Raw genomic sequence first — 71,694 nt, 5'->3', positions numbered from 1 at the left:
CACGTACGACGAGAAGTACAGGCAAGAGCAGAAGGGGGTCATCTCCTTGAGCCTCAGTTCCCACTGGGCAGAGCCCCAGTCGCTGGTCCCCAGGGACGTGGAGGCAGCTGACCGGATGCTGCAGTTCTCCTTGGGTTGGTTTGCCCACCCCATCTTCCGAAACGGAGACTACCCCGATGCCATGAAGTGGAAGGTGGGGAACAGGAGTGAACTGCAGCACTTGGCCACCTCCCGCCTGCCCAGCTTCACGGAGGAGGAGAAGCAGTACATCGCAGCTACCGCCGATGTGTTCTGCCTCAACACTTACTCCTCCAGGATTGTGCAACACACGACACCCAGTTTAAACCCACCCTCCTACACAAGTGACCAGGAGCTGCTGGAGTGGGAGGACACTTCCTGGCCTGCCACAGCCATGAACAGGGCTGCCGCCTGGGGGACGCGGAGGCTGCTCAACTGGATCAAGGAAGAGTATGGGGACATCCCCGTTTACATCACTGAGAACGGAGTGGGGCTGACAGACCCCGACCTGGAAGACACCGACCGGATATTTTACCACAAAACCTATATCAACGAAGCTTTGAAAGGTACGTGAGGGTTCCCGTTCCCCTTGCAGAGTCTCCCGACATCTGTATGTCAGGAGCCTTGGCAGAATGGAGTACAAACCATCAGCAGGTCTCTCGCTCATACCTTGATCCTCTAACTCGTTCCCTGTCTGAGGTTACATATCCCTCTGGAATCTGAAACAAAAAGCAATGATCATCACCCCAAATGTGCACACAGAGTCCCACAAGAGTATTTTCCTTATTGACCAACTACTGTGTGACAAGTACTATTCTAAGTGCTGGGGACACTGCAGGGAACAAAACTAACAACTTTATGCTGACAAGGAACTTATTATATTCTGGTAGATTCCATCTGTCAGGCTTCTCTGGTGGCTCAGATGGGAAGAATCTGCTGGCAGTGCAGGAGCCCCAGGTTCTATCCCTGGGTCACAAAGATCCCCTGGAGAAGGGAATGGCAGTCCAATCCAGTACTGCCTGGATAATTCCACAGACAGAGGAGCCTGGTGGGCTACAGTTCATGGGGTCACCAAGAGCCAGACACGACTGAGTGACTAGCACTAACTTTCAGGTTCCATGTACCCTAGAGGAATAACCTCTAAAGTGGGCTAAGACTTTTGAATTTCAGACATGCCCCTTTACTCCAACAAAAGAATCTGATTTGGCAAAGATCAGCCATTAATACTTGTTACGGGGTTATCAGTATTAACAAAAAGATGATCTATCGTGGCACACATTACTTGTGTGTACAAGTCGGTGGTTGAAGACCGCCTGAAGTGAGGAGCCAGTGCGTGGCTGTGCTTCCTGGGCCCTGACCTTCCTGGTGTGAAGCTGTCCTCTGCTCTTTGTGCAATGTCCCCAGCCTACAGACTTGATGGTGTCAACCTTCGAGGATATGCTGCCTGGTCCCTGATGGACAACTTTGAGTGGCTGAATGGCTACACGGTCAAGTTTGGACTGTACCATGTTGATTTCAATGACGTGAACCGGTCTCGCACAGCAAGAGCCTCAGCCAGGTACTACACAGAGGTCATCACCAACAATGGCATGCCGCTGTCCAAGGAGGATGAGTTCCTATACGGACAGTTCCCCAAGGACTTCATCTGGAGTGCAGCTACTGCCTCATATCAGGTGAGGAGTTAACCTTCTACAGTAAACCTACTACGTGCCAGGCTCTGTCAGGGCTGCAGAGGGCAGGCAGGAGCAGTGGATTTTCACAGACCTGTGGGTAGGAGGTACAGGTACCGCAGGGTGGGGATGGAGGGGCATCTGGAAGGCCCTCTTCCCAGACAGTCTGGCTTCTTCGCATCCCCAAATTCAGATGGACAAGTACAGTTAGAAGGGCCAAGCTGAGACAGGTGTTAGCGGGCCAGATGGAGCAGGTGAAACCAGGCAGAAACTCTTAGGCAAAGATGTGCAAATATGAAGATTCTGAGCTGGATGCCTTTATTTCTTACCTAGTATCTTCCAAGCAGACAGTTTGATCAAAATGACTATCATGCAGACCTGGGCTTTTTCTGACGTCCTAATAACATCATACCTTTACCTCATTCACGCTAAATGAAGCTCACTAATACAGAAAATACGAGGGTTCACTTTTCCCCAGAGAAATGAAAGCTACAAAGTGAAGTGTGACTTACCCAGGCAGTTAAGGGTGGGACTTTGCTTTACATCTCCTTCCTCCTTTCATTTTCTTTGATCCAGGAGTGGGGACTCTGTATTCTCAGTGTGGAACCTGGGTGGGTACTGAGCTGACCTGACTCTGGGTTGCTCAGCCCTTGAGTTTTTTCTAGGTGATCATAGCTGCTGAAACTGTTTCTAAGAAAGGTGAGGGTAACCCCACCAGATGACCAGACTATCGTGATATAGTGACATCTCAGACCAAGTTTTGCACTATCCAGACGTACATTAGCTAAGCACACAAACATAGAAACTATTCATATGTCTTGTTCCACGGCCTGGAAGAAACCATAGTTCTTGGTCTTCTTTGGAGCTCTGGTCAACATTGAACATGAAAGATTCATTGGAGGAAATGCCAAGATTTCAGAGACAGAATCCTGTTACTCTTACTTGAGGCAGACAGAATTCTCTGTGGAAAGGTTTCTCTAGCTGGGCCAACTGACATTTGGGGCTGGAGAAACTCTTTCCTGTGGGTCCATCCTGTGTGCTGTGGGCTGTCCTGTGCACTGTGGCCTGTTCTGTGCACTATGGGTCCGTCCCGTGCACCGTGGTCCATCCCGTGCACCGTGGTCCATCCCGTGCACCGTGGGCCCGTCCCGTGCACCGTGGGCCCGTCCCGTGCACTGTGTGCACTGTGGGTCTGTCCCGTGCACTTTGGGCCCGTCCCGTGTCCCATGCACCGTGGGTCTGTCTCGTGCACTGTGGTCCGTCCTGTGCACTGCGGGATGTTTAGCAGCAAACCTGGCCTCTGCCCACTAGATGCCAGTAGACCCCTCCCCCAGCTGTAACAACCAGCAATGTCTCCAGACATTGCTAAGTGTCTCCTCGGGGACAAATAGTCCCTGGGTGAGAATAGGCCCCATGGGTTTCCAGCTGGACTTATTCTAGGGCCAGGGAAAGGGTCTTATTCTAGGGCACGGGCTGCAGGCCTGAACCAGGTATTACTGTGACAGTTGGTGAATGGTGGTTTTTCTCAGTCCATCATTGCTTTTATATTTATTAGGTGGCATTTAACAGAAAGGTCGAGTTCTGTCTTTCCTTCTGCTTTTTTACACTTTATTTACATATGAATACATATTGATATGTATCAAAAGTATGGCCTCATGAAGTTGTATTTTGTTCAGTGGGTTATACTTTTTCATCATTAGTATGGGGATACTTCAGTCATCCCACATTTTGCCAGGTGGATGGTCCTTTATCTAGAGCCTGTGTCCTTTTGATGTGGCCCATTGTTCTTTGAGCACTTTCCTAATTCTTTCTGGTACAACAAGATGTTCCAAGCGTCTTCTGTCTTTTCTGCCCCAGCCCTGTAATCAGCCATTTCTCTAATGAGCCCTGGTTTCTTTTATTGCATAAGGGCATCTAGAAACCAAGATCTAGGTGCTTAGAGTACTCACGGGTCATTACTTTTAAGCCCTCTAGAAGTGGACAGAGAGAGGAAATACGTGTGTACACACACAGTGTGTGTGCAAATATATCTATTTCTACATCCACCCGCATCTTTATGTATGTTAAAAAAAACACCTCGATACCTCCAAGTCCAATCCTACTCCACAGGTTAATTCTGGCCTTCCCGCTTTTCATATTCATACTCTTTTCTCCAATGATGAGAAATCTAACTCCTAAAATCCTCAACATAGTCACTTATTGTCTTAGTCCCCCTGCATTAACTAGTCTCCCAACCACCAAGCCATCTCCTCCACTCAGATGGACAACACCTAGTGCCTTCCCGCTGCTCCAATGCCCTGCCACTCTCACAGGGGCTGTGCAGGCCAAGCCTGGATGTGCATTCTTGGTTAAAAACACCACACTGCCTTAGCTGCAGCCAGTCACAGAGTTTCACACCATACCTGTCAAAGTGTTTTATAGTAATTTATAGACATTACACGTCTTGGACTACCTAAGCCCAGGGGTAGGCCTTTGCCCAGTGGCTTGTGGTCAGTTTCCCTGTAGATTAGGTGAAAGGAGGAAAAGGAAGCACAGAAACAGTGATACCGTCCTGATTAGAAACTCTGCCTGCACGTCTGGCATCACTGGGATTTGTCTGACTGTGCTTGGGGTTAAGGCACACCAGATTGTTCATCGAAATGTTTAATGAGCACCCACCATACACCAGACGTTGCTGCACTGACAGCCGGGCCGCCAAGACGGAAGATGCCATGTCTAGTCTTGCCTAGTCTCGCTGGAGGGAAGCCAGTCAGCAGACGCATAACTGCTCAGTGCAGAGTGGTAGTCCCATGACGTTCAGAAAGTGTGCACAGGAAGCTGCAGGAGTTCAGAAACTGGGGGAGCAGAGGAGGTCATGCCGGCTTACGTCCTGACTCAGGACTCCCCCAGTGACAGGAAGGGCTTGACTGCGTGTCTGACTTGACCCTGTCTTGTCATCTCAAGATCGAAGGTGCATGGCGAGCAGATGGCAAAGGACTCAGCATCTGGGACACGTTTTCTCACACATCCCTGAAGGTTGAGAACAATGACACAGGGGACGTGGCCTGTGACAGCTACCACAAGATTGCCGAGGACCTGGTGGCCCTGCAGACCCTGGGCGTGACCCACTATCGCTTCTCCATCTCTTGGACCCGCGTCCTTCCTGACGGGACCAACAAGCGCGTCAGTGAAGCGGGCCTGAACTACTACGTGCGGCTCATCGACGCGCTGCTGGCCGCCAACATCCAGCCCCAGGTGAGGCGGGGCCCTGAGCAGGCCTGGGCCGAGTCCGCCAGAGGGGGCCGGCTGGGTGGCGAGCACATCTACTGTGAAAAAACAGTGCTGTTGCCAACTTTAGTTTTTGAGTTGTCTGTAAAGCTTTTCCTTCTGTCCCCGACCACTCCCTCCCAGCTATCTGTTCCCCTCCTTACAGGTGACCAGGGCTGCTGAGTTTTCATGTCCTTTTGGGTATCTGACCAGTAGGCAATATGTGTGTGTGTGTGTGTGTGTCTGCTTTTTACCCTCCTTTTTCCTAATGGTACAACTGATGCACATAGTTTGATACTTTTTATTTAACAATAGTTCTTACAGGTTTTTCCATATCCATATGTATTTTCCTCATTTGTTCTGTCTTTTTAGTTATGTGGAAGCTGTACCTCACTTCTCTAATCACTTCCCTGTAAATGGACACTCTTCCCTGTTTTCACTCTTCTTCCATTGTAACCAGCACTACAGTGAGTGTGTATGCATGCTAAGCTGCTTCAGTCGTGTCCAACTCTTTGCAACCCTATGGACTTCAGCCCACCAGGCTCCTCTGTCTGTGTAACGGTAGTTACATAATTACGCTAGGATAGATGTTTATAGGATATGGTCCTAGGAGAAGAACTGCTGAGGCAGAAGCTCGTGTGCTTTTGAGCCATGAGTTTTTATGAATAATACAGCTCATGTGGGGGCTTCCTTTGCTGTCACCAGATCTTTTACGTTCTACTTGGGAGCCTAGGAACTCTTTCCCTTTTCTTCTGGGCCATTTATAATAAAGGGCCAGAGGGTACTAGCTCCAGGTACTGGTGTGTCCTCTGCTGTAGTGATTGGAGATTACGTACTGCAGCCAGAGTATAATCTCCGAATTATAACCCCCTTCTTCCCACCCCACAAAGCAGAGATTTTTACAAATGAAAGTGCTACCTGGGTGACTTCCTTGGTGGTCCAGTGGCTAAGACCCGAGCTCCCAGTGCAGGGGGCCTGGCTTCGATCCCTGCTCACGGAACTAGATCCCACATGGCACACCTAAGAGTTCGCATGCTGCAACTAAGACCCAGTGCAGCCAAATAAATAAATAAAAATAAATATTTAATTATAAAAAGTGCTACCTGGACTCCTCACACTGCTAACACTGCAGGAATAAATTAGTCATGCAGCGTTTATTACAGTTCATGTGAGTGCCAGTTGTGATGGAGATGAGAGGGCTAGTGGCTGTCCTGTAGGACCCCAAGATCAGGGGGAATTAATATCCATTACACACAATTCAGAGAACACAACTCAGGGCTAAATTATTTTGTGGTTTTTATTTTTAAAATAGGGTTTAAGCTTTTATTTATTTATAGATTTTAAACTTTTATTTATTTTTGGTTGCATCACATGGCTTGTGGGATCTTAGTTCTCTAACCAGGGAATGAATCTGCGTCCTGGGCAGTGAAAGCTCAGAGTCATAACCACTGAACCATCAAGGAATTCCCTGTAGTTCTTAAGGACATTGAGACAAGGCAGAAAAGTGATATGGCCATTAAAACCTTCAAGGAGGTGAGGGTCTTAAAAAAAGAAGAGAATTTTGGTGGGTGCATAGGCAGGGAAAGGGCATATCAGGGAAAGGGAAAGACTGGGTCTGAGCTGAAGACGGCTGGCAGCTCAGTGGAGACCCTGGCATGGGTGTATGTCAGGAGCATCAGGGGGAGACCCGGGGGAGGAAAGGCCACCACATGGGTGTGGCCAGCAAAGTGCTCTCACTCCACAGGAAGAGTCTCCAGACACACTAGACGTCCTTGGGGATGCCCCTTGACAAGCAAAATGCCTCCCTCCTGAAACCCTCAGAGCATTCTATCCAGGAGGTTCTGAAGCTCTAGCATTTCTGATCCTTGATTACAGTCATAGCTAACATTTGCCAAAGAGCTGGCAGGATGTCAGTCACTTTTCCTGTCCTCTGCTGTGTGATTTAGGCCTCACAGTGATTCTGGGACATGGAGGCCTTAGTGCCTGGTAGGTGGCAGAGCTGAGACTCAAACCCAGGCTTCTCTGATCCAGATGTGTGAACTTTTCTTGCACTTCAGCTCTACTGTCCTATCCTTCCCGCCAAAGAACCTTTGAAGCTTTTTTGTCTCATCATTCATCCTCATCCTTAGCAACAGACATTTATGTTGGCGCATAGAGCATCGGTGGGCTCCCATGGAAAGCAGGCTGATGGAAGCACTGGTCTTGCATTTTCACAGGTGACTATTTACCACTGGGACCTGCCCCAGGCACTCCAGGATGTTGGGGGCTGGGAGAATGAGACGATTGTACAGCGGTTTAAGGATTATGCAGAGGTGCTGTTCCAGAGGCTGGGGGACAAGGTCAAGTTTTGGATCACACTGAACGAACCCTACGTTGTTGCTAACCAGGGCTACGGCTACGGGACGGCAGCTCCAGGTAAAAGTCTCAGACCCCACTGGTCAGCAATCAGAGGGTGGTTTTCTCAGCACCACTGACAAGGCAATGCCTCAGAATTCCTGCCTCCCCTGCTGCCCCATTCTGACACCACGTCTGCTGAACATGAACCTCACATCTCAAACCACCAAATGGCTTCTTTGCTCTGTGCATCTCATCTGCCTCTGATAGGAAGCTCCCTGAGATCAAGGGTGCGAACTATTTGATACAGGAAAGGACAGTACATCAGACTGTACAGATCCACAGTGGGTTGGGGTTTTTTTTTTTTTGGCAACTCCTCAAATGCCAAAGTTCCCAGTATTTGATTTGGCTGACCTGGGCATAACCTGATGTGAACAAGTATAAGGTTGGCATCCCACTCAGTGTGAAATTTCAAAAAATTCTGCTGCAGATATATCAGTGTCTTTAATTATGGAGAGCTGTCCTGAGCCCTGCTGGGTCATATGTAAATATGTTATATGCAACTTATTACTTTTCTAAGACACAGAAACCTTTTAATTTCTAAATACATAAAATTCTGAGTTGGTTTTTTTTTAACAGAAGTATAATTGGCTTACAATGTTGAATTCCTAAGACTTTTGAATAAGGAATTGTGAACCTGTCCTTGTCCCTTGAGAACCCTCTGATTTTCCTTTTCTCTAATTCTGAGCCTTAGAGAGTAAATTTGTGTTCATTTCTGTGACTTCTTGGGATTATGTGTCCCAGCTGGGAAGAGCCATGGGGAGATCTGCTTTGACTCATTATCAGATGCATCAGCCATTGGTCCTTGGCTGACGTTTTGGTTTTTTGTTCCTCCAACACATGAGAGGCTGCCTCTCTCATAACGTTTGCTCTCGAGGAATCTGTGTCAGCTGCTTCCATCAGCTATATGCTCCAGCTCTTTCACAGTGGGTCCCCGAAGAGAGTCAGGATGCCAGCCCTTGAGGCACACACTCTTCCAGGTACTCTGCCCGAGACACGTGAGCCACTCTGTGGGTGAGGGCTATAGAACCCAACATCAAGTGCCTTCTCTTTGCCAGACACAGGGCTTCTGGGTGCTTCACCACACACTATTCACAAGAAGTCTGTATTGCTCATTTTGTAGAGGAAGAAACAGAAAGGCTGAATTACTTACCCAAAGTTCCATGGTCAGCCAGGGAGAAGTGGAGCCAGGATCTGAATTCCAAGAAAAAATCTACAGTCTTTCTCCTAAACACCAAGAGGCCATCTGTAGGCAGAAAGTGATATTCTTAGCCACATTTGTTCTTATGCTGGGTCTTCATTGCTGTAGCTGCAGATTGAGGGCTACTCTCTAGCTGTGGTGCCTGGGATTCTTATTGCAGTGGCTTCCCTTTTAGCTCACAGCTCTAGGTGCTTGGGCTCAGTAGTCATGGCGCACAGGCTTAGTTGCTCTGAGGCACGTGGGATCTTCCTGGACTGGGGATCGAACCCATGTCCCCTGCATTGGCAAGTGGACTCCCAACCACTGGACCACCAGGGAAGTCCTGGCACATGTATTCTTCGCTGACATCTATGTCTGTACTTCCAGGAATCTCCTTTAGGCCTGGCACTGCCCCCTACATTGTTGGCCACAACCTAATAAAGGCTCATGCTGAGGTCTGGCATCTGTACAATGATGTGTACCGTGCCCGTCAAGGTGGCATCATTTCCATCACCATCAGCAGCGACTGGGCTGAGCCTAGAGACCCCTCCAACCAGGAGGATGTGGAGGCAGCCAGGAGATACGTTCAGGTCAGATTTTCCTCTGGGTGTTGTTTTTACTCCTTCTCTTTTCCCTTCCTGTCATGATCTAATGAAAACAGAATTAGTCTGTGAAACAAAGGTTAAGGATCTAGGCTTTGTTTTGCTATTACCTTATTTGTGCACTTGGGAAAATCATCTAACCTTTTAATATCTTAGTTTTCTTGTCTTTAAAATAGACGTGACCTAACTACCCCACAGCTTTTGCTGGAATGAAAGTTCTTTGGGGTTGAGTTTTCTTTCAAGTCTTAAAAAATCAGTCATATATGCAACTCTTACTGGATGCAACATTGGCTTGAGGCTAAAAAATAGAAATTCAGCCTCTCCAATCTGTGGTTTTATAGGACTGGGCTGCAATGTCACACTTCACCTCTAGGTGTCACTGTCTGATTTTACTTAGTCTGCCTAAGACTTCCTTAAATTGGAATTCTGTGAAACACATCAGCGCCCCTAATTTTCTAATTCCATGTGTTTAATATAAGGACTTGCATCTTTTAGTCATGGCATGTTGCTCTTAGGAAGTAGAGACACAAGTAAGCAGGTGCCAACATGGCCCGCCTTATTTCAGTCCGGGTCCCTGAAAGGAGAGAGAACAGCCCTCTTCAGGCATAGCTTGTCCCCGGCTCCTGTTACTGTCTCTGAGAGGTTGGAAGGAGCCCTCTTCGTGTTTCAGGATCAGGAAAGAAAGGCAAGCATCTCTCTTTCCAGACTGCTCCCCACATTTGGCCCTGAGGAGAGCATGCAGACTGGCATTTCTGAAAGGACACCAATGGCCTTGGTTTGCCAAATCCTTCACAAAGGAACTTGATAAAAGTGGTCAAATGAATTAAGTCCAAACAAGAATTTAATGTCCCCATTTGGTAGCCAGCTTGTGGGGGGTGGGGGAAGCCTGGACCAAAATTAAGGCATTCCCTCATTTCAGATTCACAGAGCTGATGAATTAGAGCAATAATTCATTTTTGGAAATCAAAAACAAACCTGAAGAAATGTCACGCTGTAGTCTCATGATCAGTTTGTCAGTGAGCTGTGATCCTGCAGCCCAGGACAGTGATCCGCACACCCCCTCATGAATTCAGCTTCCCCGGAAACACAATTCCTCAGCTCCCAGTGAACTGAAGCTTCTTTTACTGGAGCGAGTATGTTCTAAACCTCATCTCTGGCTGAGAATGGAAGGCTGCTCTCACTCCACATTCCAGGTAGCAGCCAGCAGTTGCAGGGAGGATGTGATGAGACAAGCCTCTCAGGACCCACAGCATCACAGCACTCAAGTGCCGTGTATACCCTCTAAGGGTTAAGGGTGGCCTGAACCTTACTCAAGAAAACAGACAGGAAAGTTCCCACTTTAGGGCTGCAAGTCCAAAGCTCATGAAGAATCACCCTTTGCCTGGGTAACCAGGAGAGCCTCTCATCTCTGCCCACCCTAGAAGGTTCTGATGGGTCCTTAGGCATTAGACCTCCTCTGTGGTCAGTGAGGGAATCAGGGCCTGGAAGCTTGGAGTCTCTCCCCGTCTTGGGCCCGGCCCTCCTAAGGGCAGCCAGGCAGCATCTAGCAGGCCCAGGGCTCAGTTCAGTTCACATCCCTCCAGCCGCAGTGGGTAGGAACACAGCCCTGCCCATAGTGAGCTCCCAGCACGGTGACAAGACCCATGGGCATTTAAACTGCAACATGGGAACAGACTTGGAAGAGGGCTGAGTTTAAGACTGGGTGGGGAGAAGGAGAACTGAGGTCAGTGACTCCTGGGCAGGGAGCCTGCTGTCTCCTGCGGGCCTGCCTGTTAATGCCAACGCTGACTGTCCCTCCAACCCCCACTGCAGTTCATGGGAGGCTGGTTCGCACATCCGATATTCAAGAATGGGGATTACCCTGAGGTGATGAAGACGCGGATCCGTGACAGGAGCTTAGCCGAAGGCCTCAACAAGTCTCGGTAGGTCCTGGTGCCACGCCCTCAGCCACTGAGGCTCCTGGGTGGCTGGCACAGGTGCTGTTGGGGTTGGAGAGGAGTGTCTTAGGCAAGTAACTGTCTGAACTTCCATGCGTGCTGCAAAGACAACACGAGTGTCTACGTGGAGCTCTCAGCACCGGACAGGCACAGCTCTGACAAAGGCAGTTGCTCTTGTTATTCTTCAGAATAGGCAGGACGTCTGGGGCACCCACTTCTTAGTGACCCACTAGCTCCCTCTTTGAGCCTCCTGTAGCCCAGCTGTGAGGATTAAGTAATCCATCCCAGCCCTTACATCACGCATGTGCTGGCCTGGTTAGGTCAAGTCCTGCTGAGCCAAAAGGTCTGATCTGTCAACCCTGGTCTCCAACAAGCAAGTGAGTGCTCCAGTCCATCAACACAACCATGCTAAAGCACCTACTGTGTACCAAGGCCGAAACCAGGCCCAGCAGGGTCCACATAGAGGGGATTCTAAGTATGGCTTCCTCAGGTGCTGACACACCAGCTGGGAAGACAGTGACCCACTCCAAGGAATTCTATTCCCCAATTTCTTCATGCATTGAAGACTCAGAGGAGATCAGGGCAGGCTGGGTCGACCCAGGAGACTCCCTGGACAAGACAGGGTATGGGCTGACTGGGCCTTGACAATGAACAGCACTGGGGAAAGCAGAGGGCTTTTGATCCCAGGGGAAGGGTGTGAGCACTGGCCCAGAGGTAGAAGTGAAGGGAACACCTACTGCAGCGATTGGGGACACTGGCCCAGCAGCAGGGAGAGCCGGGGCCACATGGCAGAGCAACTGCAGGCTGGGCACAGGTGCTCCCTCTTGAAGCCACAGGATCTGAGGAGCCCTTGCTGGCTCCTGAGCAGGGAAGTAAAAGGTATGGCAGGGGTGGTGTGGGGAACTCGGGCCTTAGTTTTGCCCCAGTATTTCAGAAACTCCAGGAAGTAAGGTTCTTTCCTAGGTTAATGGTAGCGGGAAGGTCAAGATGAAGTGTCAGACGCCTAAGCAGGGCATTCTCTCAGCAACCCTAAACCAGCAGCACGTGGTCAGGATCTGGGAGAGGGGAACCTCCAAGTGCTGCCCTGGGAGGGGAACCTCCAAGAGCATGTTAGTCACATGACACAGAAAAGTCTAAGAATACATGGAAAAAATGTAAATATGTATAGAAATGAGTCACACAGCAGAGACTGGCACAACATTGTAAATCACCTATACTTCAATTTTTTTTAATATATATGGAAAATGTTCCACTAGAAGTTTAAAAAGAAAGGGCAGTAAAATCATGTGAGCAGAAAAGTCCAGATCTCAAAAGGTCAATTCAATTTGTAAAAGCATTTCCCCTACTAGTAAGGACAGACTTTGGAGAAAAGAAGCGTGTCTAAACAAACCGCAGTAAAAACTTAAAACCAGAAGAGAGGGTCTGTGAGGCAGGTGAGGTCTGTGTTCTGGTGGAAGGAGGCTCAGGTGCTTTCAGCAGCGCCTGGGAGGGCCTCTCCTCGCTCCTGGTCAGCTGCCCGTGGGCACCTCAGGTATCTGAGTTTAGAGCCCTCCACCGGCCCTGCCCTACAACAGGCTCTTCTCAAAGCCCCGCGTCCTTAATGGCTCCTCCCGCCCAGGCTCCCTGAGTTCACGGAGAGTGAGAAGAGGAGGATCAACGGTACCTACGACTTTTTTGGATTCAATCACTACACCACTGTCCTGGCCTACAATCTCAACTATGCCTCTTGGATCTCTTCCTTCGATGCAGACAGGTAAGGAAGGGCAGCTGGAACAATCTTTGGGAAAGACAGCAAAGTGCCCTCTCTTACTTAGAGGCCTGTACAGCCTCTGAAACTGCCTCCTGATGCTATGTATCCTGGGGTTTGCAAGACAAGTCCCAACTCCTGATATACACCTCTATCAGTCAGACAGTTATACAGGCTATGATTTCCAAAATGCTTTTCATTAATGCAGACAGGCTTAGAGTTTTAAAAAATAATTAAGACTTTACATATATATATGTTTTTTCATCAGATTTTTCTCACTTATCAGATGTATTTCAGTTAAAATCATTTTCTTTTTTCCCTTTGAGGGTAAAAGTTAAACTATTTCTCTACTACAGTAATGTTTGTTCACAGCAGACACATTAGAAAGCAAGAAGAGAAAATTCATATCATTTCAGGAGTGTATATATGTGTATAGGTACACTACCTCTCTTTATATATATGATATATATATTACCCATAGTTTATATAGTACGTCAGAAGTTTCACGCAGGAATACATTACAGAAAAACAGGATTACACTTATGCACAGTATCTGTTCCTTTTTTAAAAATTGCTAAATAATATTTATTGAGACATTTACAAGACATTTTATTTAATACAATCTAATACTTACAAAGACATTTTATTCCCCATTTCAAGAGGAAAGGTTTAATATTCCAACATTCATTGTCTTCTGTAGGTTTCTTTTTCCTCTAGACATTCTTTATTAGATGAAGAAAGCTTTTTTTGTTCGGGTTTTGTTTTTGCTTTGTTGCCTGTGCCATGCGGCATGCAGGATCTTAGTTCCCTCTGCTGTGGAAGTGTGGAGTCCTAGCCACTGGACTGCCAGGGAAGTCCCTTTTGTTCCTTTTCTGACAAGCACCTTTCCACATCAGTAGCTGTGAATCTGTCCAGAATCTCTGGAAACAAGTGCCGACATCCCCATTCATCCTCCAACCAGCAGTCAGGCCTCCTGAGAGGGGCTGAGGTGGCGCCCCTGCTGGCTCCCGTTTCAGCACCCACTCGACTGCTACCTCACCGGTCCTGGGACTGTCTTCCCAGGCACCTGTGCTCAGCTTATGAAGTGTGCCATATTCAGTTCAGCTGAACAAGATAAATCCAGCTGCTGGTAAAAGGTTTTTTTTAATTGAAGGACTGTGAGTGTTAAATATCCAAATGGCTGGTCCTTATAATGAAATGCATGAGCCTGTGCCTCCCCTGGCGGCACGCCTTTGGCACAATGTGATACCCTCTCTTTGCCCATCACTGGAGAGAGAAATAGGGTCTAGGGCACTTAAAGCAGGTCCTAGCGTATCTACCCCATCATCACACTAATGCGGGCCCAAATATTCGTTCCTGTGGGTGTACCACCTGTTGACCAGACATATGTGACCCAAGGGAGCCTCTTCTCTGAAGACCCAGCACTCGCACTCCATGCGAGTGCCAGCACCCTTCCATGTCTAGTGTGAGGTGTGGCCTGTTACCGAGTGGCTTGGAGAGTTAGGTCCATGAACAAGTCCGTTTCTGTGTACTGGTGGAAAGCTAGACCAGAGAGTTTAGGTGGCCTATCCAAAGTTACACCAGCACTGATTGATGTCACTACAACCAGTGAAAAGAGAAAAGTAAAGTAATGCTCAAAATTCTCCAAGCCAGGCTTCAACAGAATGTGAACTGTGAACTTCCAGATATTCAAGCTGGATTTAGAAAAGGCAGAGGAACCAGAGATCAAATTGCCAACATCTGTTGGATTCTCAAAATAGCGAGAGAGTTCCAGAAAAACATCTACTTCTGCTTTATTGACTATGCCAAAGCCTTTGACTGTGTGGATCACAACAAACTGTTGAAAATTCTTCAAGAGATGGGAATACCAGACCACCTGCCTCCTGAGAAATCTGTATGCAGGTCAAGAAGTAACAGTTAAAACTGGACATGGAACAACAGACTGGTTCCAAATCAGGAAAGGAGTATGCAGAGTATATCATGAGAAACGCTGGGCTGGATGAAGCACAAGCTGGAATCAAGATTGCCAAGAGAAATATCAATAACCTCAGATATGCAGATGACACCACCCTTATGGCAGAAAGTGAAGAGGAACTAAAGAGCCTCTTGATGAAAGTGAAAGAGGAGAGTGAAAAAGTTGGCTTAAAACTCAACATTCAGAAAACGAAGATCATTGCATCCGGTCCCATCACTTCAAAGCTAATAGATGGGGAAACAATGGAAACAGTGAGAGACTATTTTGGGGGGCTCCAAGATCACTGATGGTGACTGCAGCCATGAAATTAAAAGACGCTTGCTCTATGACCAACCTAGACAGCATATTAAAAAGAGACATTACTTTGTCAACAAAGGTCCGTCTAGTCAGAGCTATGGTTTTTCCAGTAGTCAGGTATGGATGTGAGAGTTGGACCATAAAAGCTTAGCACGGAAGAATTGCTTTTGAACTGTGGTGTTGGAGAAGACTCTTGAGTCCCTTGGACTGCTAGGAGATCCAACCAGTCCATCCTAAAGGAAATCAGTCCTGAATATTCATTGGAGGACTGATGCTGAAGCTGAAACTCCAATACTTTGGCCACCTGATGTGAAGAACTAACTCGTTGGAAAAGACCCTGATGCTGGGAAAGATTGAAGGCAGGAGGAGAAGGGGACGACAGAGGATGAGATGGTTGAATGGCATCACCAATTCTATGGACATGAGTTTGAGTAAGCCCCGGAGTTGGTGATGGACACAGAAGCCTGGCGTGCTGCAATCCATGCAGTAGCAAAGAGTCAGACACAACTAAGCGACTGAAGTCAAAGGGTTTTGTTTTTTTTTAGCGTAAATCTTGTTCATGCTTTGTGCAGAGGGTCTCTTGGGATTATAAACTGACACCTAATCCCTAGTTTTGAACTTGCAGGGGAGTGGCCTCCATCACAGACCGCTCCTGGCCAGACTCCGGCTCCTTCTGGCTGAAGATGACCCCTTTTGGCTTTAGGAGGATCCTGAACTGGTTGAAGGAGGAGTACAACAACCCCCCGATCTATGTCACAGAGAACGGAGTCTCCCATCGGGGAGAAGCAAACCTCAATGACACTGCAAGGATCTACTACCTCCGCAGCTACATCAACGAGGCACTCAAAGGTATGACGGGCCTACCCCTTCCTCTACGTGCACCTATTGTTGGAAACGTCTAACGTCTGCAGCCGATACTGCACGGCCGGGTCTCAGATGAGGAAGATGAGGCTTCTACCTCCTTTTGGCTTTAAGCCTTTTTGGGGGGCTGCACACTAAGATTTTTCCTTCCTAAAGCTCAGCAAGCAAAACCCAGTTGTCTGATGCAGCTGGACCCGAGTTCCTGGCCTGCCCTTTTCTGTCTGAGCCTCTGGTGTCCATGTCCCTGGAAAGCGGCGCCCTCTTGTGGACAGTCTGGGTAGGGCCCAGGAGGAACAGGCTGGAGAGATTTTATGATCTTTTGTTCCCCAAGCAGAAGTCTGAGACCCTTACAGCTCAGCAGACCAACCAGGGATGGGACTATGACAGAGGAATGTAAGTAATGCTGAGTAAAAGGAAGTGAGCAATGCAGCAGCAAAGAAACAACTAGAAAACCTTATTTCAGATAAAACCTTTCCCAAGGGTCCCTTGAGACTCTACCCAAGACCAGTATCCCAAGATGTGAAGACAATGATAGCTGACCCAGCAGGGTTAATTTAGTCTACGCATGTTCCTGGCTCCCGATCAGGGCTGAGCCTGTCTAGAAAATGCAGATGGCTCTGTGGTAACACCCACAGGGGACTAATGTTTCCTCCGTGCAGGGCGGGCTGCTCTCTCCAAGAGCTGAAAAAAGCTCCCCTTGACCTGCAAGTGGGGACTGTGGGAGCACTGTGGGCAGGCCCGGCCCCAGCAGGCCCGGTGGAGAGGGGCTTAGACCATCAGAGCAGCTCATGCTGGGGCCTCTGTCTTTGAGCAGCTCTGCAGGATAAGGTGGACCTTCGAGGATACACGGTTTGGACTCTGATGGACAACTTCGAGTGGGCCACCGGCTTCTCAGATAAGTTTGGTTTGCATTTTGTGAACTATACCGACCCTGCTCTGCCAAGGATCCCCAGAGAGTCAGCCAAGGTCTACGCCTCCATAATCCGGTGCAGTGGCTTCCCCGACCCTGCTGCAGGGCCACATCCTTGTCTTCAGCAAGAAGGTGAGCTGTGGTTCTGGGATGGACAAAGCCAGAGGAGGAGGGGCAAACAGGCCTTCCTCAGTCCATTTTCTTCTAGTTTATTACCAGCCCTCTCTGCCTCTCCATCCCCTTCATTCATTCAACCACTATTTTCTTTTTCTTTGAATGCTCCAGATGTTCTCAGAATGGAACAAAGGAATTAAGGGCTAAAGTTACATCTAGAAACTAGGCCCTGGCCTGGAAACAGCAAGTTTAGATTCTTGCCCCAGCCCTACCACTAACTTGCTGTGTAACCTTAGGCAAGAAATGAGTCAAATGCTGTGCCGAGGCCAGGATCAAAGAGTGACTAAAAATATTGTGCCTGGCACACTGTAAGGTGCCCAAGATTTGCTGAATGACTGACAATGTATAAATTACTATACAAATTAAGAGACAACTATCCAGTACAGGTTTTACTCTAATTGCTGAGAGATGCTTAAAACTAAAACTACGTGACTTCTCTCCTAACTCACGAAAAGGATGTGCACAGTCACCTCCGTGATGTGCTGACCTTGGATACAGGGTAGCTTCTCTCCTGCAAGGATCCAGCTTGCGCTTAATAATCTAGGTCAACATGGTCCAATAACTCCATATCACCTGTTGTCCTCTCCTAGATGCTGAGCCCACCGCCAGCCCCGCCAGCCCTGTGAGTCAGAAAATTCAGTTCCTGGGCCTCAGGCTGAGTACGACGGAAGCCCAGACAGCGCTTAATGTGCTCTTTGCTTTCATGCTTCTTGGAGTCTGTGGGGTTGCATTTCTGTCCTACAAGTATTTTAAGCACTCCAAGCAAAAGCACACACAACCAGGTGAACAGGAATTGAGCCACAGGTCTTCCTTCTGACCCAGAAGTTACCACCTCCTCCAGTTCTCTTCCTCGTTTCTTTGCAAGTCTTTGCAACCCCCATAACCACTTAGGATCTAATATTCTGTCTATAACAGACTTTATAAAAATCTCTGCACTCTTAAGACACTAATCTTGAAGGATTTCAAGTCCCTGATTAAAATGAGTATCCCCACCTTGCCCCAGTATCAGGAATTCATCTGGGGATTAGAAGATCCTCCAAGTGGCTCCTGTGGAAATATGTAGTTACTGAACTCAACTAATAGGTTCTGTGAGTAATTTAACTGAGCTGTTTTAATTTTCAGAGATTTTAAAAGGTGGAAACATTAGTAAAAACCATAGCAATCCTTTTCATGAAAAGATCAACCACTAGGCCATCTCCTGCTTTAAGTTCCCTCCCAGCCTCTCTTGCCTTCTGTTTCTCAGAAACTGAAAAAGGTGCTATTAATGGTGTCCTGTCTCCTATGGGTGCTTCTCCTCAGAAGACGGGTTCCACAGAAGTTATGAACATCCCCGTTTACAGCTTCGCCACATTAATCCTCCGCTATTGGCTTCTGGAGGCCAGAGGACCATGTCTCAGTGTCTCTGGCAAGTACATTTTTGGAGACAGGACAGAGGGAAGCACACCCACTACATCTGTATGTTTATTCACAAAACATTCAGAGAAGTCAGTGAGTCTATCACTTCCACTCAAATGTGCTCATGAGACAACCACAGAATAGAATACTCAAACTTATTTAACCTATATATTCTTTCTAGATATCTAGGAGATTTTCTTTTTTTAAAATAGTTTTCAATTGGTTTTAAAAGGTTGATCATGCTCAAGAAGTTGCTTCTGGTAAGCATTCCTACCTGAATTGTATCTACAGAAAATTCCTACTAGAGTGTCCCACCGCTGTGGGCCCCAACCTGGCAGTCAAGATTGTGGCGCACAAGCATTTTCTTCCACCAGCAGACAGGAAAAGTTGGTCAGATGGGGTGAAGATGGTTCTAAAATTGCTATGAGACATTTTTATAAGCTGTCAATTTTATGTAAATTAACCTTCAAAAGTTAGTATAACTTTTATGCAGGGGTAGAGCAGGAAATGGAAAAAAATAATATAAAGTTGCACGTAAAACTCACTTGTAAAAAGCGCCAGGATAGGGCGGGGGGGGGGGGGCGGCGGCTGGGTGGAGAAAAAAATATAAAGCTAGTTATAGTTTTGAAATGGAGTGAACAGAAAGATCAACAAAGGAAGACAGAGCCTAGACACAGACCAGCTGCGTTTCAGGGACAGGGTGCATGCCAGAGGTGACCCGCCATATGGGGGGGGGCGGGCGGTAGAAGGGGTGATGATGGACCAGTCCATAAACGGAGGTGGGTCACAGCAGAGTTCTAAGGATGTTAGTCACAGGTGGGGGAAGGGAGCCATATTCCTTACCAGGATATAACATTTAAATGTAAAAAAACGAAACCCATGAGAATGTTAGAAACCCTTGAGAGTGCTAGAACAGACAGGTGAGGATTTTTTAAATTACTTTTTGAAGTGGGAAAAGTATTTTATATTCAAGACTTAAGACCTGGAGGTCATAAATAAAAACACTGATAAACAGGACCACATAAAAATTATGGCAAGAAATTACCATCAACATACTCATCAAAAGATGAACAGGGAGAAAATATTTATAGCATATGCTAGACAAACAGCTTTCTTAATATATATGAAATTTGTTGTAAATCAGTAGAAGAGATAAACACAAATAAAATTGGCAAAGAAAACACAGGCAGTTCTCAGAAATTAAAATAACCAATAATATTAAAAGATGTTCACCTTCATTCACAATCAACACGATGCATATAAAATGCATACAATTTTTCATCTATCAGGTGGATAAAGATGAAAAAGTGTAATCCAGTGTTGGCAAGGATGTGGGCGTATCCACATTCTCCTACCTGTTAGTGGGGCTGTAAATTCAGAGCCTTTAGAACAGGCAATTTGGCAGCATTTTTTATAATCCAAACTGCAAATACCCTTTGACTCAGTGACTTACAGGTGTATTTCCACAGCTAAGAAGATACCTTCCCAAAGATGATGTTCACTGTAGCAATGTTTGTAATAGAAAAACAAAAACAAGCACATGAACTGTAATAACCAATGAAAGCAACAAGGGCATAGGTAGTTTACCAAGTAAAATGCTTGGTAGTTGGCAGCCATTAATAAGAATGAGGTAGCTATGTGTTAATGGGGAAAAATCTTCAGGACCGTGTATGTTAAAAGGCAAGGTGCAGAGTAGTATACATATAATATGATCCCATTTATTTAAAAAATAAAGATCACATATTTGCCTATGTACACATAAAAATTTTCTGAAGACTACAAGAGAAACTTGAGAGAGATTACTTCTGGAGACAAGACGTCTTCTAGATTAGAAGACAAATCTACAAGACTAGATTAGTGTGTGATGCCAAGAAGATCATTTTATAGCCTTCCATACTGTTTTGAATTTACCATTATACTTTTTAAAATATGAAATTGACGAAGGATCCTCATACTCAAAGATTGTGAATCATTTTTTCATGTATGTTTCTTTAAAATCTGCATTTGATTTTTTTTCAAGGGAAAATTGTTTTTTTATTCACATATTGCTGTATTTTTCAGGATGACAAATCTTTACTTAAATGAGATGCTTGCTGGAGATGTATCTATTTCAAACTCTTTCCCTAAATTATGAAAGTAATTTCATTACAGAAAACTGAGAAGACATATAAGGATGCAAAAAGAACTAAAATCATAATATAAACCACTCATTGCTGTTGGTTTTTCTTTACATTATGCTAACATATACTATATATGATGCGTTTATAAAGTTGAGATCATACTGTACCTACAGCTCTGTATCCTGCTTTTCCCCTGAACACATAACAAATAGTCAATAAATATATTAAATCAAATTGCTGAATTAGTATTGACTCATTTTTCCTTAGCATAAGTTAATTCTGCAGAAGGCATGTAGTTGGGTTTCTGAGGTAAAACAAAACTTAACAAGTTTATACCTAAATTTTGCCTGTATTTATGATCATTCCTTAGAAAAACTTTTTAGATCAAAAAGCATGAAATTTTTAAGGTTTCTGCTAATGTTTTTTTCAGAAAGATTATACTAGTTTTCACTCCTACCAACAACATATCTGGTCTGTTTCCTTGCCAACACTATTACCACTGTTACTTCACAGGTGAAACATAAAATTTGCTCTGATGAAATTTCCTCCTCTCATTACAAAAGAAAGTCAGAGTCTTTCTACAACATTAAGTATCTTCCAATCTAAACACAAAAGGTTAGAGAGGAACAGTCAAAATTGCCCCCTTTTCCAGACCTTCTTAGTGTCTTCACCAACATAAACATATCACAGCACATAAATCAGATTAAGATTCTAAAATTCTTAATAATAACCAAATGAGCAAGAGGCAAATCTTAACTCCCTACTTCAAGCCCAACAGTACAGGTTCTTTATTTCTTTGAAGAGTGACTATCATTGAGAGCAAAACTCCAGTATAAAAGTGAGAACCAGCTATAGACCAGCAGTTGTTTTGTATCTAATGAGAACAAAGGCCACTACATTATGCAAACAAAATGATGCCTCCCTGACTTAGGAGAGACAGTAACATAGCATCAGTGTGTGTCAGAAAATTTCTTCCTGCAGTGATATTTATGGTAAAGTGGTCCCTCCTTTCCTGGGATAGCTCCAGGCAGTACAGGTGGGTGGGGGGATTCAGAGACACATGACCTCCACAGAGCCCTGTGCAATAAAAAGATGCTAGAATAACAAAACTTAGAGCAAAGATAAGATCATTCTGATTTTTTGAAAAGTTTTTTTTATTCAGTGTTTAAGTAAGATTAAAAACTACAAGATTTTGCTTGCAGCTGATGAGCAAGAAAAGTTAAACCCAAATTATCATCTGGCTGGCTAGTTAAAAAGCTCTGACTCAGAGTCAGATTACTCAGTGACATAACAGTTATCTTGTGTTGGCTTAGGGATTTGGAGCAAAACAGCCCTAACATATGTATCATCTGAGAGCATAGGGCTAAAATGGGCATATGAAATACTGAATAAGAAAGCTGATAAAGGGAGGCTGTCACAGACTTCTTAAATTTTTTTTAGGCTTCTAGCAGTTGGTTACCATATACAAGGACCTAGCAGCCAGTTATCTGATCTCTTGTCTGAGTTAAACAACTTTAACCCACTAAGCAGGAATAGAGAGACACTTTGTTGATGAGTTGGAACACATAAAGCAGTCCCACTTCTCCAGCAGAATTTTAGTTGAATTAAATCATAAGAGAAATAATGATTTTTGCACATATTGTACTTGTCACACTACATCTGTTGAGTAGAATTCCCATTCCAGGTGTTGTTTTCATCTTCACCATCGTCTTGAGTCCTCAATCTATATATCTTGCCTTCCTTTTTAAAGTCTTCCCCCCGTTTCTCCAGCACTCTTTTTCTGACTGGTTCCCTGATAAAAGAGGGAGAAAAAGGAAAATGATATAAAATGAAAACAGCAGTAACACAAAGTCTTTTCCTTTAAACTGCCTTTAGTACAAAGACAACTATAGTTTAAGGAAAGTACATGGGAGATCACTGTATCTACGAACGCTGACATATTTGGTGCTTTTTAACTCCATCTGCTCTCTAAGCCAAACCAGTCAAATGTTGCCCATGTCCATGTATTTTTTGATGACTTACTAAGTTTTAGAACAGTGGGACTATCTGCCAACTAAATTGCTCCTTTTTGATGCAGGTTGATATATCTACTAAAATATTTATAATTTATACAGCACCCTAGTGGTTATCACAAACTCTATTCATAGCTTAATATATGGAAATGGTCAGTTAGCAAATCTTAACTCTTTTAAAATCTTTAAAAGTGATTTATTTCTATATGGACAATTAAGAACAACAAACCTTCTTCATCTAAAAATGGGAAAGAAACAGGTGAAATTTAAACCAATACATTCTCCAATACTAGAGAGAAAAAAAAAAAGCAATAATGGAACACAGTTTCACCCACTCAAACATTTGTCCCATTCTTTGCCCCAATGCAAGACCTTTCCCCTTATTTGAAGTAAGTTTTGAAGATCCATTCAGCAAGCTCTTTCAGGATGAAATGCTTCCACTCATTGCTCAGTAGAAGTTCTAAAATTCAGACCTAACAAGACCTAGTTTGAACGCTGCTCTATTAGAAGAGAAGAATTTTTCTGTGTCCTCCTCACTTGAGTAATGTACTAAGGATATAACTGGTCTTCTTGCATAATAGTTAAGAAGGACATCAAGATAAAGACTGTATCAGCCCATAACAATATTCACTCAAATCTTCATTTAGACAGTCAACAGGACACAAAATCAGCGATCTCCTTACAGCAGACAGGGGCTTCCCAGGTGGTGCTAGGGATAAAGAACCCACCTGCCAATGCAAGAGACATAAGAGATGTGAGTTCAATCCCTGGGTTGGGAAGATCCCCTGGAGGAGAAAATGGCAACCCACTCCAATATTCCTGCCTGGAGAATCCCATGGAGAGAGGAGCCTGGTGGGCTATGGTCCATGGGGTCGCAAAGAGACAAGACTGAAGCAACTTAGCACTCACAACAGACAGAGGCAAGGGCTTTCATTAATTATCAAAGATTGGTGTGAGGATTTGCTATTAATGTCCCAATAAAGTACTGAACAGCAGTAGGTATATAGTGTAATAAATTATGCTATTAATTATTAGAAGAGGATATAATCTTAAATTTTAAGAAAATACTTCCTGTTAACCTCTTTCAAATATTTAGAATTTTAACAGAGGTGTGAGCTAAGACCATTAGTGCTGTCTACTAGTATTACCATTCTAACCATGGCCACGTGCCATAAAAGTAAGGCCTCTTGGTTAAGGAACCAGTCCAAAGTAACTCTCTGAAAGAGACACCATTTTCAAGTGAATATACAGTTTCCTCACTTTGGTCTTCTCTAAATGACCCAGAGAGGCAGTTAAATTATCTAGAGCACAATGATCCCTCTAAAGTAATTATGTGCGATGACTGTAAGAAATTAATGGAATGAAGTATCTTGTCAGACAAGATATGGCTAACAAGAAAGATACTGCTATTTAGACCTGAAGAAAGTATATCTTTTGTTATGGAATAAGAGAATCCAATAAATGAAATAATAAAATCAGTAGCAGTGAAGCTGCTTAGCATGGAATAGATTTTATAGAAAGATGGCTGAGAAAACTTAGGTAAGGAGTTTCCTAGGTGATACAATAAAACTTCAGAACATGCTGGGTTTTCCCCTTTACACAGAAAAAAGGCAAAGTATCTATAATTTTTTTTTTTTCATTTTGAATAAGGCATTGGGCATTACTAATATATCTTGCAAATGGGGAAAACACAAATACCTTTTTTCTGAGTTGCTAGATGATGCAAGGTTTGAGGTTTCCAATGATGCTGCTCTCACTGAGGTCTGTGCAGGAGGAGGATTACTAAATAAGAAGTTGCTTATCAGTCTCCAGATGGCAAGGAATGGGTAAAGCACTGTCCCCAACAATGTCCAAAAGTCTCCACTGGAAGAATGTACCATGGATGCAGTTGGTCTTCCTGCCTAAAAATGAAGAAAGAAACCAAAATAAAGACTACATCAGCCCAACCACATCACACTCAAGGTTCTAGATAAACTTTTTATCTGGGAAAGTCCTATGGATTTTAGTTTACTGCAATAAAGTAAAATTGCCATCTTTTGCTATTTTTCAAGTGTATATAAACTTCAAGGAACTCCTGGAATTCTTTTCCTTTTAAGGAGTAATCACAACATAGAAACCAGAAAGTGGTTCTCAATGAAATGAACCAATTACTTTGAAGACAACTAAACTTTTGTAATGAAGTTAACAACTCTGATTTTAAAAGTCTTAATGATTTTAAAAAAGAGAAAGATTTCAAATATCAATGACTCCAAAAAATCCTGAGTACTAGAGGACTGTTTTAGGTTTGAGGCCCTGCTTTCGGTCGGGGTGAACTATAGTCATCCACCCTTATCTCAGGGGATCCTTGCCAAGACCCCCAGTGGATGCCTGAAAACACGGATCATACCAAACCCCACATATACTACTTTTTTCCCTTCACATACATACCTGTGATAAAATTTAATTTATAAATTAGGCACAAGGGACTATCAAAATTGCCAGCATCACCAGTATTGAGCTTCTGGGCTACTATTATGTAAAGTCAGGGTTACCTGAACACAAGCACTGCAGTATTTCAACAGTCTTATCAGACAACCAAGAGGGCTGCAAGGTGACTAATGAGCAGGTAGCATAGAGCATGGATATGCTGGACAAAGGAATGATTCATGTCCCAAATGGGACAACACGTGATTTCCTCACACTATCACAACGGCCCGAAATTTAAAACTTACGATTTTTAGAATTTTCCATGTAATACTTTCAAAGTGCAGTTGCCCCTAAATAACTGAAAGCAGGGAAAGAGAAGCCACAGCTTTGGGGGCACTGCTGCTGCTGCGTCGCTTCAGTCGTGTCTGACTCTGTGTGACCCCATAGACGGCAGCCCACCAGGCCCCCGTCCCTGGGATTCTCCAGGCAAGAACACTGGAGTGGGTTGCCATTTCCTTCTCCAATGCATGAAAGTGAAAAGTGAAAGTGAAGTCGCTCAGTCGTGTCCGACTCTTCGCAACCCCATGGACTGTAGTCTACCAGGCTCCTCCATCCATGGGATTTTCCAGGCAAGAGTACTGGAGTAGGGTGCCACTGCCTTCTCCCTTGGGGGCACTACCATATACTAACCAAGCTATGGAAGACCCAGGCTCTCATCCCAGCTCTGGCACTTAAGGTGGCACATTTAAATTTTCTGAGCCTCTTTTTTTTAATATCAGAGATTAAAATGTTGTTAGGATTAGTATGTTTAAAACTTTATGTGATTTTTATGTTAAAACTTTTTTTAAAAAATTGATAAACCGCAATCATACATAAATACATGACACCAAGTCAGCAGATTAGACAAATATTCTACATTGTTTTTCCTGTTCGACTGGTCATTTTCTGTACATGAGAAAAGATGAGGGAAGAAGGTGAAAATGTGTTTAGTATGTTTAGTCTTTTACTAGCGTTACAAATATAAAGGCCAGGATAATGAAACAATAAATTAATCTAACATTTTTGGATAATTTGGATTCTAATTATCCACAGTGTATTTTTACACTTTCGCTTCATCTAATTATAAGAAAAAATCAAGAGCAGAACAGACAGACCTGTAAGAATAGAAAAAATATACATGCATATACATACTGGCAACAGTACCACTGAAGCACTTGGGGCAAGTTCCAAATCCAGTAATTTCTTTTTATAATCTTCTTTGGTAAATTCCCTCCTGGGAAACATTGTTGCTAATGAAAAGTTACCGTAAGTGTTGCCAACAGTCTGTAATATAAAAATAAGTTTAAAAACCTTACAGTGGAGCCTTTTTAAAGTAAGATATTACAAACTCATACGCATTCAAAATGACTGATTTAAAAGTTCACTTAAATATAAAATCAAAACATTCATAAAAACTCTGCTTTAAAAAACAGCTGAAGACTATCAAATACAAATAGTACTTAAAAGCTTTCATAACTCAAAAATGACCACAAAATATCAAAGAATATGTTTTGTAATAGCAAGACTAAATAAGATGAATAAAAATGAACAATTACATTATCTTAACTATGACTACAGTTTGCAATTAAGAATTTTCACTGTCGTTTGTCAAAGTTATGTTAGTATCTCACAAATACCCATTTAGGTTATACGTATTTATTAAAAACATGAAAAACTTCTAAAATGAAAAACTAAAATTTAAAATTCTGGAACAGATCAGAATTTCCCTCGTATTTTATATATATATATATATATATATATATATACGGCATAAGTTTTTGCCTCCTCGACTCAAAGAGTAAATGGTCCATAATCAACCAATATTATACACATAATCCAGTCCTAGGAATTTACAGTGGGCAAGCAACACAATCACCTTCACACTGTTAAGTCACCTATACTTATAAAATCTTTCAAAGGGAGAATGTAACTTTTGTTTTTTGTAATATTTTACTCTAGGTCATATATATATCTATATATATAGATATAGATATACACACATACCCCCCTCACTGTTCTCACTCAACATCAGGTCACTAAATTAGATCACTGTACTGAGGTGAAGTTCTAACAGGACTGATGCAATCAGAGATCTCTCTTTAATCATGTGATCTCCTCACTTACCCGTGGCAGAAGCAAAAGAATCAGGCCAGGGCAGGCCATTTGAGGAGGCCCTAAGTGGGGGCCCAAGGCAAAGGAGGAATGAAAAAGGCTATGTGGAGTGCATCCTACTATAAAGCTTGGGGGAAACAGTTAATAAAATAAGTTTATCGTCCAGCCAAGCTCACCAGTGGAAGCAGCTTTTTAGGTATCCTTTTATTGGGACCTATTAAGTGACATAGCCGACTAAATGCAGAAGAGATCTTGTAGAAAAGTCTGAAACCTAATTTCAATCTTGAAGTGATACATGAAATACTGGTACATGCCTCATTTTGAATACATAATCTATCAGAATAAAAAGTAATTGGAAAGTACTCGTACCTTATTTTCTAAGATGTTTATTTCACACCCATTCAGATTTTGACCAAGGCTAAGTTCTGGAAGTAAATTCCTGAGGAAGGTACTTGTTGCCAAATATAGCTTGATTATTGATCTTTAGTTTGACCAATCAGCAGATGGTGGGAAAACTGCTAGTCCCACAGCATTCTAAGAAACTTGCAGAAAATTTGCAGAGGACCAAGAAAAACTGCATATTTTATTGAGGACAGCTTCTTTAGATTAGACTTTTGGAAAATCACTTGCTTTTCATTCCTCCAGCTCAATGTACTAAGCAGTTAGAAAAGTTTCCAGAGTCTATTATACGGTGTCAGCAAATCCCTCTTTTCATAGAACAAGCAGATATGCTGTTCCCATATGGCACTCATACATGACGGAAGTTCCACAACATCCCAGAGGCATCTTGTGCCTCCCTCCTGGGGGTAAGTCGCGCCTTACTCATACTCTTCCAACTCTGCCTGGAAATTTTTCCCTTACACATAGCCCATTCATCAACCTTCATTACAACTCATGACATAAATTTACCTGTGCAGCAAACTGTCTAGCTTCTTCTAGAGGAGCATCAGAAGGGAACTGATTTGTAAAGGAAGAACCATCTGGAAGACGGAACTGAATTCTCGCAACAGTGCTGTAAGAAAATGAAAATTAAGTCAGCATCTTTACCTCTACAAATTCTCACTGTAAACCTAGAAGATAGAAGTGAAACTGTGTAATGAAAACAGGAATTTATGGACAGTGAGGGAGGGGGAGTTGGAGGAAGGTGGTCAAAAGGTACACACTTCCAGTTTAAGGCAAATAAGTACTGGGGATGTAATGTACAACAGGGTGACTACAGCTAACACTGCTGTGTGGTGTAGGGAAAGCTGTTGAGAGTAAATCCTAAGAGCTCTCACCACAAGGAAAGGCTTTTTCTTCTTTATATTTTATCTCCCTGTGGCCCTTGCACAACAGGGGTCTGAAATGCATGGGTCCACGTATAGGTGAAATTTTTTTCAATAAATATATACTATAGTACTGCACTATCCATGGCTGATTCAATCCACAGATGCAGAACCACAGATATGGAGGCCAACTGTAAGGTTATACGTGGATTTCTGACTAGACAAGGGTGGTGCAACCTTGGATGCAATCCCAACTCTTGCATCATTCAAGGGCCAAGTGTGTATGAGAAGATGGATGTTAGCTCAACATGTTGTGTCAATCACTTCAAAATATATGTAAATCAAACCATCATGCTGTACTCCTTGTTCAGTAATTATGTCAAATATTTCTCCAATTAGAAAAAAAATTTTTTCACAGTAAAATCGCATTTTTACCAACAGCTATTTTGAAATATAATTCACATAAAGTTCATCCTTTTAAAATATACAATTCAGTGGTTCTTAATATAGTCAGAGCTGTGCAACCATCATTAATTCCAGAATATCCTTATCCCTCTAGAAAGAACGAAAGCCCATCAGCAGCTGGTCCCATTCCTCTGTCTCCCTGTCCCTGGCACCGCACTCGTCTGCTCTGTCCTTGTGGATCTGTTTCTGGCGTTTCATATAATGGAATCGTAAGATGGGTGGCTTCTGGCTTTTGCCATACAGCATTTTGTTTTCAGGTTTGTACATGTTGCACCATGTGTCAGTACGTCATTCTTTTTTTTGGTGAATAATATTCCACTATACGGGATACAGCATGTTTATCCATTCTGCAGTTGACGGACATTTTGGTTATTAGCACGTTTTGGCTATTAGGAAGAATGCTGCTATGAATACTCACGTACAGGTATTTGTGTGCAGACTGTTTTCAACTCTCTCGGATGTATACTTAAGAGTAGAACTGCTTAGCATTTTGAGAAACTGCCAGGTTGTTTTTTCCAAAGTGGTTATACCATCTTATAATCCCATTAGCAATGCAGGAAGCGTCCAAAATCTCCACATTCTTGCCGAGACTTGGTGGTCACTTTAAATTGAGGCATCCTAGAAGGTGTGGTTTTGATTTGACTTTCCTAATGACTAATAATGTGGAGCATCTTTTCATGTGCTTATTGACTATTTGTATATCTTCCCTGGAAAAACATCTATTTAAATCCTTTCTCTATATTCAAATTAGGTTGTTTGTTTTTTGTTGTTGACTTCAAGTCTTCTTTTTATATTCCAGTTACCAGTCCCTTATCAAATATATGGCTTAAATATAAATATTTGGCTTAAATATTTTCTCCGATTCTTTTTTTTTTTTAATTGCACCACGTGGCAGGCGGGATCTCAATTCCCTGACCAGGGATCAAACCCATGCTCCCTCCAGTGGAAGCATGGAGTTGTAACCACTGGAGCACTAGGGAAGTCCCTCCAATTCTGTGGGTTTCTTTTCCCTTTCTCGATATCTTTTGAGGCGCAAAAGCCTTTCATTTCGGTGAAGCCCAACTAATCTGTTGGTTTCTTTTGTCACTGGTGCTTTTGCTGTCATGTCTAAGAGGACTGCCTAATCCAAGATCACAAGACGTCCTTATTTCCCGCCCCCAACAAGAGTTTATACTTTTTAACTTTCACACTTAGGTAGATGATCCATATGGTGTGTGAGATAATGGTTCAAGTTTATTATTTTACACGTGGATATCCACTTGCCCAAGAAGCATTTGTTGAAGAGACCATTCTCTCCCCATTGAATGGTCTTGGTATCCTTTTCAAAAATAAACTGATATAAAGATACAGGTTTATTTCTAGAGACTCAAATTCCTCTTATAGGCATACCTCAGAGATATTGATTCCACACCACCACAATTAAGTTATCATAATAAAGGAAGTCACATGGAATTTCTGGTTTCCCAGTGCACATAAAAGCTATATTTATACTATACTGTAGTCTAATAAGTGTGCAATAGCATATGTCTAGAAAATCCATGTACATATCTTAATAAAAATACTTTATTGCAAAAAATGTGATCAACTGACAACACAGGTTTGCCACACAACTTTCAATTTGTAAAAAACTACAATAAAGCATTAGCACAACAAACCAGGTATGCCTGTACATCAATCTGTATGTCCATTCTTATGCCAACGCCACAACATCTTGGTTGATGTACCTTTGTAGTTAAGATTTAAAATCAGGAAGTCTGAGAACTTTGTTCTTTTTCCAGACTGCTCTGGGTACCTTGCATTTCCATATAAACTTTAGAATCCGATCCCTGCAAAAATTTTGGCAAAAAAACCAACTGGGATTTTGATAGGGACTGTACTGAATCTGTAAATCAGCTTGGCGGGTAACTGCCACCTTAACAATAAGAAGTCTTCTGATCTATGAAAAAGTATCTTTCTATGTATTTAGTTAGGTCTTCTTTAACTATTTCAATTATGTTTTCTAGTTCTCAGTGTGTAAGTTTTACACTTCTGTTAAATATATTCTTAGGTGTTTGATTTGTTTTCGAAAATAGTTCTTAAAAAGTAATTTTTCTGGTCTTCTCTGGTGGTCTAGTGGTTAAGAATACACCTGCCAATGCAGGGGACATGGGTTTGCTTCCTGGTCTAGGAAGCCCCCACATGCCTTGGGGCACTTAAGCCCATGTGCTACAACCACTGAAGCCTGTGCTCTGGAGGCCCTGCTCTGCCACGAGAAGCCACTGCAACAAGAGGCCTGCTCACCACAACCAAAGAGTAGCCTCTGCTCACTACAACTAGAGAAAGCCCACGTGCAGCAATTACGATCCATCACAGCCAAAAATAAATGAATCAACAAACATTTTTAAAGTAATTATTCTGATTACAAAAGTAATGCTTGTTAATTTTCTGATATGGAAAATATAGAAAAGTACAGAGAAGAAAATAAGTATTAATAGTAATCCTACTAGCAGTATGTAACTAGAAATCTGAATTTCTGTCTTTGCAACACACTTCTGTTTGGGGAACTGCCTTATCCCTCCAATATGTCACTCATTCTGGTATGATTATCAGTAATATTTCTCGTATCTCCTTCACCATAGGAGTGGGCATGTCTACTACCCCAATCAGCTAGCCCATACATGTGACAAAGTGATTGGTATTGAAATGGCCATGTGACCCAAGCAGGACCAATCAGAATTCTCAGTGAATGAGAATTCACTTCTTTCCTCTCTAGGATCAGAAGCTCAAGATCAAGAAGGTGCCAGGCTCTCCTGACAATATCTAAAGAATTTCTCTGAGAATAAAGCTAAAACAGAAACCAGGAGATTAAAAAAAGACAGAAAAGGTGTAATGATACCCTTTAGGTTCCTGGATCTAGCGATGCCTAACCAAATCTATTACTGTAACTCCTAGGTGCAGAGCTGGGGGATTCCCTCTTCTGCTTAATCCTATTTGATTTGATATTCTGACAACTGAAGAACTCCGGTACACATGTCACTGTTGTTCAATCTCTAAGTCATGTCCGACTCTTTGCAACCCCACTGACTATAGCACACCAGGCTTCCCTGTCCTTCATCGTCTCCCAGAGTTTGCTCAGACTCATGTCCACTGAGTTGGTGACGCTATCCAACCATTTTATATCCTCTGTGAGATCTCATCACTGTAACCATTTCAATGAACATGCTTTCTGTCTTCTGAAAGAGATTTTGGCTTTCTTTAAAACATCATGTATTTAGTACTCTAAGGCTGTACATTCACATTCAATGACAAATACCACTGGCAGCTGCCAACTGATCAGTATATTCTTCTGGAACTATTTATTAAGCCACAGAATAAATCAGTGTTAAAGAGAAGCCCACAACTGCTTTTCTCCTTAGCCGCCACATACATACATATACTTTAGCAAGAAATAAAGTACCTTCTTTCTTTTGTGGAAGTGTCTCTCTTGACTTCCATCTCTGCCTGTTTGGCCAGCAGGGCGGCAGCTTTAGCAGCTTCTACTTCTTCTTTTGTCTTTGCAAACCGAGCAGCTCTCTCTGCACGGTCCTTGAAAACAGTTGTTAGATATTAATTATCTTTCACTGCCAGAAATATCTAGTTACACATTTCCAACATATGGAACAAACACAGATATGCATGAATTCCTTAAAACCATACATGAACTTCATCACTCTGGATCTGGCATTTTTTAGTTTTATCAACTGTCAGGGACCACAGTTATTGTTAAACAAACAAGGACTTGATTTTGGTCACTCTCTCTCAAGCCTGGAACAAGGTCAGTAGATAATCAATATTTACTGTATGAATTCATGAGCAAACAATATTAAGAAAGGAGGCTTTCATATGTTTTACAACTGCTTAATTCTAAAACCAACTGATGCAAAACCATCCTAAGCTTCATGTGCCTAAATCCTTTGAATGTCCTAAAAAAGAATGCTTATGACTAGAGGAGACTGTGAGGGAGCAAATTCTTGGCTTCTTTCCTAGAGAATCTTGTAAACTATCTTTGACTACTGATAAAATTTATAACATAACATGGAGAAAAATTACTTCAAGATTATCTCAGTTTTAATCTTAAATGTATTTTAATTAAAGAGACAATTTCTAGTAAAAGAAAACTGAGAATTAGTACTCTCTCAGTCACTAAAATCTACTATTTCTGTGCACCCTGTCTGGTAGTAAACCAAAACCACTGTGCCTGGAAAAACAATTTCACCAATGTTCTAGAGTCAAGCATTAAAAATAAACAACACTCACCAGAGCAATCTGCTGTTTTATACGCTCTCGAGCTGCCCTATCTTCTGCCTTTTCTCTGTTTCTTTCCTCTAACATTCTTTTTGTTAATTCTTCTTCTTGCTTTCTTTTATAATCCAACATTTCTTTTCCAGTTTTCCTCCTCTCAATTTCCTTCTTAATCTCTCTCTGAATTAAAGAAAAAGTTTTATGAACCAGAAACAAAAATTAATAATCCTCTGTCAATACCATTTTGTACACAGGGTAAGTTGGTTGTAGGGTACAGCTAAAGGAACAGAACAACTTCACAAAATGTAAGAGTCTAGTAGAATGTATTAATAGCATGGGTCAGTGGTCAAATCCTATCAATTTATAAGTCTTTGCCAGCGGTTTTGTAAAGATATCATGTGGTCAATGTAATTTGGAAAAAAAAAACCCAACAGAATTACAGGTCGTCCCTCCAAGGACAACAAAGTAGTCATTTATTTGGCCTGAAGACATAACGTTCATATATTAGAACCCCAAAGAGATGATAAAGTTTAGGTGCACAGTGTTAGAAAAATGAATGGTGAACTAGAATACAACACCACCAGAGGAAATATTCAGCAAAATGTCTACCCATTTCTTTTTCACAAAAAGGAGCTAAAACTTTGATCTGGATCAAATCAATTTTAATTCAAGTCCCTTTATTCTTAGTGTAAAAGATTCACTGCAAAGGGAGAAAAGATGATCTAATTTATTCCTAGCAATCTCCAAAAATCACAAAAAAGTGTACACTGTGACTTTACAACAGAAGACTGGTAATGCTTCCTTACTGTGTTACAATGTTGAACTACAGGACCAGGAAGTCATCCCATGTGCCAAGCTAAACAAGAAATCAAATGTTCCCTCATGGAAAGCAAGAGGAAAAAATACTAGCCATTATCAATTTACCTGTTCTTCCTCTTTCCTTTTCTCTTCTCTCCTTTCTTCAAGTTTTTTGGTTAGTCTGTATTTTAAAAGTTTAAAAAATACATTAACTGAGAAAGTTTTAAAAAATGCATTAACTGAGATACATTATATTGAAATAAATTACATTTAGAAGATTTCTTTAGCTAAAAACTGGGGAAACATGGAGATAAACAAAAAAGCTCCTAAAGGCTAAGCAACAACTTCTCTACCTAGCCCCTGGCCCTGAAAAAAATCCACAAGAGTCAGGGGGAGCCATAAGAAGCCTCCCTCCAGCTCTAAGGGCCTTACCTCCTACTTACCACTAGAGTTCCCTTTCCTCACCTGATTTATCAGATACTGATTTTCTTTTGCTACACCATGTGGCTTTTGGGGTATGAGTTCTCCAATTAGGGATCAAACCTGAGGCCTTGGCAGAAAAAGCATAGAGTCCAATCCACTGGCCCACCAGGGAATTCATCAGATATTGATTTTTAAATGTCTTAAAAAAAAAAATATATATATATATATATATATATATATATAAATCACTTAAAAATGCTTTACCTCTTACACAGAGGAGGAATATAGCACAGAATTGATAAAAGCAAAAAGCTGAAGGCTAACATTTATAAAGACCAGTAACACCAAAATTGATTTTGAACTAAGAAATTCATCAAATTAAAAACTAATGATTCTGAAAGCAGACAGTGGTAATGGTTCCACAACCTTGTGAATATATAAAAACCCACCCAATCTGCATATATTTTGCATTTTATGGTATGTGAATTTTATTTCAGTTTTTTAAAGCTAATGGCACTTTTTCTCAGAGGAGTTTGGGTTACACAGGCATATGCATTTGTTAAAACTCAGCTGAAGAACTCAGCCAGAAATCTAAGGGATGTTCAAAGATGATGGTTTAGGACCCCAAAGAGATGATTAGGTTTAGGTGCACATGGTGAGAAAAATGAATGGTGTACTAGAACGCAGCAACACCAGAGGAAAAATTCAGCAAATGTCCACAGGTTTCTTCTTCATAAAAAGGATGTGAGAAGGACTTAAGACCCAACATGAAGGGGTTCTGCTATAAATTTGGAGTATTCTGTGCACTAAAAAAAGTTACGAGAGAAATTAACTGAAACACTTTAAAGGGAAAAAAAAAGGACCCATGAAACATCTTACTACTAAGGGAAATTATAAACTTGTATAACCACTTTGGGAAACTGTTCGGCCAGCATCTACAACCCAGGAATTCCCACTCCTGAAAACATACCCGAAAGATACATTCACCAAGACATGTAATAAAAGAATGTTCACAGCAATCCTATTCGTAACCAACTCAAACTGAAAATAATTCAAAACATCCATCATCAGTAGAATAGATAAATAAATCATGGTATAATCAATACACAGTCACTACAGCTTCACAGTAATGAGCTTATATGAAGTGCTTATACGATTTTATTATATGATCATGGCTCAAATTTTTGAAACGTCAAGCAGCTAATAGTTACTTCCCAGTGAAAACTATTTAATTATTAAGATCTTTTCAACATTTTATCTAATTTCAACATTAGAATTCCTTTTTAAAAGTTTTTTAAAAATTGGGTGTATGTATCTTCTAAGAGCACTTTGAAGTTTTTTTTTCCAGTTAAGGAATCTCACACAACTCTAAAACCACTCTGTCCTGACAGGCTAACTATAAAAATAATAATGTTCAGTGAAGAAAATTTGGCAACCCAAGGACAAAACAAAGAAACCTCTAATTCCAGTTTCACAGATACTAGTATAAGCATTTTGTGCATGTCTTCAAATATCTTCTGGGGCTCATTATCCTATGTAACACATACACACCAGTATACGTACATATTGTTATTTTTTAATTAAAAATGCCTTATTATATTCTATTTGCAGAACCATACAGGCAGACACTAGTAGACATCCCTTTACCTAAGAATGGAAACTATTTGGGGGAATTCCCTGGGAGTCCACTGGTTAGTACTCTTAGCTCTCACTGCCAAGGGTCTGAGTTCAATCCCTAGTAGGGGAAAACTAAGATCCCACAACTCACTTGGTGTATCAAAAAAAAAAAAAAAAAACAAACAAACAAACCAGAATGGAAACTATTAAATAACAGAAGCTCCCCTTTCCCCCAGCAATTAAATAGCACTTGATCCCACCTCACAGTAAAAGGCTACCTGCCACGTTTCTTCACATTCCCTCCAATTCTCGAAATCCTTTCCTGAGTTTTCGTTCTAACTTCACTCTAGGATCCCAAGGTGATGCAAGTAAGGGTGCATGTGAGGGATGTGGTGTTAGCAAAGCAGAATGAAACAGAAGAGGAAGAGCCTCTGAAACTCTTGTTCCCTACTGCTCTTCTTCCAGATACACACCATTTCTCTCCACCGTGAGAGGTCTATCCTGCTGTGCACCACCAGATCCTGGCCCTGCCACACTCATAAAGAACAATCAGAGTTGCGGGAGGTTTTGCTAAAATGAAGCTCATTTATACTGAACCATGCATGAACTAACCCAAAAACCCAATGACAGCAATCATTATGAATCTTGGTTCCCCATAATATCTATGTCAACAAGAAAATATCAAGTCTAAGTAGTTTTTCTTAACTTCCATATAACACTGAGTGATTTTTCAGTCAAGATTTTAAAATATTCCTGCTTATCCATTCACCACTGACTCAAGTACCTTTTAAGAATGAGAGATTATGATTTGATAACTACTGTAACAGAAAGTACTAAACTAGAAGCTACAAAAAGTCAGAAATTTGATTATCAGACTAACAGCACGTGATACTTAATAGACAGCCACATATGCAGAACCCACTCAGTGCATAGTCATAAAATTGGCTGCCCATCTGGAACTTATCCTGTGAAAGAGAGAGAAAAGCAGAAGTGGCAGATGGAAACACATATACCAAAATACTAGTGAAAGAGGGACTGTTAAAATTATCAGACCTAAAGCAGACCAATGACTTCAGAGATATACACAAATTCTTACTTCTAGAACACAATTTCTATGGATACAAATAAGTTGGTCAAGAAGTAAAAAATTTCAACCTAGAATTTTAAACTTTTTTGTAATTTTAGCCCAAATTCAAATTAATGAAGTAACTGAAAACCACAGTCTATTAATAACAAAACACTGTGTCTAAAGATAAGAGCAAACCTTTCCACTCTGACGGTGAGGTCTTCAGTAGGTCTCTGATTTGAACATCCACTAGGCTCTTGAGACACAGTGGTCTGGCCTGAACTTTCTGCTCCTTAAATAATAAAAGAAAAACAAAAGAAGAATGCCAATTTTTAAAAAGACATATCTTTTGGGTTACAACATCTGTTAACAATCTTGTTTCTTAAACATATTTTCCCTAGGGATGGAGTAGGAGATAAGAAATGAACTATTACTAACTCTTCAAGTTTGAACCTGGAGTAACAGTATATAAGTGGGAAATAGAGCAGTTATTCAGCTGAAAGCCACTAAAATAAAACATGCAGAAATATTAATCTGGCAGGAGGGAATATAACAAAAGCAGAGTAAGCATGCCCTAGCCAGGGGCAGGCTCTGCTCGAAAGCAGCAGGGTCCAGTATCTTTGGTATCCATTAGGGCAGCCACTGGTCAGTTACGTGTGGCTACTGACCACTTGTAATAAACTAGTGCAGGTGAGAGACTTTTTCAACTGTATTTAATTTTAATTAAAAATGCTACATGTGGCTGTGGTTATGGTATTCAAGAGTTTTAGGGAATTTCCTCGTGGTCCAGTGATTAGGACTCTGCAGTTCCACTGCAGGGGGAACAGGTTAGATTCCTGGTCCCACAAGCCTCACGGCAAAAAAAAAAAAAAGGCGTGAAGCTCTAGAGGCCAAGTATGATACTGGGTATTACTAAAGTTATGATGACCCATGGGATCTGCTTCTGCAGACCACGATGATTCCTTAGAGAAGCTTTTCATACCTAATATTTCATACACTAATATTCTTTTAAGGATTTCTTGAAGGACAGAATTTTGTCCTGGCCTACAGTAGAGGATAGCTATGGTCTGGTACTCTGTTTTAAAACCTCTGCTATTTCCTTCCTTACCACTCACTATCAACTTAATTATTCCTTATATGTTTGATCTTTGAAACAGTTTGGACTGCAGAGCAACAAAGTCTGGCTTAAATCTTGTTCCGTCACTTCAGTAAGTTATTCAATCTCACTATCTTATCTATAAAAAACTGCACAGACTTGTTAGGAGAAATACATGCTACAGAAGCACAACACTGAAACTTGTACTAGGACTAGCACGAAGTAAGTGATTCAGTTATTACAGCAGTAATAGAAATATTAGAATTACTAAGTAGACCAATGGTGTGCATGTACTCCTACCCTGACATTCAGTGCATCACCTACATAACTTGAAATCAGGCACAAAAGGATTATTTACACTTCAGAAATTAGTAAACACTACAAATGAGGGCTTTTCTCCCCCACTACAAAAAACTTTTGTTAAATATTTACTAGCATATCATGAATGCAACCTTTGAATAAGAAGTGGTAACCTCTAGCAGCCAGTGTGTATTCAACAGGAAATTAATGTTTTCTTTAGTAAGTAAAATGAATGTCAAGGTCATTTATATCTTGATATTAGCAAAAAATATTTAAGTAAACTTCTGAAAATAACCTGTGAACAAGTTGAAAAAAAGTGTTGTGTATAACAATTAGTGAGGTGGATCTATGACTCATAAACAAAGAAAAATGGATGGCAATCAGCTAAAACAACTGATAAAAATCCAAACACAGTAAAATTACTAGAGGAGGTTCTGTCTTTAGGTTTAAAGACAAATGGATTATCATCCATAACTTATCTCCTGATAAAAATGCACAGCAACATCCATAAAGTAGTCATGACAAGAATAAAGAGTAAACCTGACTTCAACAACTAAAACAAGCCTGTAGTGTTACTTCCAATTTAAAGGAATTTTTACAAATTATCATAGGGATGTACCAAATCCAGACTGTGGGAAACTATAGGAAGAAACCACTGATGACAGTGGGAATCTTTGAAAATCACCGACTAATGATGATATATTGGACTCCAACTCCAACTGAAAAATTTAGTGTAAATATAAATATTGCCTAGATAATTAATGATAAAAAAGAATCAATGTTAAACTTTCCAGGATTCATAACAGATAATCACATTCTATTTACATTTTCTAAAATGCTTTTTAAGACACTTTTTTTTTTTTTTTTTTTTGGCCACGCTGCTCAGCTTATGGGATTTCAGTTCCCTGGGCCCTTGGCAGTGAGAACATGAGGGAGGTCCTAACCACTGGACCATCAGGGAAGTCCCAATATCAACATTTTCAAAGATGAAATGATATAATGCCTAAGTGTATCCTAATAAGTGGCAAGGAGATATGGAAAGGAAGCACAGATGAAACAATAATGGCCATGAGTTAAAAATAGTTGGAAGATAGGCAATGGGTTAATGAGATTTCTTATACTATTTTCTCTACTTCTGTATGTTTAAAATTTTCCATAATGAAGCTAAACAAACAAAAAAAGACTACAAAGAACTAAGATTAGAGTTGCTATTCACCTCAGATAAAAGAGTATAACTGTCTGAGCCTAACCAAGTTATTTACCTATTAAACCAAAGACCAGAATGCTTTTTGTGGGAATATAACAGAATCCAGAGTGTTATGTGTAACTCTTTAAGTAGTACTAAAGTTAATGGGAAATTATAGAGCATCGAATATGGGGAAGAATTTTGCTAAAACCTAAGGGGTTCAACAACAGAACAAGATTCCTAGCAAGGTAATGAACTTCCTCTCATTAAATATATTCAAATACAAACTTGACGATTATCTACCCAGGAGCTGGAGCAGGTCATCTTTTAAGATACTCATCTAGTTTCTTGGACTTCCCTGGTGGTCCAGTGGTTAAGAACCCACATGCCAATGCAGGAGACACAGGTTCGATCCCGGCCGGGAAGATTCCACATGCCTTGGAACAACCAGGAACTGTGCACCTGCGCTCTAGAGCCCACGAGCTGCAAGTGCTGAAGTCCACATGCCCTAGAGCCCGTGCTCTGCAGTAAGAGAAGCCACTGCAATAGGAAGCCTGTGCACTAAAACTGAAGAGCAGCCCCGGCTCACTACAACTAGAGAAAGCCTCTGAGCAGCAGTGAAGGCCCAAGGCAGCCAGAAGTAAACAGAATAATAAAATAACAGTCTGTATCTAAGCCTACATTGCCTGATACAAAGCTATATTAAACAACTCTGACTGTAGATGATCCTTAAAATACTGTAGAGAATTTCTCTCTGCCTTTTCTATCAACCCCTCTGCAGTCACAACTCTTATTGCTACAAGCTCTATTTTACAATTAACTTTTAATTCTAATTTTAAAAGTGCAAATACCATTCTCTTAAATGTGTACAGTACTCTATAGGCTAACAAAAATAATTCCAAATACATCAGTTCATTTGGACCTTTCAAAATCCTCTGGCTGAGAAGAGATTTACAAAACTGATGAGTGTCATAATGATAGCCCCTGAACCATAGCACAGTAGCAGAAATTACTACTATCAGCTTTCTGGACTGTTACCTATTTGGGTTTGAAGGACACGATCACTGACTTTACCTCCTTCTTCCACTACATGACAAACATATGTATCTAAAACTGTCTGTAAATTTTTAATTAAGTGAATGTGAAGGGGGAAAATACAGTATTTTTATTTTTAAAAACATTAATCCACAGTCTTCAAAGTGAAGTAGAGCGTTTAGTGTACCCAAACGGGTACGCTAAAAATTACCTGTTGCGGAATCTGACTTCGTATCAGCAGTGGATGGCGTCTCACAGAGCTCTACATTTCTGGACTGACAGTTTTCAGAAGTGTTGTTATGTTCAAATGAGGCAGATGGAGTAGAGACTGAACCTTCTGATTGGCTGCCATTTGCCAATGATGCTTCACCTTTTAATGAATGCATCTAGGGAGAAAAAAACACTGATTTTAATTACAGATAAGAATCTAAATTTAAATTTACCATGGTATATGAGACCAAAAATGAGGAAGTCAATCTAAACTCCACAGAAGTGAGAAGTACTGAACCTTCCAAGTAAATCAATCTAAAATGTATAGTCCTAGACATGACATCATCACATTACGGAATTCAACAGCAAGGTGACAAGAGCATTAAAAGATTTTTAAAGCACACTGTTGATTTTTCTTAAAATGAGAATTCAAGGAAAAAGGTTACAAGCTGTATTAGCCATATGCCCAAAGTGGATGCAAGTGAGAAATTGAGTAAGATCCGTAAAACAAGTCAAGTAATATACTGTTAAGGACCTTAATGTGAGAGCAATACTCTCTTGCAACAAAGTAATAGTGACTACATTGTGTGGCTGGGTGACAGAGGAAAAGGGAAGGGAGAATAAGAAGTCACTCATGTATAGGCACCTCTAACTTCATAAAGTGGTTTTGAAAATCAGTCCAGAACAGTATTTACTACCTTTTAAGTTTAATAGCATGGCTAGTTCTTGAATATTTAGAGTGACTCCAAAAATATTTCAATGTCAAGTTCTTGACAGATCATTTTCCAATGTTTATACAAGGAACCAATTCTGTTCCTTCTCACCTGCCGGACTTTGTGGATTCTGGTAACAAGTTCATCTGCAGAAATACTTCCTGCTATTACTTCCAAAGGAATTCCACTGTCTCCAATAAAAAAACTGGATGGAACACACACTACAGGATCTGCACAGTGTTATCAAGTCTAACAACTCATGAGAAACAAGGGAATAATTTTATTAAACACTACTGATAAAAAGCAAAATAATCTTTGTGAATTTCACAATGTAATAAGCTAACCTGTTTACAAAATAATTTCAACTAGTTTATCACTATTCCTGCAGTACATATGATACATGAATTATGATTTATTTCTATCACATATATGGAAAACACTCATTACATTCCCCTCTATCATGACTTTTACATCTATCTTATCTCTTGCCAGCTACTTCTATTAATAACATTCCAACTGCATCATATTGCTTTCCAGCTATAGTAACCGAAATTTTAAGAAGCTCCCCAAGGGGACTTCCCTGGCAATCCAATGGTTAAGACTCTGTACTCCCACTCCAGAGGGCATGGATTCCATCCCCTGGGATCCCTGGCTGCGGGATGGATTCCATCCATGGGATCCCTGGTTGCGGGATCCCACATGCTGCACCTCACAGTAAAACAACAACAACAACAAACTCCCCATGACCCCATTTGATACACTGCACTGTCTTAAAGGACAATTAGCAATATCAAGTTTCCATAAACAAGAATTCATCAGTTCCTAAATAAAAACTAATAATTTCTAATTGTCATGCATCAACCAAAAGAAAGGCAAATCCTCAAGCAATATTTATATATATACAACTGATTCTTCATGGAAAGGATACAGATCTGTGAAAATTGTAGGCAGGCTTCACTGTAAAACAAAATCAAACAAAAAAATCATGAGATGAATATAAGTATTTCCCAAATACTGAGTTGTTTTTATAAAAATGCACTGTACCAATTACAAGTAGTTTTCTGAAACTACAAGTTCCTTTCATAGCTATCAACTGAAAGGGGGAAAATGTATCCCTTATCTCACAGACCATTTTGGGTTTGTTTTATAATTTTCAAATTAGAGACACTTGCTCTTGCAAACCACAAACTAGTGGTCAGATGAGGTACCTAAAAATCACCTTAGTATCTGCCATGTTGCTTCCTCAGCAGCATGTGTTTCAAAATACAATATTGTAGCTTGTAATAAGAAGATATTAATACCTATGAATTACTTGTGCAAGTGATAATGCAATACTGTGTAATACGAAAGGACTCAACCTAAATATCCACCAGTTAAAAACTGGTGAATCATGCAATTATAAAGAGGGAAAAGAAAAAAAGTCTATCAAACTACTATCATTTTTGTAAAAAAAAAAAAAGGGAGAGGAAAACAATGGTATTCTCTTGATTTGGTTTCCTCCAAAGAGTGGTTAGGTACAGGGATGGGAGAGAGAGACTTTATAACATGAATAAAAGACACTGATAAATGTAGCTGAGTAATTCCAAGAACCAAATTAATGCTTCAAAGAACCAGAAATTTGCTTTGTCTTTTTCCGAATCTAAGACATGATTATAATAAAAACATCTGAAAATGTAAAAGAAAACTATAAAGAAAAATATTATCAAGAATCCTACTTTCTCAGCTATAACCACTGTAAATTTTTGATACATTTTCTAAAAATCAATTTTCAATGCAAGATACCTCCATAAATAAAAGTATACTAACATGTTCCTAGAACATTAGCTTTATTATTATATAGTTATATTTACTTTTCATAATTTAAAAGACATACTAGATCCCATCCAGCTGTCCATAATGAAACGACCATCAACCAATACTATATACAAGTACTCCTGCATCTGCTAATAGGAATTTGTTTTTAAAAGTGATAGATATATCAGTCTGTATATAAATCGCAACAATTCTGAAATTCTCATTTCTTCCACATTCCCAACAAACCCCTACATTCCTCCTGCCATTACTGACTCTAAAAGGTGCTTCTGGAAGAGAATGGACAATATCAATGATATGATAGACTCTTTAAAAGAAAAAAAAAGATTATAGCTCAATAAATGTGTAGTTTCAGTAACTACTGTGAAGCAGACTACTATGATTTGCTTCATGTTTTATTAATGAAGAAAAATTATTTTAATAAAAAGGTTACGAACTTACAGGTAAATTTCTATTTTAATGTTGATAGTAATTTTCATTTTGATATTATTAATACCAAAAGAACAGAAATAGCACTTTATAACTGCTAGTGTTTCCAGGCATTCATCACTGATGGCTGTGGCTAACATCACAAAGACAAACAACAGAGCATTATGCACCCTGGCGTAGAAGAATGGAAGACATACCACCATCTGCAAAGTAGTCTTAAGTGGGGGGAGAAAAACCTGAATCCAACTGTCAGTTTACAGAAAATGGAGGACAGAGTAATAACCTAAATGACACTGACAGGACTATAATGAACAAAACCTATACTGTAGGAAACTATGTAATAAATCACCTGGATTCTCAAAAAAATAGACTGCAAAGAAAAAGACAAAGAGGGAGATCCAGAGGCGAAGCCTCCAGAGTAAAGAGCCTGACAGAGATCAACGCATCACAAAGTGTAGATCTTAATGGATCCTGAACCAAACTGTAATAAATTAAATAATAAAACCTGACTGATAAAACGACTGAAAATGTAAACACTTTGTAGATATTTGATATTAAGAAATTAAGATTAATTTTTGAAGTATTATGTTAAAAAACTTAAAATTCTTATCTTTCAGAGATGTAGCAAAATATTGATAGATGAAATGATATGATGACTGAGATTTACTTCAAAATTATATGGGATGGGTTGAAATGGGTGGGGGAAAAGATGAAACAAGACTAACCAAGAAGTGATAGCTGTCAAAGTAGTTGACCAAGATGAGGGGGCAGGGCTCACTACACTACTCAAACACTGCTGTGCATGCTTGAAATTTTCCATTACACACACACAAATTTTAATGGGGGAAGAGGGATATATTCACAAACGAAACAGACTTGTGGTTATCAGGTACTATGATGCACCTATAAATGCTCTTATTTTTACTGAATTAAATGACTCCATTTTCAAGAACAGGATCCAAAAGAGTGGTTATAACCTTTCAGAGATATTTAATATATTGGTTACAATTACTTCCAAGTTTTTAGAATCTGAGGATCACAGTTCCTTTGCATTAATGGTGTATGTCACATAGCTGCTTGGTAGACCAAGAATTAATTTATCAGTTTTTCAATAAGATATAAGGAGAAATTTGAAAAATGGCAATCAGAATATAAGCCCTCAACATGCCTTATACAAAAATCAACATTCTTATAGTCCAAGAGTATAAATCATAAATCACAAGCAGAGACAATGGTTAAAAAAATTTTTTTTAAATTACAAGAGTAAAACATAAGCAAACCTTTTGGTATCGATTTTAATAGCAACAAAACTGTTTGAAGATGCTTCTGTCACTTTCTCATCTTCCCAACTTGCAGCCATTTGTGTAGACTGCTCATCATCACCTGTAAAACATTTCAAGCATTCTTATAGCATAAGGCCAGTATCTGCTGATTCTTTTCCCTGTAAATCTGGAACTTCAAATAAAATGTAAACCCACAAATAGTATTTTCTACCAAATTTGAAAACTGAATTTTTCCATAAATGAAGTGACTGTTAACATTAACAAAAAGTAATGAAAAAGAAAATATTGGTATTTAGGTTATACAAAGTGTTTCTAAATGAAGACATCCAAATTATGATGCAAATATTATCACAATAATTAGAACTCGTGGGCAGAAATGTGTCTATTTTGGCTTTTGTACACATGATTTTAGAAAACAAAGGTACAATACTTTTCCTTTATGTAATATCTTTCTGTTGAGTTTAATGTCCTCCACACACACACCACTTATTCTCCAGAAACCCTCCAAGGTAGACAGAAGCCAGGTGTGATTCTGTTTGCAGTTTTGCACCTGCCTTTTGTTAGAGGTATGCCAGGTCTAAAAGGTATGCTGATCCAAAAGTAATCTATGGTGATAGAATTGAGCATGCATGCGTGCTACCTTGGTGGAGGTACTACTGACTGGGAAAGAGGAGGAAGGAGCCTCCAGGGTCTTGGAAATGTTTATATATATATATACATATGATTAACAATGCAGTGTCAAGTTTCAGGTGTACAGCAAAGCTTTTCAATTATACATATACCTGTACCTATTCTTTTTCAAATTCTTTTCCCATTTAGGTTATTCTTGAAAACTGAGCAGAGTTCCCTGTGCTATACAGTAGGTTCTTATTGGTTGTCTATTTTAAATACAGTAGTGTGTATACATGTCAATCCCAATCTATCCCTACCCACCCTTCCCCCCGCCCCGCCTACCATAAATTCATTTTCTGTTTATTCCTATTTTGTAATTAAATTCATTTGTGTTTCTTAGATTCTGCATAAGCGATGTCGTATGATAGGAAACACTGATCTCTTATACAAGTGTATTCATCTGTAAAAATTCACCTAGCTGTTCACTAAATATATTTTACTTAATATACTGTATGTAATACCTCAGTGACAAAATATTTTAAAAATTACAGCCATCAAGAGATTATTTCCATTTTAGACCTGTAACATCTAGATTCTGGCATAACCATTTATTGATGGGCAAAGGGAAACTTACCAGAGTTGAGTCACTGAAAAATATTTCTAAGGTTAGCAGAGCTGTTTTCAGATCACATTTTTTGCTTTACAAAAATGAGAGCTTTCTATACCTACTCTTTTGTAAGTTGTTTTCTTCCCATGTGTGTTCCCCTTCCTCAAGTTAATCTACCCTTAGTCTTCTCCATCTCAGTTATTAGATATTGATAACACCATCCTTTCAGTTCTCAGACCAAAAAGTTTAGTTATTTTCACCTTCAGTTGATGCTATCTATCTGGAATATATCTGGAATATCATATCCACACATAATGATTACAATAGCCTCCTAACTGGTTTCCCTGCTCAAGTCTACTCTTAACGCAGCATCCTTCTTTTAAACAGTCAGATCAGGGAATTCCCTGGCGGTCCAGTAGTTAGGACTCAGGACTTTCTTTCACTGCAAGGGCACAGGTTTGAGCCCTGGTTGGGAACTAAGATCCCACAAGCCACAAAGCACAGCAAAAATAAAATTACATACTTCAAAAGCTTCCAAAGCTTTCTCATTTCCCACTTTTCTGTAATACTTATAACCTTCTAACAGACGATTTGCTTTCCTTATTATCATGTTTACTGTTTGTTGTGTCTGTCTCCTTCCACTAGAACTCATGCTCCAAGAGGGCAAGAACTGTTTTCCTTATTTACTGATATAACTCAAACATCTAAACAGAATCTAATATATAATAAATACTTGGAGTACAGCAGGCTCTCAGTAAGTGTTTTGTAGAATGAATAACTAAATTTCTGGTATAGAATCTTGGCATGCCTACAAAACTTGACTAATGCTACACGGCTGAAAACATCTTTTGTGAAATGAAATTCAGGAATATTCAGTAATAAGGGACTTGAGAAATATGGCCATGGGAAAGTAGACAGGGATAGAATGCATGCACAGACCAAGACCAAAAGAATGCCCATTAGCAGATGCCTAGATGTTGGAGCAGCAGACAGGAAAACTATCATTTGCCATGAGATCATTCTGAGCATGTCTTCAGACACTATGGGGTGACGAGAGCTGCAAGATTCCAAGTAAATGACAAGATTATCAACCTAGAAAATAGCTACAAAGGAACATCCTTAATACACTTAGAGAAGGCTGTGAGGTGTAAGGGATTATTTTTATTCATTCTTTCTTTCATATATTCACTATTTTACTCCACATTTATATTGTGCTAGGCACTATGCTAACTAAATATAAAACAAATGAGATACTATATGCCCTCAGTGGAGCTTAACATCTAAAAAAGGTACTTGTTTGGTAAACTGTAATTATGGTAAGAAACACTCTGAAAAAACAGATCTCTTTAGATTGGTCAGGGAAGCCCTCTCTGAGGTGATATTTAAGGTAGGACCTAAAGGATGAAAGAGGTAAACCATGCCACAAGCCAGAAAAGTGCACTAAGCAGAAGGAATTTCTGTGGAAGGAAAGGGCTGTATGGTTAGGAGTGTTGTGAACACTAGGTACCAGGAAACAAGATGAGACTGCAAAGATGACTCCCATGCTTGGGTTTATCCAACTGGATATAAGGTGGTGCCATTTACTTAGCAGCAGAGTACCAGGGGGAGAAGGCAATGACACCCCACTCCAGTACTCTTGCCTGGAAAATCCCATGGACGGAGAAGCCTGGTAGGCTGCAGTCCATGGGGTCGCTGAGAGTTGGACACGACTCAGTGACTTCACTTTTACTTTTCACTTTCATGCATTGGAGAAGGAAATGGCAACCCACTCCAGTGTTCTTGCTTGGAGAATCCCAGGGACGGGGGAGCCTGGTGGGCTGCCGTCTATGGGGTCGCACAGAGTCGGACACAACTGAAGCAACTTAGCAGCAGAGTATCAGGGGGTGGGGAACAGATTCAAGCAGTAGTACTTTCAGGCTTGAGAGTCCTGTGAGGCATCCAAATGGGGATGTCAAGCAGGCAGCTGGAAGGATGGACCTGCCACTCCTGAGGCTGATGTTCTTCACTCCCTCACCTAGGCTGTACGATGCAGATAGCCTCTCAAGGGCTCCATCTCCACTAGCAATGTCTGCTCATGACTCAGTGGAGGGCAACAACAGCTGCCTGACCAACAGAGATGTAAGACTGAATGGAATTGCATAACGAGAGTTACCTTAGCTCTACTGGGTGAGATTTTTAATTGCCAACTTTGGTATCTTTACTTTCTTATTTTTAACCAAACTATGAACTATGCTGTGGAGTCAGATGGGCCAAAGATTTCAGGAGATAACATTACATTCTTGGTGGTGTTAGCAGTATCCAAAAGTAAAGCCACCTAAAAAGAGCAGTACAAACTCAGAAACGGTTGCAGACCCTACAACCAGGAATTTCAACAGAGAAAAACTCAGCTGGTCTAAACCCAAATGGCTTTTTAGTCTATTTTAACCAAAAAAAAAAAAGGGGGGGGGGCATTAAATAGCGTTGGTCAAGGAGATTTTAGCCAACTAGAACCATTAGTCAATGACCAGTGTTTAGTTGTCTAGCCAGTGACAAGACACCTCTGCTTCAGAATGCTTGTCAAATTATTATACATCCTCAAGAAAAGAATCAAAACCTGTTTCAGTTTCTTTCAATTTACACACCTATAATAATTTGAAAATACTTGTTTAACTAGTAGTAACCTCTCCAGTCTCTTAACAGTAATCCCACATATTCTTTAATTCATCCATGAAAACTTCACTAAAATATAAACAATCTGCCTAAAATGTTTCCCATTTGAGTGGCTATATGAACCGAAGTATACATTTATGGCCACTCCTTCCAACTATAAGGCTATCTTTTTAATTTTCCAGTGAGTTGGCACATTACTGTCAAGGTCTCAGATCTAAGAAAGTCATGAGTTCTGACTATATTCTTCAAAGTCAAGAATAAAGGTCTAGGGACTTCCCTGCTGGTTCAGTGGCTAAGACTCCATGTTCCCAATCCAGGGGGCCCAGGTTCTATCCCTGATCAGGAACTAGATCCCACATACCGCAACTAAAAAATGTGCATGCCACAACTAAATAAATACATTAAAAAAAAAAGAATAAAGGTCTAAGCAACCTATAAATGTTGCAATTTCATGACTGCACTGTCTACACACTCTCCCCAGTCTTGGAGATTAACTTCCTAAAACTCTAGGAAAACTAAAGTATTTGAATGCGTCAAGTGATATGGAAGCAACTCCTTCCACAGACTGCTAATAGTCCTCCTGCAAACATTCAACAGTCACTGATATTCTAAAAACATGTTACATGATACACGCTCATCAAAAAAACTTAAATTGAAGAAGGTATATATAGACACAAAGCCCCAAAGACCTATAACTTTATTTTTCTATTGTAATAATTAGTGCTGTTTCCAAATGGGTTTCTAAATGTTAATTAAACCTAGCATTTCTTTCAAATTAACAGGTTAGTCCAAGAGTGCCTTCAAAGAACCTTTGGACACTGATCAAATGTGGTTTCTGTTTAAAAATATGACTACTGGGGACTTCCCTGGCAGGCCAGTGGTGAAAAGTTCCTCCTGTCCTCTTCCAGTGCAGGAGGTGAGGGCCCCATCCCTGGCCACAAAACAGAAAGGTTGTAACAAACTCTATAAAGACTTTAGATTTCCTGATTTCTAAATCAATTTCAGTAACTACCTAAGGTCTGTTGTATAACTACCTAACGTCTGTCTGTACAATGGTTGTTTTTTCCTCTGGAGAAACAAGACAGTTTTTTGGAAGCTGATAAAAAAAAAAAAAAAATCTGTCAAGAAAAGATATATATTCTTTTTGTGCCACTGGTGTATGTCACTTAGCTGCTATGGACCTAAGTTTCCTCATCGATAATATGGGCATGATAAACCCTGTTCTACCAACGTCCAGGATCAATTGAGAGTATATGTGAAAAACACAACTTAAAATGGTGTTACAACAATTACTGCACTCTTAATGAGCATATTCAATATCATTAGTTTTCCTTTCCCTTTTCTTATGATTTTATTTATCTATGGCAGTGCCGAGTTTTCCTTGCTGCCCCGGGCTTAGGCTTCTTTTCTTTTCCTGGAGTGGAGGCGGCTCTCTAGTTGCAATGCACAAGCTTCTCATTGGGTGACTTCTCTTATTGTGCAGCATGGGCTCTAGGCCGGGGGCTTCAGTAGCTGCGGGGAGTGTCCTCAGTAGCTGTGGCCCATGGGCTTAATTGCTCCGGGGCATGTGGGACCTTCCACTATCAAGGACTGAACTTGTGTCTCCTGCATTGGCAGGCAGATTCTCTACCACTGAGCCACCTGGGAAGCCCTTTCTTTCCTTTTTAATCCACTTATTTTCTTACAGGTTTACAGCAGTTACTTATTATGTGGAATATAACTAAAAAAAACAGCATAAAAGAGTCTGAACTACTCCAGCTCTTTTAATTAACAGCAATGAGTTAAAATTTTACCATAACTTAAAACAATTCAAAATTTCAAATTGAATGTTGTGAAACTCTTATTTCAGCAACTTGCTCTTCACTACAGTGCATAAAGTTATGGGTTATTACCGAGCCTTCCAAGCCATAGTTAATAATGAACAAACCGTTATTAAACACAAACAGTTGAAATAATGCACCTCAAATTAACAGTAGTCGCAAATACTAATTCGGTTCAGGTAATGAGGATCAGCAAAACTTCACAGAGGCACAAGTGTACTGCAAACCTAGAAGACTGCAGTAATAAAATACGGAGCAAACTAACCCAGAGCAACACAGAATAGATGAGTTAGTACACATTCTAAAACTGTATCTATGATACTAGGAAGACAATAAAAAGAATCAATGTTTGTGTGTCTACTTCTAAATAAACGGTTAAAAAACATTCCACTTGCAAATTATTTCATATGAGATCCTCCACTCCTATGGCATTAAAAAAAATCCAATTTATATAGACCTCAAAAGTTTACGTTTCAGGAACACACGAAAGCCAGTAACAGTGAACATCAGGTGGTTTCTCTTTGTTGATTACCGATGACACAGCTTTCTTCCTGAAAGTCCACAACTAATTAAAGCAAAACTGCCTGTCTTAGGGCCCGTCTCTCGCCTCACCTACACACTAACTATACGGGAGTTAAAGTCTCTCCAAGTGGGTCTCTCCAAGTAGAGCACTCCGTCGGGGGCGCCAGGAGGCGACGGTGGGGTGTGCGGGTGCCAACTCTGCAGGCGGAGCGGAGTCAGGCTCGACCGCGAGCAGGGCGGCTAGGGCCTGCTCGACCGTCCCCTCGCCCCGCACTGGGGAGACGGCGGGGCTCGCGGCGTTTTGGGGGCGAGGCCGGGACCGTGCCTCCAGAAGGGGGGCCGGGAAAAACGAGCGGTGGGGGTCAGGCCAGGTGTACTCCAAACGGACGGGGCAGGCGCTGAGACGCCAGGGACTGGCAGCCGGGCCTCTCGGGGCCCGGAGGAAAGGCTGGGGGCCCCTGGGGTTGGAGGTAGGCCGGAGGGGGTGTCCGTGCCACATCTCGGGCCCTCGCCTCCTTCACCTGCCACGAACACCACGAAGACCGCGCCGCTCCTCTTGGCCGACGCGATGGCGGCCGGAATGGCGCCCTGGAACCACAGCATCGCTGCCCTCGGGCCGAGGCGCTCGCTCGGTGTGTTGTCGCCGCGGTCCCGGAGTTGGCCCCGCCCTCTCCGTCGCCTGGATCCGCGGCCGCCGCAGCCCCAGCCGGTCCGCACCCCGCCTCCGGCTCCGCACAGGAGCGAAAGCCCCTCAGCGTCCCACTGGACGCGCGTAAGCGCGCAGGCGAGGCGCACCCCGAGACACGTGACGCTACACGTCGGCGTAAGCGCCGCGCCCCCGTGCCTTGTCTCGCTGGCAAGTCGGAGTGTGCGCGCGCACGCGAGGCCGCAGGGCGCTGCAGTCAAGGAAAGAGGAAGAGGCGTAGAGAAGAATGACTAATCGCTAAATGGCGTCGGTGACGCCTTCCCGATGCCTGACGGGAATTGTAGTCTTGCTTGGTCCTTTAATATTTTTCGGTTCGGTTCGGTTCATTTCAGTCACTCAGTCGTGTCCGACTCTGCGACCCCATGAATCGCAACACGCCAGGCCTCCCTGTCCATCACCAACTCCCGGAGTTCACTCAGACTCATGTCCATCGAGTCCGTGATGCCATCCAGCCATCTCATCCTCTGTCCTCCCCTTCTCCTCCTGCCTCCAACCCCTCCCAGCATCAGAGTCTTTTCCAATGAGTCAACTCTTCACATGAGGTGGCCAAAGTACTGGAGTTTCAGCTTTAGCATCATTCCTTCCGAAGAACACCCAGGGCTGATCTCCTTCAGAATGGACTGGTTGGATCTCCTTGCAGTCCAAAGGACTCTCAAGAGTCTTCTCCAACACCACAGTTCAAAAGCATCAATTCTTCAGCTCTCAGCCTTCTTCACAGTCCAACTCTCACATCCATACATGACCACAGGAAAAACCATAGCCTTGACTAGACGGACCTTTGCTGGCAAAGTAATGTTTCTGCTTTTCAATATGCTATCTAGGTTGGTCATAACTTTCTTCCAAGGAGTAAGCGTCTTTTAATTTCATGGCTGCAGTCACCATCTGCAGTGATTTTGAAGCCCCCCAAAATAAAGTCTGACAATGCTAATATTGTAGGAAATGTTAATTGTGGTTTGCCGGGTACGGCTAAGGGGGTGACCGTGAGAACTGCTTCACAGTCTATAAAGAGAAGGAGAAATGGTGCTACTCATTGGAAGATGCGCTTCTTTTAGAGACCTTAAATAAGAGGAAATCATCCTCACCCCAATGGAACTCTGCCTAGTGTGACGATGTAATTCTCTATTATGATTAGTGGCTATTGTGGATGGGTGCCTCTCGGTATGAAACTTAATGGGGTTTGTAGGGATTTACTACAAGGCTTTGGTTTCTACTGAACTTAATTTAAGCTCGACCTTGAAGAAAAGAAATACAACAGTCACCTTCTGTAATGCTATACAGCCCGTGTACCTGAGGGGAGTTTTTGGTTGAACGCAGACCTTGAGTAAGGTCATTGGTTAGAGATCACTACAAAGGACTGGAAGAAACACAAGCTGGAATCAAGATTGCCAGGAGAAATATCAATAACCTCAGACATGCAGATGACACCACCCTTATGGCAGAAAGCGAAGAGGAACTAAAAAGTCTCTTGATGAAAGTAAAAGAGGAGAGTGAAAAAGTTGGCTTAAAGCTCAACATTCAGAAAACGAAAATCATGGCATCCGGTCCCATCACTTCGTGGGAAATAGATGGGGAAACAGTGGAAACAGTGTCAGACTTTATTTTTTGGGGCTCCAAAATCATTGCAGATGGTGACTGCAGCCATGAAATTAAAAGACGCTTACTCCTTGGAAGATAAGTTATGACCAACCTAGATAGCATATTCAAAAGCAGAGACATTACTTTGCCGACTAACGTCCATCTAGTCAAGGCTATGGTTTTTCCTGTGGTCATGTATGGATGTGAGAGTTGGACTGTGAAGAAAGCTGAGTGCCGAAGAATTGATGCCTTTGAACTGTGGTGTTGGAGAAGACTCTTGAGAGTCCCTTGGACTGCAAGGAGATCCAACCAGTCCATTCTGAAGGAGATCAGCCCTGGGATTTCTTTGGAAGGAATGATGCTAAAGCTGAAACTCCAGTACTTTGGCCACCTCATGAGAAGAGTTGACTCATTGGAAAAGACTCTGATGCTGGGAGGGGTTGGGGGCAGGAGGAGAAGGGGAGGACAGAGGATGAGATGGCTGGATGGCATCACGGACTCGATGGGCATGAGTCTGAGTGAACTCCGGGAGTTGGTGATGGACAGGGAGGCCTGGCGTGCTGCGATTCATGGGGTCGCAAAGAGTCGGACACGACTGAGCAACTGAACTGAACTGAACTGAACAAACCTCAAAACACTTAACTATACTCTTGCTACAGCTGCTTTCAGAAGTAAGTCAGGGCTTCCGGTGGAAGCGTCCGGGGAAGGGGCGGCAGGCACCACATTGGCCCCGAAGGTGGCAAGAAGCTCCTGAAGCAGCCCAAGAAGCAAGCCAAGGAGATGGACAAGGAAGATAAGGTATTCAAGCAGAAGCAGAAGGAGGAGCAGAAGAAACTCGAGGAGCTAAAAGCAAAGGCCGTGGGGAAAGGCCCCCTGGCCACCAGTGGAATTAAGAAATCTGGCAAAAAGTAAGCTGTTCCTTGTGCCTGAGGCAATGATGACCCTTAGTTCCATTCCTGTTTAAACACCTGGATTCCCTGCCATAATATCTGTTGCGACCTATAGCTAGAATGAAGTGTTGTCTTGAAACCTATTGTACATTTAAGAATAAACTTTTGTAAAAAAAAAAAAAAAGTCAGAAGCAGAGAATAGATAATGATTTCTTTTCCAGCTACTTTTCATGGTAATGCAAAAGTGAATAAATAATTTTGTTTACCATGATATATGACAAAGTACTATTATCAAGATATAGCACTTTGTGGTTGCTTGCCATTAAAATGAAAACTGACCCAAATTTAATACGTTCATGAAATTACACGGTCTCTAATAGCTATTGGCTAAAGGTTTCTATGGTTTATTTAAAGTTGCATAAGCTATTATATTGTACATCCTACATCACTTAATTTCTCCTCCAGCAGCACAGCCATTTGACAATCTTTGAAGGATTAAAGAAGGGCTGCATCTGAAAATACCCCTTTCCTACAAGTATTTAACCTAAAAATAGCTAGCAGATTGCATTCTGATTTTTATTTGGTTTTTTCCAATCAGGCCTCTTATGTAGTGTTCTTATAAACTGAAACATAATGCTGATTACAGACAGTTGCTATTTACAGAGGATATCATTCCTCAGGAAGAATTAGAGTTGATTTCAACATCAACTTAAATAGTTTCCTGAAAATTTGATCAACATATATACCCTTTCAGTAGAATAATATCTTTAATTATTTCTAATGTTAGAATTAAATATTAGAAGAATCATTCACAGCCTCTCACTCATTAATCAAATATTTATTGCACATCTGCTATGAACTAGGCATTATACCTAGCAGTGATAAGGAGGTGAGAAACTCAGACAAAGCCCCTGCCTTTGTGACTGCACAGCTGGAAAAGGAAGACAGGCATTGAGTAAGTGACTGTGATGATGAATACCACAAGAGGGAAATTCTGAGTGCTTCAGAAATGTAATGATGTGACCAAACATAAATGTGAAAGTCACTCAGTTGTGTCCAACTCTTTGCGGCCCCATGGACTGTATAGTCCATGGAATTCTCCAGGCCAGAATACGGGAGTGGGTAGCCTTTCCTTTCTCCAGGAGATCTTCTCAATCTAGGAATTGAACCCAGGTCTCCTGCATTGCAGGCAGATTCTTTACCAGCTGAGCCACAAGGGAAGCCCAAACATGGATAGCAGGGTTAGAAAAGGCCCTCCTGAGGAGATGACATGTGAGAAGTCCAGCTCTGTGAAGGAGACTATTCCAGAGAGAGGAAACAGCAGTGTGAAAGCTCTGAAGCAATGAGAATAGTACCTTGAAGCACTGAAAAATGTTCAGCGTGACTAGAACATACAAAGAGATGTATGGTGTGAATGAGGCTGACAGATAGAAAGGATAACTCATCCAGGGCCTTGGGCATCATGTTAAGGATTGCAGACATTTTCCTAAGAATTGTAGAAAACTGTTGAAGAATTTTAAACAGAGGAGTTAGATAAAAGATTTGTGTTTTCAATCTGCAGGTATGCTGCAGTTCAAGTGGATTGCAGTGGAAGTGGAATGGGTGAATGTGAAGAAACTGGTTAAGAGCCTACTGTCCATGTATAAGGAAGATGGAGAAGTGGATACCTTCGAGATTTTTGGAGGTAGACTCACTAGGTTTTAGCTATGGAATTTGAGGAAGGAGGAGTCAAGATATCTTGGGTTTCTGTCTTAAGAAATCATATAGAAGGTTGTGATTGATAGGGACCATTGAAGGAAGAGCAGGTAGGTGAGGAGGTGGGCATGACGATGTGAGTTCGATATTAGACATGTATTGGGAGTGCTAGAGAGATAGCAAGTCGGGGTGTTAAGCAGGCACAAGGGATAATTGAGGCTCTGCAGGAGATTCTCATAGAGTGCATAAAATGAGGTAAGACAAGAGTTATGACTGAGGTCTTGGGAATTCCCTGGCAGTCCACACACTCACTAGCAAAGGCCGGGGTTCAGTCCCTGGTCAGGGAAGTAAAATCCCACAAGCAACTTGTTGCAGCAAGGAAAAAAAAAAAAACCCTAACAAAAAACAGATTGAGGGTTGTGTAGGAAAGTATAAACCAGTAACCAAGACTCAGGAGAGGCAAGGGTGTGTGTGGGGGTGGGGAAATGAAAGTGAAAGTGTTAGTCGCTTAGTTGTATCTGACAGTCTGTAGCCCTATCAGGCCCCTCTGTCCTTGGAAGTCTCCAGGCAAGAATACTGGAGTGGGTTGCCATTCCCTTCTCCAGGGGATCTTCCTGATCCAGGGAATGAACCCAGGTCTCCTGCATTGCAGGCAGGCTCTTTATTGTCTGAGCCACCAGGGAAGCCCAGAAAGATGGGAGGGAATATGAAATATATGGCATATTCTGCTAATAGCCCACCCAACAATCATGCTTCTACCCCGCTCCCCGTTGCTTTTTGCTGGCAGAGTTTCCCCACTGAGAGGGGACCTGCTAGATACTTGTTTTTTCAGACTCCCCTTGGAGCCAGTTAGGACCTCATGGGAAGTAGCGGGGGCATGGGTGGGGGGTAGTTCTAGGAGAAATTTTCCTTAAAAAAAGAGACACAAGGAAGAAAGAACAACCCTTCTTTGCTGGATACGGTTGTGTGTGAACAATACCCAGTCTGCTGTGGCCAGAGGAATGATTTGCTGACACTCTGAGATTGATAGAGTGTAAGACGGAAAGCACTCACATCTGTGATGACTCAGGTCTTATCTTGTGAGAGAATAACTGTCCTCATAGATTAGGCTACTCTGTAAGTTGGATATTGTTGCTTGTAATATCCCCTGGGATCATCCTAAGCCTCTGTTACCTCTGCATTCTACCAACGTTGTTACAGATGTAATTTACTCCCTAATAAACTTCCTGGAAGCAGATCTTCTCTCAGTCTGTGAACCCCCACAAGACAGAACCCAAGAGAGAGATTGCTTGAGAGATTCATACAACTTTCTTCACTGCTCTTTCTGACTTCTCTCCAGTCCATCCTACACAGTGATGTCATAGCCAACTTTCCAATGCTAAAATTATTTTTAGTATTTTTGTTCAGCTTAAAAATCTTTACAGGCTCAGGAATTCTCTGGAGGTCCAGTAGTTAGTTAGGACGTCATGCTTCCACTGCAGGGGGCACCAGTTTGATCCTTAGGTCAGGGAACTAGGATCCCACAAGCTATACAGCACGACAAAACAAAAATGGAAAACAACTTTACTGGCTCTGTAATACCTCTAAAAATAAAGTACAAATTCTGTAGCTCTATGTTCAAAATCCTCTACAATTTGGCTCCAACCTTCTTTTTCAACCTTCATTCTTCCATTTCCCCACCTGAGCTCCCTGGGCCAACCAGAACATTGTATCTACTGTCCAGGCCATGTTCCTGGAAATCTCTGTTTTTATTCATTGGTTCCTCTTGCATGGAATTCTCTTTCTCTCAGTCAACACATATTTGAGTGCCCACATGGGACAGACTGGAGGCCTGGTGCTTGGAATAGAACTATTTGTTGACTGATGACAGATACTATTTTTGTTCTCAAAAAGCTTAAAGTCTAGCCACTGGAAGAAACATAAATAAACATATAATGCGTTGATTTGAGTAAAATGAAAGAACAATGTCTAGGGTATTATCGAGAGGAAGGGAAGAACAGGAATGGTCTTTTGGAGGAAATGGCAACAGCCCTATTTTTCAAATGAACCTAAATTGCTGATGAAAAGCTACAGCTCAGTTTTACAATCAGACCCGTAAAACAGAAGTTTATTGGTGTACTGCAGGAAAACTATGAAATGAGTTATATCTTGTTTTCCTTCCCAACACCCCACATCATTCTGGACTCCAAGGATTTACGGGCTTCTTTGGTGCAAAAAGAGTGGGTTTTATTGCAATGAGCTCCTCTCTGAGGAATCATAGATACCAGGCCTGTTCCCGTGTCCAGAGACAGTGAGGAGGAAGGCCAGGTTTCAGTTGGCGTGTCTCCGACCATTGGAAGAACCTCCCCCCATGACAGCTTGACCAAACACTTGACTCCCGTGTGAATTCTCAAAGTCCGTCTTCAAGCCATCAAAGATATAGAGATGGTTCACAGTGATTCTGGGCCGAGATGGGGACCCTTCCCAGCTGGCTGACCATAAGTCCTCTCACCTTCCACCTCTTGAATCTATAGGCTCTCCTCTGTGATGTATTACTACCTGCGGCTTCGGATTTGCCAACAGTTCCCACGGCCCTTTACCCAGCACAGGACCACTGACTTTCTTCATGTCTTGATAGAGTGGGATCCTGGAATGCTTTGGTCCTGCAGTTGTGCTAGAGTTCATGGACTACACTGGTGTCCCGATATTATTGTGCTTGCACAAGATTTTATAAAAGTCATGTGCACTTTAGTTTGCCACAGCCTCTCCCACCCATTTACTTCCTTGCTGGCATACAGATATCTGAGTTTGCCGGCTATACACATTGAGTTGGCATCAGAATGTGTGCAGGCATGCATGAACAAACCACCTTGGCTGCTGTTTCACCAACCTGCTCAGACCAGCTTCCAGTTAAGAAACTGAAAGACAATTGGTCAGGGAAGGTGGCACAGCTGGAAGAATATTGTAGTTTCTCATGGCCATTTTATCTTGTGAACATTTTATTTCATATATATTTAAATTCCTGGGTTTATGTTTTTTTTTTTCCTCCAAAAGACGTGAAGGAGCAACTCGACTTAATTTTCTATCCCCCACAATGCCTGTGTTCTTCGCAGATTGAATGAGTTATTAGTGTCATAAGGCCAAAAGTTCCCCACTACAAAGGTTTTTATTTCAAATTGCACAGATAAAAATCCATCACAAACTGAATTCTTTTCTTGGGAAAAAAACACCAAAGTGTATTTCTTACTGAAGCTTGAACTATAAAATCCCACACCATGCTTGAAAAAAAAGGATATTTGTTCCATAGATATTTTCACTTGTTTACCACTAGGGGAGGCTGTATGACTTCATGTTGCACAGCTATTTATATTAAAACAAAACTAAAAAAAAAATGTAAAGGTAAAAAAGTCTCTGTCCTTGCTTTTTCATGAGTGAAAAGGGGAAGTGTAAAAAAGTAAAATGCTTATGGAAAGCATAATCATTCACCTACAGACCAGAAATCAAATTTGCAACATCCATTGGATCCTAGAAAAAGCAAGAGAATTCCAGAAAAACACGTAATTTCGCTTCATTGACTACGCTAAAACCTTTGTGTGGATCACAACAAACTGCCAGGCCACCTTACATTCCTCCTGAAAAACTTGTATGCAGGTCAAGAAGCAACAGTTAGAACCGGACATGGAACAACGGACTGTTCAAAATTGGGAAAGGAGTATGTCAAGGCTGTATATCGTGACCCTGCTTATTTAATAACTTATATGCAGAGTATATCAAGCGAAATGCTGGGCTGGATGAAGCCTAAGCTGGAATCAAGATTGCCAGGAGATATATCAATAATCTCAGATATGCAGATGACACCACCCTTATGGCAGAAAGTGAAGAGGAACTAAAGAGCCTCTTGATGAAGGTGAAAGAGAAGAGTAAAAAAGTTGGCTTAAAACTCAACATTCAAAAAATGAAGAATGTGGCATCTGGTCCTATCACTTCATGGCAAATAGATATGGAAACAATGACAGACTTTATTTTCTTGGGCTCCCAAATCACTGCAAATGGTGACTGCAGTCACGAAATTAAAAGATGCTTGCTCCTTGAAAGAAAAGCTATGACAAACCTAGGCAGCATATTAAAAAGCAGAGACATTACTTTGCCGACAAGGGTCCATCTTGTCAAAGCTATGGTTTTTCCAGTAGTCATGTATGGATGTGAGAGTTGGACTGTAGAGAAGGCTGAGCATCAGAGAATTGATGCTTTTGAATTGTGGTGTTGGAGAAGACTCTTGAGAGTCCCTTGGACTGCAAGGAGGTCAAACCAGTCATTCCTAAAGGAAATGAATCCTGAATATTCATTGGAAGGACTATGCTGAAGCTGAAGCTCCAATATTTTGGCCACCTAATGGCTAGAGCTGATTCATTAGAAAAGACCCTGATGATGGGAAAGATTGAAGGCAAGAGAAGGGGCTGATAGAGGACGGGAGGATTGTATGGCATCATGGGCTCAAAGGACATGAGTTTGAACAGGCTCCGGGAGATGGTGAAGGACAGGGAAGCCTGGTGTCCATGGGGTCACAAAGAGTTGGACATGACTGAGCAACTGAACAACAATAGACCAGGAAGAGGATTATTTAGTTACTGTATTAGGATTATGGGTGCACATTAAATATAAAAAGGAAAGGAGATATTTTAATATGTTGTAAGCTTCACTCATGACAACTCAATTTTCAGAAGTAAAGATAGGGTGGCACTCCTCTCTGACTCTTCCTATAGATCTAGGTGAATAAGACAAAAGTGGCAGTCCACACAAAGACAACAGACTTGTGGTTGCTAAGGGGGAGGGTTTGTGGGAGAGGGATGGATTGTGAGTTTCTGATTAGCAGATCCAAAATATTATATATAGAAAGGATAAAGTCCTACTGTATAGCACAGAGAAATATATTTGCTATCTTGTGATAAACCATAATGGAAAAGAATGTATATATATATGTACAACTAAATCATTTTGCTGTACAGCAGAAATTAACACAACATTTTAAATCATCTACAGTTAAGTAAAAAAAAAAATTTTTTTAATGGCAGTCATTACATTGACAAGGCTTAAGGCAGTAATTTAAGTGGTTAATCCCATGAACTCGGGAGTCAGCTGTCTGATTGAGGTATACAGCCAATGCTCACTAGCTCTGTGACCTTGGGCAAATTTCCTCACCTCTCTGACATTTCAGTTACCTCACTGTAAACTGAGGTAATAATAGAACTTACCATTTAGGGCTATTGTGATGATTAAATAAGAACCCTTATAAGTGCTTAGCAAGTAGTTGGCACATAGTAATTAACTGCTTTACAAATGTTAGCTATTATTTCTGCCTGCCTGCCAAAACCATGCTTGAGAAAAATACATACACATGCCTTTCAGGATTCAAGGCTTTTGACTCCTCGGCTCATTTCTTCATTTAATCATAAGACAAATATTTACTGAGAAAGGCACTGGTGGGGGCCGGGGATGTATTAGTAACAAAGCCATAGATGTTTTTCCTGCCCTGAAGATTACATATTGATGGATAGAAAACATTAAGGAACTAATTGGCCGATTACACAATTACTACTGTGATTAATGCTTTGAAGAGAAAGCACAGGATATTGTTAAAGCTATTACTGGCAGAAGTGACTTAGTCTGGAGGACAGAATTAAGGAGCTCTGGAGGAAGAGCAGGCTATCTGAAGGAAGAAATATTTGAGGTGGGATGTGAACTGTGAGTACAAGTGAACAGAAGTTGGAGGGTAGGGTGGGAAGAATGTTCCAGGAAGAAGGGAAATTACGTGGGGGACAAAAACAATCCACAAGTTATTTATGGATAACTTGTATAACTTACAGGTTTCAGTTATTTCAGGGTTATTTCTCATTGACTTCATGATGACTGTTAGTCAGAGGTAGAAGGGGATGGTTGTGTAAGGGGCTTTGCTCCATCCACTCTTTCAGGAACTCCTGAATTCTCCCATCAGTGGCTCTCCCTTTCCCTGGCATCTCAGCGATCTTTATGACACTCTCTATATGCAGCCAACATGCAAATTTTAAAGTTTACAGATCACCTGGAAGTCAGGTTAAAAATGTAGATTCTGGGGCTTCCCAGGTGACTCAGTGGAAAAGAATCTGCCTGCCAGTGTAGGAGGAGTCACAGTTTGAATCCCTGGTTAGGGAGGATTCTACATGCCACAGAGAAACTAAGTCTGCATGCCATAACTTCTGAGCCTGTGCTCTGATCCTGGGAACTGCAACCCTTGAACCAACGTGCTGCAAGAAGACCACCTGTCCTATAGCCCAGGCTCTGCAAAAGGTTAATGAGAAACCCGTGTATTACGACTGGAGAGTAGCCCTCACTCACCATGACTAGAGAAAAGCCCCATGCAGCAATGAAGACCCAGCACAGTCAAAAATAAATAAGTAAATGAAATTTTATTAAAAACCAATGTAGATTCTGATTCAAGTTGGTCTGGGATTGGATATAAGATTCTGCATTTTTTAAAGTTTTGTTTTGAAAAATACTACGTATTTATTTAGGCTGTGCCCCATCTCAACTGGGGCACACAGGATCCTTGGTTGCCATATGCAGGATCTACTTCCCAGACCAGGGATTGAACCCAGGCCCCCTGCATTGGGAGCGTGGAGTCCTAGGCACTGGACCTCTGGGGAAGTCCTGAGGTTCTGCATTTGTATCAAGCTCTCTGGTGATACTGATAACTGATGGTTTCTAGCCCCCATTCTGATTAGCCAGAGCAGGAAGTATCTCTTAGATTGTATTAGACAACATATATATTAGAATATATATATATGTCTAATATATATATACATATAGAAGATATTAGACAACCTAGCTGCTGCTGCTGCTAAGTTGCTTCAGTTGTGTCTGACTCTGTGTGACCCTATAGACGGCAGCCCACCAGTCTCCCCTATCCCTGGGATTCTCCAGGCAAGAACACTGGAGTGGGTTGCCATTTTCTTCTCCAATGCATGAAACTGAAAAGGGAAGGTGAAGTCACTCAGTTGTGTCTGACTCTTAGTGACCCTATAGACTGCAGCCTACCAGGCTCCTCCGCCCATGGAATTCTCCAGGCAAGAGTACTGGAGTGGGTTGCCATTGCCTTCTCCACAGCATGTTAAAAAGCAAAGACATGACTTTGCTAACAAAGGTCCATCTAGTTAAAGCTATGGTTTTTCCAGTAGTCATGTATGGATGTGAGAGTTGGATCATAAAGAAAGCTAAGTACCAAAGAACTGATGCTTTTGAACTGTGGTGTTGGAGAAGATTCTTGAGAGTCCTTTGGACTGCAAGGAGATCCAACCAGTCCATCCTAAAGGAAGTCAGTCCTGAATATTCATTAAGGTGAAACTCCAATACTTTGGTCACCTGATGCAAAGAACTGACTTCTTGGAAAAGACCCTGATGCTGGGAAAAATTGAAGGCAGGGGGGAAAAGGGGACAACAGAGGATGAGATGGTTGGATGGCATCACCGACGTGATGGACATGAGTTTGAGCAAGCTCCAGGAGTTGGTGATGGACACGGAAGCCTGGCGTGCTGCAGTCCATGGGGCTGCAGTCTGTGGGGTTGCAAAGAGTCAGACATGACCGAATGACTGAACTGAAGAGGTCCAGCACAGAAGGGGATGCATCATTTCTACTTGAATCTCATTGGCCAAAACTCAGAATCATCTAGGTGCAGGGGGCTGGAAAACCCAGTTTGGCACATGCCAGCAAAAAAGAGACATCCACCTCCTGCCACAGTTTGCTGAAAAACGAACCACAAATGGGGAGTATCCCAGTATCTAGCAGAAGATCACCACTTTACAGAACCCAGAGACAAGACGGTTTGAGGATGTTTGAGGAACTTGGGGAAGTCCAGTGTGAATAGAACCTGGAAACAGAGAGGGCCAGTGCCAGGTAAGTCTAGAGATGTAGACAGGCAAGGGTCAGAGCATCCAAGACCTGGGAGGTGATAAACGATTTTGGAGAGTGAAAAGTCATGTGGCTATTGAACATTTGAAATGTGGCTAGTGCAACTGAGGAACTGAATTTCTATTTTATTTAATTTTAGTTAATTTATTCAATAATTTAGTTAACTTTATTATCTACATGTGGTGTGTAGTTACAATTCTGGATATCACAGCTCCAGGAATTGGGATCAAATGTTTACATGAGACGATAACCAACAATACTTGATAGTATATAATCAAAACCAAATAAGTCACATTATGTTATATTGCAGGATAGAAGAGCCCGTGGATGAAGATAGTCTATGCTGATGATATTGCAGAGTCCCTGGATCTAGCCATACCTGAGCCAATAAATTCCCTTGGTTACTTCAACTACCTTGAGTTGTTTTTTTTTTTTATTAATTTAAGTGCTATAAACAGAACAATGTCTATATACAAGTGTTCAATAAGCATCAGATGTTATTTTTATCTCAGTGGACTTGAGTAACCACATAAGTCTTTATGGGTGAAGCATGCATAGGATTCAAGGAAACAGAAATCCCAAATGCTATGTCCTGGTAGGTAGAAGATAACAGTGGTGCAGACTGCAGAATCCACAATAGCCAGTTTAAACAGAAAAGCTATTAATTCAAGGTTATCTGCTTACAAACCCTCAGGAGGATAGGACTGAGCAGCTTTGAAATCTCCTGGGATTGCACACAGAAACAATCCAGCTACAACGAGGAATTCTATCTACAGCCTGCCTCCTCCCCTGTTCTCTTCCTGCTTAGATTTTTCTGGATGTGAATGTGGCTGGTGGAGCCCCAGATCCCATGTTCAGAACACAGCTTTTCTGAGCAAAAGTGAAGCTGAGAATTGTCATCCTAGCTGCTATTTTGGGGTAGAAAGATCTGTATGTGTGAGATTTTCCCAAATACAGGAAAGGTATTTAAAAGGTTTGACAGATAAACACAAAAGTGAAATGTTGGAATAATGTAGACAGCAAGCAAGGAGGAGTAACTCAAGGATATTTGTATTGATGTGACATTGCAGTAGCCAAAATATGAGTGTTTTGTTGGCTTTTGTAGACTAGCCCTTACCTCACCTCAGCCATTAAGGAATTCAGTGCCAAGACAGCCAGAGACGTGAATTATGCTTATTCTCCAGCTCCTTCCCATCCCCTGACATCACTTAGTGGGAGATCTCCAGATCAGAGAAATATCCAGGGTTCTCCTGAGCCTTTTAAACAGTTGAAAAATATTTGTTGACAATAAATGGGTGCTTGGAAATAAAGGTATAAGCAAAGTAAGGTCTTTGATCTCATGGAATTCATATTCTAGTTGTAGAAACAAAAGATCTGATAGGGATGATAGGCAGAAAATTGAGATAAAGTGATTGTGTTTGGGTGGTGACATGATACTGGGTGGCTTATAGACTTCTCTGCTGAAATGACATTTCTATGAAAGATATAGGGGTCAGTCAGGAGCAAAACATTCCAGGTAGAGGGGAAGAACAGATCAGAGATGTATGCTAGACTGAGTTTTGTAAAGCAGGATTGAGGAAGTCATTGAGGGATTTGGGGCAGGAGAAAATGACATAAGTTGATTACTTTTTACATCATTCTGGCTCTATGAAGATGTGGGAACAAGAGTGGAGGTTGGAAGACCAGTTTGTTGTTCAGTCACTAAGTCATGTCTGACCCTTTGTGACCCCCATGGACTGCAGCACACCAGGCTTCCCTGTCCTTCACTGTCTCCTGGAGTTTGTTCATACTCATGTCTATGGAGTCAGTGATGCCATCCATCCCGACTATCCATCTCATCCTCTGTGGTCCCCTTCTCCTCCTGCCTCAACCTTTCCCAGCATCAGGGTCTTTTCCAATGAGTCAGCTCTTCGTATCAGGTGGCCAAAGTATTGGAACTTCAACTTCAGCATCAGTCTTTTCAATGAGTATTCAGGGTTGATTTCCTTTAGGAGTGACTGATTTGATCTCCTTGCTGTCTAAGGGACTCTCAAGAGTCTTAGGAAGGCCATTTCTAGTCATAGGAAGATGACAGCTTGGACCAGGGCAGTAGTGATGAAGATGAATCCTAGTATCCTGAGAGAAACTTCAGGACGTGATTTGGAGGCAGAGTCAGTGGGGACTTTTATTGGGTATTTGTGCTTGTGGTAAATTATCTCAAGATGACTGTAACCATTCTCTTCCATCCTACATGGCTTTTTGCTGCTTTTCTCATCAAGAGGAAGGTTATTGCCTCTGCTGTGAGTGGACTCTATGATTTTTTCTTTTTAGCCAACAGAAATGACATCTGGGACTTCAATATTGTTACCCCCAAACTGGGTTTCCATCTTGGTGGGTGTCCAGCCAAAAGACACAACCAAGCCAAAGATTGGGAGAGGGAAGGATTTATTTATTACTTGTAGCAAGTAAGGAAAACACCAGGGATCTTTCCCAAAGCAGTGTCTCCCCAAACAGCACATTGGGGAAGATTTAAGCTGAAGCTAACATGCATATTCATGAAAGGGCTTGAGCAGAGAATTCAGCTTATACCTTGAGCAGTTTACTGAGTCCAAGCTTTAGTAGACCAAAGTCATGAGGGTTAGAAAAGGTCAACATCATCATCCTTTAGGTTCCAGTTGTTCTGGTGGCTGAATGCTGGAGGGGGTTTGAAATTCTCTAAAACAGTTCAACAAAGTGCTTCAAGCTAATCTTTACCATTGAAACAGAACTGTGAGTCTTTACAACTGATTTATTAACTTTGCTATTGTTACTTTCCTTGCCTGATAACAAGCTTGTTCTATTCTATTGTTCCCTTAAGGTCATTATTACTGAGACCTGTTCAATAGCAAGCACTGTGACCAGGCTTAGATCAAAAATAGCTTCTCTAGTATCAAAAATGTATCTAATACTTTTGAATTGTGTTGCTGGATAAGACTCTTGAGAGTCCCTTGGACTGCAAGGAGATCAAACCAGTCAATCCTAAAGGAAATCAATCCTGAATATTCATTGGAAGGTCTGATGCTGAAGCTCCAGTACCTTGGCCACCAGATGTGAAGAGATGCATTGGAAAAGACCCTGATGCTGGGAAAGATTGAAGGTAGGAAGAGAAGGGGATGACAGAGGACAGGATGGTTGGATAGCATTACTGACTCAATGGACACGAGTTTGAGCAAACTCGGGGAGATGGTGAAGGACAGGAAAAGCTTGGCGTGCTGCAATCTATGGGGTCACCAAGAGTCGGATGCAACTTAGCAACTCAACAGTCATGAGTTCACTTTGGAACTTCCCAGCCCAGCTCAGCTAAGTGCAGCTGATACCAGGTGGAGAAGAGCCAAGCTGTCCTCTTTAAGCCTTGCCCAAATTCCTGACCCACAGGATTAGTGCTGTAAACCACTAAATGTGGGTGGTCTGTTAAGCAGCAAGAAAGAATTGAAAATGTGCCTTTTTTGGGGGTGGGGGGTAATGTAGCTAATGATTTGTCTATTTCAATGATTCTCTCTCCCCCTGCAAAGAACCAACATCTTTAGTTTTCCGATTAGAAGTTCCTGCAGTCTCTTCCTTACACTCCTCCAATATTCTTATGTTGGTGAAATCAAACCCAGAGTGGAGACACGAAAGGCGAAAAGTGATGAATATGCAAAACACAACCTGAGCACATGTGGCCATGGGGGAATAAGTAGCACCTGTATCATATCTGTTTCTTGGGCTGGTGAGGGCTACCAGCTGAATGGATGAGTCGCTGGTTCTTTTTTAGCATCAGCTCATAAAGGCTTGGGCTTCCCTGGTGGTTCAGAGGGTAAAGCGTCTGCCTACAATGCGGGAGACCTGGGTTTGATCCCTGAGTCAGGAAGATCCCCTGGAGAAGGAAATGGCAACCCACTCCAGTACTCTTGCCTGGAAAATCCCATGGGTGGAGAAGCCTGGTAGGCTACAGTTCATGGGGTCGCAAAGAGTCGGACACGACTGAGCAACTTCACTTCATAAAGGCTTGAAGATTTCCAAGCAACACGGGACCAGTTTTGAATCCTGCCACCATTATGCGTGCACACTGGTTACTAGAAGAGTCTGGAATTAGTGCTCTCCATCTCTGAAGACAACACACAATACACTGTTGTTTAATCACTCATTTGTGTCTGACAATATGTACCAAGTCTCATTATATGCTGTGCAGGCAGGAGACCGGGTCAGTGGGGCCCTGGGCACCTTCACACAGGCCCTTGGCTGCCCTCTGCTGGACTTAACACACATTTTTTCGGAGCACGCAACTCTGCTTCCTGCGGTAGCTGAGGATTGTCTCTTCCCAAGCTATTCTGGCGCTGTGGGCTCTACTGAGACCTGTAGGTTTCTGCACTATTCACAGGCCATAGGTCCCTCCCTGGTGGGATCAAAAAAAACCAATTTCTTAGTGTGGGGGAAGAGTTCAGATACCTACTTTGTTAGTTCAGGTGACAAGCTCATTCTTTTAAATTACTGTTGGCAAACACACTTTGTACTCCAGACTCAAAAGCTTAAAACCTGTAAGCCTTTACTCTCAGCTTCTAATACATAAGGTAGCAGAAGTGCCCACAAAGTTATCAGATGCCCTCCATCATTCCCAAAGGGGCTGCTGGAGCTGCTAATATTGATACAGATAAGAATAACTCATCTTATTGGTAAAAGTACTGTCTGCCCCTAAATACGGTCAGTGCTCTGGGAAAATCCACAGCCAGGACTGTGGATTACTGTCCACAGGAAGCGGTCCTTAGGAAGGTTTAAAGTCTGGACCAAATCATATCTTTAAATGCCTCCTTTGATGGTTCCTCCTCCCAGCATTTTTCTACAGATGAAATTAGATTCTAGATCAAAAGGAACAGGAGAATATAGTCGAGGGAATGCATGTGTATTTTTGTAATGTGTATGCGGTGGTGGCAATTTGGATATATATATATTTAAAAGCATATGAGGATTTAATACATCTATATTTAAAAAATTCTAAAGAAGCAAGTATTATGCTTGTGAAAAGAATTCAGTATCTTTGGACACAATTGAGAATGATTATGAAAATTATGTGCCATTTGCCCTTATATTGGAAAAGGTGTTCAATTAGTTGACTCTCATCAACAGGCCACTTAAAATACGTTCACATTAAAGTTTCAAGGCCAATTTTAAAGCTAATCATTACAGTTGTTTTTTAACGGCAGGCTGCTTGGTTTCAGGGACCTGTGATTGTCTGGGGACAGGGGTAGGGAGATGGTGGTGGTGAAGGTTCAGAGCTGACTTCACAACAGCTTCAGCTCTGCCTTCCTCTGGGCAGTCTTCAACTCCCAGAAATCAAGTAAATCAAGTGTCTAGAGCAAAACTTTAGATTTAATGTACAGCATGATGACCTCAGTCATTAATACTGCTTTGTATATTTAAAAGTTGCTAAACAGATCTTAGAAATTCTCATCACAAGAAAAAAAATTATAACTGTGTGATGAATGTTAACTAGACTTACTGCGATTAACATCTTGCAATATATATATCAGATTGTTACGTCATGTCTAAAATGAATAATGTCAATTATATCTCAGTTAAAATAACCCCTCACTTTACCAGGATTTCTACAGCAAAAGTTAAAAGAGAATATTCAGAGAACTGAAATAAATCACAGGATTGTAGTTTTGTCTCCACCTCCATGATGAAATAATTCCTGCTGCAGTGTTGGCCCTAATTATGTATCCTCTCCACCTGTGACATTCTACAGTCAAGAATTTAAAAATTCAACAGTCCTTGGAAGTGAGTGATTTCCACAGTGCTCCTTCCTACTTCTTTCTCTGTGTCTGGCACCTTAATCTGACTTGGTTGAGAGGCAGCTCCCACTTCTGCTTTCAGGAGCACAAGATCCATAATCGCAACACACCAGCTTGTGTGTGTGTGCAGGGGGGCGGTGGATTTGGGATTCCCTGGGACAAAGCAGGGCTTTGCAGATGCTCTAGAAGGAGAGAACATCTGCACCAGTCTGGTAACACCTATTGCTCTTGAGCTGCAAAAAGTAAACCCCTAGTCTGGGCTGGAAGCCAGCCAGGCTCCAGGCAACCTGCAGATGGCAGAAACCCTTCCCCTCGCCCCCATTTTGGGTTTCCTAGCAGTTTGATTCTGCTGGGCTGACAAGTGGGGAAAGCTTTCTATAAAGAACTTGAGCTAAACTGGACAACTGGGTGCTCAAAACATCAGCTAAAACCACAAATTCTTTATCTATAAACAATCATAATGTTGTTTTCAGCTGTCTCACTATATATTCATTCATTTTCACAATTGTCTACAACTGACTGGTATTAACTTATGAGAGGACAAAATTACATGAGTTATACCCACAAAAAACACTCCCATAGAGAAACTGATGCTTTGTAGAATATTTGTAAAGTGAGGGGATTTAATGTCTTTCATCTTCCCCAAGTCTGAAAATGAAATCTTCAAGATAGGTTACGTCTTCAGGACTGACTCTCATTTAAAAAGGTGATTTTAACTTACAAAAGACAAAGTGGGTATATATTTGTAAACATTTATTCTTTTGAACTGAAAAAGGCTTGCATCAGCACACATTGTACAGCCTTGCAAATTGAAAAAAAGGTTCCTTGTTCATAAGTGCAATGAATCTTTGATGTCCAGTGATCCGCTGCAAACAATGAAAACACATTTTAAACCACTTAAGAAGTTTCCAGCACTCATCAAATGCATTTCCTCAGGTGACCAAAAAAAAAAAAAAAATCCACAAGGAAAGGAATGCAAATAAGTGGCATTTAGTTATCGGAGGGACACTTAGAAAAAAAAAGTGGAAGTATTTTCCTGCCTAGAATGATTCTTATTTCCCTTTGAATCTAAGTGGTTTGATTAAAAAGTGTTAAGAACATAATTTACTTGACAGTGTTCATATGACCTAAGTGAATAAGGAAAGGACCCTATGAGGGAATTCTTTATTTTCTGGAAATTGTTTGTGTTTAGAGATACAGGGGAAGAGCAATCTTTTGTTTGTGAGCTCTCCTTAGTCACCTACTGGGCCCCCCAAAAGACAGTATGTAGTTTTAACTTGGCTACTCCACTCCTGCATTCTTATTCCCCCAAATTCTATGTCGGGTCACACTGTGCTGGCTGCAAAAAAGAAATACAGGTTGCAACTGGTGGTACTCATTTTGAAGAATAATTTGCTGTACAATAGAGCTTTGGATCTGATACAAGAATTCAGAAATATAAAACAAAATAACTATAAAAGTTAGGAGGCATTTGAACAGCATTTCCTCAGAAAAAGCTGCTAACTCTGTATCATTCTGATGTGGATTCCTACAGTCATTTGGGGTGAAATGTGTGTTTTTCCCCTCTTTGCTGGATCACCGGCCTGTCTTCAGAAGTTGTAACGCCATGACCACACATCCTAGGAGTCTCTATCATGTTAACAGAAGCTCCTGATACCAAGCCAGTTAAAGATGGGTGATGATGGGGGGAATCACAAAGGCCAAGGGTCTGAGGTGGCTGTTACTGAGAACTTGCCCTTTCCAAAATGTGAAAGTCATAGTGCTTCTTGCTTGTTCTCAGCTTAAACTTGTTAACCGAGTTAATTTGTTTCTTCAATGCATTCTGCGCAGCGGAGATGGAGGGGAATGTGGCTAG

General features: G+C 41.6%; 4 protein-coding genes across 12 annotated transcripts in view; 2 read left to right on the top strand and 2 right to left on the bottom strand.

Annotated features, from left to right (window-relative positions):
* Positions 1 to 17,828, top strand: part of LCT (lactase) — a 49,207-nt gene extending 31,379 nt beyond the window's left edge. Inside the window, exons 8-17 of the mRNA XM_040228515.1 lie at positions 1 to 584; positions 1,423 to 1,691; positions 4,632 to 4,922; positions 7,151 to 7,349; positions 8,896 to 9,098; positions 10,923 to 11,032; positions 12,666 to 12,800; positions 15,692 to 15,915; positions 16,742 to 16,969; positions 17,602 to 17,828. The exon at positions 1 to 584 is cut by the window's left edge and continues 964 nt beyond it. Of these exons, the coding sequence (XP_040084449.1) occupies positions 1 to 584; positions 1,423 to 1,691; positions 4,632 to 4,922; positions 7,151 to 7,349; positions 8,896 to 9,098; positions 10,923 to 11,032; positions 12,666 to 12,800; positions 15,692 to 15,915; positions 16,742 to 16,969; positions 17,602 to 17,828 (2,470 nt within the window). The remainder of the gene's footprint in view (positions 585 to 1,422; positions 1,692 to 4,631; positions 4,923 to 7,150; positions 7,350 to 8,895; positions 9,099 to 10,922; positions 11,033 to 12,665; positions 12,801 to 15,691; positions 15,916 to 16,741; positions 16,970 to 17,601) is intronic.
* Positions 17,829 to 20,859: 3,031 nt separating this feature from the next.
* Positions 20,860 to 52,046, bottom strand: UBXN4 (UBX domain protein 4). The gene is made up of 13 exons (XM_040228517.1): positions 51,785 to 52,046; positions 45,051 to 45,153; positions 42,458 to 42,486; positions 41,641 to 41,759; positions 40,818 to 40,992; positions 37,188 to 37,281; positions 34,010 to 34,064; positions 33,101 to 33,265; positions 32,262 to 32,389; positions 28,005 to 28,107; positions 26,136 to 26,267; positions 24,237 to 24,439; positions 20,860 to 22,318 (listed from the first exon to the last, which is right to left on the bottom strand). Exons 1-13 carry the CDS (start codon positions 51,864 to 51,866, stop codon positions 22,180 to 22,182), a joined length of 1,527 nt encoding a protein of 508 aa, XP_040084451.1. The 5' UTR covers positions 51,867 to 52,046; the 3' UTR covers positions 20,860 to 22,179.
* Positions 52,047 to 52,210: 164 nt separating this feature from the next.
* On the top strand, positions 52,211 to 54,456 carry LOC120854131 (translation machinery-associated protein 7-like). The gene is made up of 2 exons (XM_040227928.1): positions 52,211 to 52,290; positions 54,240 to 54,456. Exons 1-2 carry the CDS (start codon positions 52,211 to 52,213, stop codon positions 54,454 to 54,456), a joined length of 297 nt encoding a protein of 98 aa, XP_040083862.1.
* Positions 54,457 to 70,575: 16,119 nt separating this feature from the next.
* Positions 70,576 to 71,694, bottom strand: part of R3HDM1 (R3H domain containing 1) — a 162,788-nt gene continuing 161,669 nt past the window's right edge. For 5 of the 9 annotated variants that reach the window (XM_040228513.1, XM_040228509.1, XM_040228510.1 and 2 more), the window contains one exon: positions 70,611 to 71,694. This exon is cut by the window's right edge and continues 227 nt beyond it. In XM_040228513.1, the coding sequence (XP_040084447.1) occupies positions 71,560 to 71,694 (135 nt within the window). In that variant the 3' untranslated portion in view covers positions 70,611 to 71,559. The other 4 variants (XM_040228506.1, XM_040228507.1, XM_040228511.1 and 1 more) reach the window with 1 other exon arrangement.

The sequence above is a fragment of the Oryx dammah genome, unplaced genomic scaffold (genome assembly GCF_014754425.2).
Source record: "Oryx dammah isolate SB20612 unplaced genomic scaffold, SCBI_Odam_1.1 HiC_scaffold_27, whole genome shotgun sequence".
Lineage (NCBI taxonomy): Eukaryota > Metazoa > Chordata > Mammalia > Artiodactyla > Bovidae > Oryx > Oryx dammah.
The sequence above is the reverse complement of the archived record's forward strand: the minus strand, read 5'-3'. Positions and strand labels throughout refer to the sequence as shown.

Coding starts and splice junctions, on each gene's coding strand:
- UBXN4 (XM_040228517.1), bottom strand. CDS start 51,866: ATGCTGTGGTTCCAGGGCGCCATTCCGGCCGCCATCGCGTCGGCCAAG. Junction 45,154..51,784: donor CTTCGTGGTGTTCGTGGCAG/GTGAAGGAGGCG, acceptor AATGTTTTACAG/GTGATGATGAGCAGTCTACA. Junction 26,268..28,004: donor CTAGACAGTTTGCTGCACAG/GTAAATTTATGT, acceptor TTTATATTACAG/ACTGTTGGCAACACTTACGG.
- LOC120854131 (XM_040227928.1), top strand. CDS start 52,211: ATGGCGTCGGTGACGCCTTCCCGATGCCTGACGGGAATTGTAGTCTTG. Junction 52,291..54,239: donor ATATTTTTCGGTTCGGTTCG/GTTCATTTCAGT, acceptor TTCCGGTGGAAG/CGTCCGGGGAAGGGGCGGCA.